A 69,599-nucleotide genomic window follows, 5' to 3' on the forward strand; every position below is an offset into this window, starting at 1 on the left:
TTCACGCCCTCCAACTAAACACGTTTTCCAACCTTTGTGACAAGAGAATTTTTGTTTGTTGCAGGAATGGGTCCTGACTTGCAGAGTCCTCTCCCTGCAGGGCTGGGATAAGACAAACTTGGAACAATAATGAAAGAATTGCTGAAATCACTGAACCAGAGCTGACTCCCGGGGCTGGGGGCCTGGGGAATTCCTCCGTCCGCCCAGGGGCTGTTTTATCGCCTTCCTATCTTTCAATCTGCTTTTTCTTACTATGTATGAGTCAGCTTCCAGATTGCTCAGAAAACAGTCTTTTCCTTACTCAAAGGAGCTCAGTTCTGCTTGGTTCTCAAAGACGGAGCCAGAGGATAGTTATCTTTGAGTTACCCGCTGAAGAATTTTTTTATTGTAAAATACCCCCCTCGGAAATGGTATCCTTATCAGCAGTGCCGTAAGGCCTCTACAGCAGAACAAATTAGCACTGGACTCTGTATGGCTTGGTCCCCGTCTCTCATCGAGGTAACTCTCAGGGAGTCGCATGCCTCCAGTAAGATTCTAGATACCTCTGATGAGAGCTGGAGCCCCTGGTACAGTGGTACCCAGGGTTGTGCCAGGCACTCAGGCTGCTCAGTGCTTCTGGATTACCCAAAATAGCATCCTCAGCCTCAAAACAGGAAGAAGAAGATTTTTCTTCTTCATCTGAACATTTGTGTAAATAATCAGCTCACTCATCTCTAGAACAGGATGAAGACCTGATGTAGGCAGTGAGTACATCTTATCTGGAGGGAATAAGGGGTTTAACAAGATAAACATCTTGGGATGTGATAAAACCCAGAGACTCCTTCCTGGCCTGTCATTTTTTTTTTTTTTTTTAATCCAGCAATATGTGACTTATCAGAGAGATTTATATTCAGTTGAAAACAAAGTTATTCTGAGCTGAGCAAGTGAGAATGCTTAAATTATAGTGGCACAGAGTGAACTTTTCAATGGATGTCTCATTAAGTTTCTCAGGGACAGTGATTTTCAGAGGACAGGATTAAAAGGAAATCTTTTGTGATGTCGCACAGGAACCAGACTCTACATTGGGCCCAGCACCCATATGAGTTCAATCAAATCTTATTTATGAAAATAAATTTATTTTAAAAATTGTGTTATTAAAGGAACATATTGCACTGAAAACATGTCAAGCACTATTCTAAGTGTTTTACAACTATTTACTCATGTTCCTTTCTCCTTCTGCTTTGAGGTCAAGTGTGTTGTTTAGCAGAGACAATAGCATAAAGGACGAGACTCTGAGCATCCTGGCACGCCTGGGTCAACCCTGGTTGCGCTGACTCCTCCGCTTGTGTTGATACCTGTTCCTAAGAGCTAACTTCAGACCCAGGCTGTGTCCAGGTTCCTCTATGTCAGGCACGGCTTCTATCATCTTATCACCTGTCCTTCATAACAAGCTCCCCAGCCCCTCCCATCTCTGACTTGTGCGTTCTGCTGCTTTCAGGCTGAACCACATAAAACTGCTAATCTTTGTTGCTGATGTTTCAACTGGTTTCGTTTTATTTTTAAAAAATGATCATTTAATGCAATTCAACCTTACGCTGTCTACATTTTTTAAAATCGAGGTATAGTTGATCTGGGGACTTCCCAGTGGCTCAGCAGTAAAGAATCTGCCTGCAACGCAGGAGCCACGGGAAATGTAGGTTCGATCCCTGGCTCTGAAAGATACCCTGGAGGAGGGCATGGCAATCCACTCCAGTATTCTTGCCTGGAGAATCCATCCCATGGAGAGAGGAGCCTGGCTGGCTACAGTCCATGGGGGAACAGAGAGTGGGATGTAACTGAAGCAACTTAGCGCCAAGCACCATAGTTGATTTACAATATTAGTTTCAGGTACACAACATAGTGATTCAAAATTTTTACAGATTATACTCTAGCTCAGTTGGTAAAGAATCCGCCTGCAACGCAGGAGACCTGGATTCGATCCCTGGGTTGGGAAGATCCCCTGGAGAAGGGAAAGGCTACCCACTCCAGTATTCTGGCCTGGAGAATTCCATGGACTGCATAGTCCAAGGGGTCACTAAGAGTCAGACATGACTGCGCGACTTTCACTTTCATAGCTATTACAAAATATTAAATATATTCCCCATGCTGTACAATGTACCCTCAGTAACTTATTTATCCTATACATAGTAGTTTGTTAATTCTCTACCCCATCATGTCACTCCCCCTTCCCTCTTCCCACTGGTAACCACAAGTTTGTTCTCTATTATCTGTGACTCTGCTTCTTTTTTGTTATATTCACTAGTTTGTTGTATTTTTTTAGATTCCTCATATAAATGATATCATACAGTATTTGCCTTTCTCTGACATATTTCACTAAGCATAATGCCCTCCAAGTCCGTCCATCCATGTTGCCTGCCTTTTAAAGAGCAACTGGCTGCTTGGAGTGGTCTGAATAACTTGCCCTAAAGTCCCAGAGGTAGTCAACAGCAGTACCTGGATTTAAAATCCTTCTGAACTTACTAGTATGCTACTTTTAGCTACATATTAAAAACTTGCCCTCAAAAACAGCTGCTGGGGTTTGAACATCAGATCATTATCCACTTAAAAGCCTGTGACTTTGGGATGAAGACTTTTTCTCTCTGTGCTTCAGTCTTATCTGTACAATGGAGATAATAATAACGCAGTCCAATTTGTAGGGTGGCCTTGAGGATTGGATGAGGAAACCTAAGTACAGAATTTAGTGTCACGCACTTACAAGGGTCTGTCTTCCCTGGTGGCTCAGATGGTAAAGCATCTGCCTGCAATGCAGGAGACCTGAGTTCGATCCCTGGGTTGGGAAGATACCCTGGAAAAGGAAATGGCAACCCACTCCAGTATTCTTGCCTGGAAAATCCCATGGTGAGAGGAGCCTGATAGGTTATAGTCCACGGGGTCGCAAAGAGTTGGACACGACCAAGCGACTCCACTTCTTTTCTAGTCAAGACTATGGTTTTTCCAGTAGTCATATATGGATGTGAGGGTTGGACTATAAAGAAAGCTGAGCACCGAAGAATTGATGCTTTTGAACTGTGGTGTTGGAGAAGACTCTTGAGAGCCCCTTGTCAGCAAGGAGATCAAACCAGTCCATCCTAAAGGAGATCAGTCCTGGGTGTTCACTGGAAGGACTGAGGGCTGAAGCTGAAGCTCCAATACTTTGGCCACCTGATGCAAAGAACTGACTCACTGGAAAAGACCCTGATGCTGGGAAAGACTGAAGGCAGGAGAAGAGGATTACAGAGGATGAGACGGGTGGATGGCATCACCAACTGGACAGCAGTAAGTTTGAGCTAGCTCCAGGAATTGGTGATGAACAGGGAAGCCTAGTGTACTGCAGTCCATGGGGTCACAGAGTCGGACACGACGGAGAGACTGAACTGAACTGATTGACTTTTTAAGCACTCTGTCACTCTGTAAAGTTAGCTATCATCTTCAGATTGCCTTTGATACTTTATCCCTGCTTGAGTAATAACACACACACACACACCTTTGTCTGCTAATATGTTGCCCTCGAACTGAGAAACTCAATAATCAAATCGAATCATGATGCCAAGCAGGTAGGAGATGAAGGATTAACAGGCTGAGAGATAGTCTCATATTTCCGCCCGTTACTGGATGAACCTGCAGTTTTGCGTTACACTATTAGATTTCCCCCCGCTCTTCTTAATTTTTTTAAAAGGGGAAGCGGAGGTTGTCACGCCTAGGGACTACAGGTGTGATTTATCATTCTCAATATGAGCCCAGGAGTCTCCAGACCAGGGGAGGGATTGCAGCCGGAAAAGCCGCAGGCCCAGGGTAATTCTTGTAAACCGTCCCTAAATCCATTCTAGCGGCGGTGGGGGGTGGGGATCGGGAAATTCCCCCACTTCAAAGTCTAGGAAGCGTGGTCAGGCTGACCCCGGGGCGGGTGAGGAAATCCCCATCTTCCTTGTCCCAGAAAGCGCTCAGGTAGAAATCGCACGTCTAGAGCACACGGGGGCGTTTTCCCCGGGGTCGGTCACCGGGCAGGGGCGGTGACGTCTGGGCCGGCGGCCCCTTTAAGGCCGGCGGTCCCTTTAAGGCCGCGACCCACGTGTCCCTTGACGTCAGAGCAGGAAGTGTTTGAGGAAGTGGCGCCCGTCTGGCGGCTCCGAGGGCCCCGCACGTTCATGTCTTCGGGGCGGCGCCCGCGCCCCGCCGCCAGGTGAGTGCCTCGGGCTGGCGCCCCCGGTGTCACCCGCCCCCAGTCTCCGAGGCTCCCAGACACGCGCATGACCGGCCCCGAGTCCCAGGCTTCCCGGGAGGGGAGGGCTGGGAGGCCCCGGCGGGGTGGTGCCGGGCGGGGGCCCGGGACGCGGCGGTGATTCGTCGGAGCCTCGGGGGGCTGAGCGGGTAGGCGGCGGGGCGGGGGCTCAGCCCGGGGATCCCCTGGTAGGTCCTGGGCGCGGGGGCGTCTTGTCCTGGGCGGGACCCCTCCCCCTATTGCTTCCATACAGCTTCGGGGTGGGGTGGGGGGGGTTGCGAAAGACAGGACTTGGCTCCCCAAACGAAAATCAGACCCAGCCACCTGCTTTTATGTACGGAGATGAAAAATCAGTTCCGATTTTTCTTTCCCATCGAAGCGCTGTGGCATCTCTTAACCTTGTCCATCTTCTCGAGTCCCACTTTTCCTTAACCATCACCTTTTGTCCCCCCGCTCCACATTGCTTGCAGCGTTAGCCGGACTTCAGTATGAGCTGGTCACCTTCCCTACCAACCCAGACATGTGGGGCCTGGGAAATGAAAGAGCGGCTTGGGACAGGGGGATTTGGGAACGTCATCCGATGGCACAATCAGGTAGGCTATGTGCTGCTGGGAGGAGCCGGGGTGCGGCACGGTTGGGGGGTGCAGACTAAGTCTCCCCCACCCTCCCTGTAAATGGGACTCATCTTGGCCCTGGGCTTCTTGGGAGAGAAAGGGCCTGGGAAGGCCCTAAGCTGACTCTAGGTTAGTGGTCTCCAAGTTTTACTGACTATATCACCTAAATAAATAGTTAAAAAAAGTTTAAGTTTTTAGCTGCAAATATATATTTAAAAAATTGCCTATCTTTGCTAACCTATTATCACCTACTAATGTATTGTGTACTAATGTATTAGATGTTTTGAAAAATGCAAACATGTTTTCATACTTTAGAAAAGTCTAAAGTGTGAAAATATTTTTAAATGTTTTAAAAGTTAATTTAAAAAACATTTTAAATACTTACCAGTTATGGGGTCTTCCCAGTGTTGTTTGCAATACCTCACAGCAAGAGTTATACACAGGCACACGAAAATGAGAATTATTGTTGAGGATGGTGGGTGAACATGCGCGTTTCAAGTAATTTTTGTAATTTTGAATTTTGGAGGCCGATTTTACATCTCATAGATCCTCTTTTCTTTCTTAATGTCTTTGACACATGAATTTTTCACCCCACAAGCGTTAGGGCTTCCATATTCCTGTTTGTCCTGGTGTTACATGCACTGAAATTCTCCACAAGAATCTCTTTAAACCACTCATCCATTTTATGAGAGTCCTTTTATTAAAATCCTGGAATGCAAAATCAAGTGGGCCTTAGGAAGCATCACTACGAACAAAGCTAGTGGAGGTGATGGAATTCCAGTTGAGCTATTTCAAATCCTAAAAGATGATGCTGTGAAAGTGTTGCACTCAGTATGCCAGCAAATGTGGAAAACTCAGCAGTGGCCACGGGACTGGAAAAGGTCACTTTTCATTCCAATCCCAAAGAAAGGCAATGCCAAAGAATGCTCGAACTGCTGCACAACTACACTCATCTCACACGTTAGCAAAGTATTGCTCAAAATCCTCCAAGTCAGACTTCAACAGTACTGAACCATGAACTTGCAGATGTTTAAGCTGGATTTAGAGAAGGCAGAGGAACCTGAGATCTAATTGCCAACATCCATTGGATCATCAAAAAAGCAAGAGAGTTCCAGAAAAACATCTACTTTTGCTTTATTGACTATGCCAAAGCCTTTGACTGTGTGGATCACAACAAACTGTAGAAAATTCTTCAAGAGATGGGAATACCAGACCACCTGACCTGCCTCCTGAGAAATCTGTATGCAGGTCAAGAAGCAACAGTTAGAACTAGACATGGAACAACAGACTGGTTTCAAATTGGGAAAGGAGTACGTCAAGGCTGTATATTGTCACCATGCTTATTTAACTTATATGCAGAGTACATCATGAGAAATGCTGGGCTGGATGAAACACAAGCTGGAATCAAGATTGCCAGGAGAAATATCAATAACCTCAGATATTCAGATGACACCACCCTTATGGCAGAGAGTGAAGAAGAACTAAAGAGCCTCTTGATGAAAGTGAAAGAGGAGTGAAAAAGTTGGCTTAAAGCTCAATATTCAGAAAACTAAGATCATGGCATCTGGTCCCATCACTTCATGGCAAATAGATGAGGAAACAGTGAGAGACTTTATTTTTTGGGGCTCCAAAATCACTGCAGATGGTGACTGCAGCCATGATATTAAAAGATGCCTGCTCCTTGGAAGAAAAGTTATGACCAACCTAGATAGGGGCTTCCCTGGTAGCTCAGACGGTAAAGCGTTTGCCTACAATGTGGGAGACCGGGATTCGATCCCTGGGTTGGGAAGATGCCCTGGAGAAGGAAATGGCAATCCACTCCAGTATTCTTGCCTGGAAAATCCCATGGACTGAGGATCCTGGTAGGCCACAGTCCATGGGTCCCAAAGAGTCAGACACGACTTAGCGACGCGACTTCACTTCAGACAGCGTATTAAAAAGCAGAGACATTAGTTTGCCAACAAAGGTCCGTCTAGTCAAAGCTGTGGTTTTTCCAGTAGCCATGTATGGATGTGAGACTTGGACCATAAAGAAAGCTGAGTGCCAAAGAATTGACGCTTTTGAACTGGGTGTTGGAGAAGACTCTTGAGAGACACTTGGACTACAAGGAGATCCAACCAGTCCATCCTAAAGGAGATCAATCTTTAATATTCTTTGGAAGGACCGATCCTAAAGCTGAAACTCCAATACTTTGGCCACCTGATGCAAAGAACTGACTCATTTGAAAAGACCCTGATGCTGGGAAAGATTGAAGGCAGGAGGAGAAGAGGTTGCCAGAGGATGAGATGGTTGGATGGCATCACCGACTCAATGGACATGAGTTTGAGTAAACTCTGGGAGTTGGTAATGGACAGGGAACCCTGGCATGCTGCAGTCCATGGGGTCGCAAAGAGTAGGACATGGCTGAGCGGCTGAACTGAACTTACTGAAATCGGATGATACTCTCCATATTTCTTCATAAGTGGGGCACTTGGAACCTCCGGCGTGTCCCCACCTGCCCCTGTCCGCCCCTGCTGGTGGAAGGCCCGTTGTCCTTGGGATCCCCCGAGTGTTAGAAGTGACATGGGACCTGACACGCTGTGAGTCGGTGCTGCACAGTTAATAGCAGGAAAGCTTCATTTCCTGTGTATGTTTTTTTGGATTCCTGTCTTGAGTAACCCCTGCCTATACTGAGTTTGGAGATCTCTGCTCGGGGGAACCCTCACTCACCCTATAGCTAATACTAGCTTCTTGACCCAAAATTCAGACACACTGAAGCCCTTGAGTGAAGGTACCCACTTTTTAATCAAGGGCCTCTAGCATCTTTCTGGGCTTGAAGAGATGGTGGATTTCACACGGATTCCCAGGAGCCTGGCTGCAGCCAGCAGGAAGAGTCATGCCGGCCTCTGGCCAGTCACGGCAGAGGTCATCTCAGACTCCCACCCTCCCCTATCAGCTGGAAGACGTGGAGCTCTGAATGGGTGGAGCAGCCCCTGGAGGAATGTAGGGGCCAGAGGACAGTCCCGCAGATGGTAGTTCTCACAGTCACCTGGGAAACTCCCGATTCCAGCAAACCCCACGGCTGGGGGGCAGGGGAGTGGGGGGTGCAACCAGAGCCTTGGCATCAGGACGGAAGAGCTAGCTCCTTCCTCAGTTCAGTTCTCTCCGTCGTGTCTGACTCTTTGTGACCCAGTGGACTGCAGCATGCCGGGCCTCCCTGTCCATCACCAACTCCTGGAGCTCAGCTCCTTCCTCAGCCCTACGCAGACCCGGGCCGGGCGCTTTCAGACGGGCCGGGGCCTTCAGAGTCTCGGCTCCAGCCCGCGTCCCGAGGCAGCCACATCTCGGGTGGGCCACTGTCTGCCGTCTCCACCCCCGAGGGCCCCTATGGGCTCTCTGGGCTTGGGGTATGGTTGTTAGATGGAGGCTGTTTCTGGCTTTATAGCTGCGAGCCCGAGAGAGAGAGAGTGTGTGTGTGTCTTCTATTTCAAGTTTCTTCTCCTGCTCAAAAACCTTATTTAAAAAAAAAACGAACTGAAAGCCAAGCTCTCCTCCCGCCGTCTGGGGCCCCTGCCCTCCCTGCCTGTCCCCTCCGGGCTCCAGCAGGTCAGTCAGAGGCCCACCGCCGGTCGGGGGTCGGTTCTCCCGGAGCTCCTCAGCCTCCCGCGCGGCCCGTGCGTCTGCGGAGGAGGGTGCCTGTCAGCCCGGACCCTGTCTGCCTTTGGGGCTCTTTCAGTTCCCTCACGGAAACTCTATGTTGTGCATGTATCGGGTGCACAAGAGTCAGCCACTGTTTGATGAAGGCCTTTTTTGGAAAAAGGAAAGCACCGTTAATCAAGCATTATAAACGTAAGCTCCCAACTAAATGGTCATTGTGACCCGGGAGAGGGACCCCAGGGCGGTGAGACCTTACACCGGGGCCCGGGTCTGGGGGTCTGGAAGGCTGCCCTGGGGGGCATCGCCTGGCAGGAGGAAGAAGCAACCTGAGAGTTGGCAGGTGGGGAGGGTGGGAAGAGGGTCCAGGCTGAGGGGGTGGCTTGTTCCGAGCCCTTGCCGAGGGTGGGTCCTGGCCAGCAGGTGTGAGCAGGTGGGCTGAGAGGGGAGCCGGGGGCAAAGGAGGCTGACATGCAGAAGGTGGGTGCCGCTGCAGGGATCCCCGCTTTGGGTGGGGGGGGACACATGGGAAGGGGCCCAGGCAGTGCTGGGCAGGGCAGTCAGCTCCCAGCCAAAAAACGCCCTGACTTCTATGGGGTAACAACTCCCACCCGGCTTATTTCAAACCACTGGCAACTTGACCACGTTTCTCTCCAAATTCCTGGATATTAGCCGTCAGCTCTTGGGGTCTGGTACTGGGACCCCACTGGTCCTGCCCCGTCCACTGGGGAGACCAGTTATGAGGTCTCTGGAGTACTCCAGGCATGAGACTGGATGAGGCTGATGGTTGTGGAGGGGGTAGATTTAAGAGCTGTTTTCAGGGTGACAGTCGGCAGGAGGTAGGGGTGGGGTGGACATGAGGGGCTGGTGGGAGGTGTCCAGCATTCGCAGGTGTGTGGTGAGCACTTAGCCGTGCCCTGGCTCAGTCCGGGAAGCACTCCAGGTCCTCCCGGGCTGGTCCCCCCATCGGGGAAATCCCTGGGCTGCTCTGGGTACTCGGGAGGGTCTTTCATCAGTGTTCACTGTCAGAACACGAGTGGCGTGTTCTCTGGGAGATCCCCTTGTGTTCCGAGCCTCTGGAGGAAGGCAGCCAGGAGAGAGGGCTGGCTGTGTGACTCCAGTCGGGCAGAGCCATGGATTCTAGTGGGTGTGACAGCTACGCATGTTTGCCTAACACGCCACGTACCTTGTCGATAGAGAGAATACTTGTACTTCCTCAGAGGAAGTCATATGCGAGAGCCTAAGCGTTGGCACCCTCATTGGGATGAGAGACACCTAATGATCAGACCCACATTTGTGGAGAACGCTCCGCGTGCCTGCATGGGTTTCACCTGCTTTGTTTCCAGCCAGCATGGCAGAAGTACTGTTGTTCTTACTCCCATTCTGTAACCGAGGAAACTGAAGTGTAGGGAGGTTAACCCTTTCCCAGAGAGGCTGAGCTAGTAGGTAAAGGAGCCAGAATCTTCTGAACCTCTTCCTCTTTGAATCCCAGCCTCACGCCTCGTCCACTGGCTTGTGTGGCCTCTCCAAGGTGGGGATCCAAGGTCAAGGACACCCCCAGAAAGGCTCAGTTTTGTCCACCGTCAGTCTTAAACTGTTTTGAAGCACTATAGTGAAAACCCGCCTTTGGATGACAAAATATGTAGGTCTTCCTTGCTAAGCAGAGACCCCGAAAATGAGTATCTCCGAGGGAGGAGGGACAGTGGAACAAATGACCCCACCCGCTTCCCTGAGGTTTTTTGCTTTTCTTAACAAGCATGGGCTTCGACAGTCCCTGTTGTGTGGATACTGTCTTAAATCTTCAGCCCAAGTACTGTCTAGATGGGCTGGTATTTTCAATAGGATGTTTTGTTAGACACAAAGGAAGAAGGAGAAGAGGAGGTGACCTCAGTGACCTCAGCTGCCACCCCTTCCAGGACTGAGAGCTTGCATCACACGCACCCGGGCTCGGGTCCCGGCTCTGGTGTGGGCAGCTTCGGGGCTTTGCGCCACAACCTCCCACGTGGATTTGGAAGAAGTTAAGATGTTGGTCCCTTCTGCTGTCAGCCTGTTTGGGCCGGAAGCCTCCAGAGCACCTTGCAGATACAAGCACTGGCATCCTGAGTCAGGCGAGTGAGATGTCCCAGGGCGCCTTGCTAATGCCACATCCTCCGTGCGCTGCGATGGGAAAGGCTGCAAAGTGCTGCCTGATCCCTGTGGATACACTGGTCACCGCCCGAGAAGTCGGGCCAGCTCTCCCTGGCCCCTCACTGGACGACACCACGCTCGCTGTAGCCTGTCTGTGTGTCTTCAGGTCTTACAGGCTTTGAGCGCTGGCCTGAGCCACCAGGGGTCCATCTTTTTGTTGGACTTTCTGTGCTCACGCTCTAGTCGAGGGAATGAAATGAACACTCAGGAACATGTCAGATAGGTGTAAACACGAGCACCAGATCGTGCGGAAATCATCACGGCTCCTGTTCAGTGAGGATGTCACTGCCAGGTGTTCTGGGTGCCTTACCCACGCTGCCTCCTGCGTGCTCGGGCGTGATAGGCGATTCTCAAGCAGGATTTGATGGGAGGTGGGATGTTCCTGCCTGGAGAATCCCGTGGACAGAGGAGCCTGGCAGGCTTCAGTCTGTAGGGTCGCGCAGAGTCGGACACGCCTGAAGGGACTTGGCACAGAGCGCGGGCTGCACGCGGTGTGGGGGGGCAGAGGCGGCAGGTCGGGTGGGGAGAGGAAGTAGGAACGTGCTCCGAGCCCCCGAGGATCAGACGCTCCGTCTCATTTGACCGACAGCACCAGAAGGGGTACGGTCACCCCCACCTTGTGGACAAAGACCCAGAGGCTTCAGTAATGAGCTGGAGGTCGCACATTCACCAGGCGATCTGACCTGCTTCCTTCCGGGCCCCTGTGGGTGGGCCTGGAGGCGAAGGCGGTGGGCGGGGTCAGCCGGCTCCCTGTGGACCAGTTGAGCCAGGGGCGGAGCTGCAGCCAGACCTCAGCCTTCTGACTCTGGGGGATGCTTTCTCTGGGGCCCTCCTTCCTGAAACACTCGTCTGGGAGGGGGGATCCGAGAAGGAACATGGAAGGTGTTTGCAGTCCCCCTCTTAGACCACAGAGGCCTGTTGAGTGGTTGCCTTGGTAACAGGAGGTGACTTCATGACCCGAGGGTGTGGACAGACCCCTTGGCTTTCTGTTTGTGGCCCCCCAGCCATCAGAAAAAGGCTGCCACTGGCCTTCGGCTCACTTCTCCTGTAGTGCTGTCCAGGGGTCCCAGAAGTCTGGGGGAGCCTGTCCCCCAAGCTGCCCTCACTTCAGGGTACACTCACCTTTGTACGCAAAAGGCAAAAAGGTCGCAGAGACTGGAAGGACCTTTGTAATCAACTGCCTTCCATGGAGACACCATCCTGGGCCCCTTTCTCCATTTTCTCCAGAGACACTGCTTTTAAATTTTGTCTCAACTCCCTAGGAGTTGGGTACCGAGATGGTTCAGGCCAAGTCTGGGATTCCAGAGAACTGAGCTGAGACTGGGAGATTCCAGGACAAATAGAGCATCATCCATGCCCTGACGTGTCGTTGCTGCTGGGGGAGACACCCCCAGAGTTTCAAAATCAACTTCCTACAGTCTGTTCATGATTAATTGAATTTTGCTTTTCAGAGAAAGTACGTGTTTAGCCACAGAAGGTCCTTCTGACTGGGTTTCTGTTTCAAGTGAAAGATCAGTCCTGGAAAGACGGGAATGTTCTAGAGTACTTCCTAGAGGGTCACAGGGTACAACATGTCTGTGTCTGTGTGGGACCCTCAGGCCTGGGAAGGCAGGGTTTCCCCTGGCACTGCAGGGCCAGGCTGAGCTGCCCACTCAGCATTGAGGCCTGTGCCCACTTAACCCCATGTGTGTTTCACGTTCACGTACAAAATTCACTCTTTAGGTTGAGTTTGACTGTTCTTCAGTCTTGAATACCAGTCTTCAGTATTGGGGTCTATTAGTGGATTCTGGGATGGGCCAGGAGACAGCTGTGTGTGAGCTCCGGTATTTGCATTGGGCAGGAAATTACAGCTATCTGCAATCACCCAGTGTATATACAGACGGATTCTATAAAAGATCTTCTAAGTCATGTAATGTCTACTCTTTGGGTTTGACTTCTCTGTCATTTTTTTTTTAAGGTTCAATCATTTATTTTCTTTCTTACTTTGGCTTTGCTGTGCTGTGTCTTCGCTGCTGCTCGGCCTTTTCTCTCGTTGCAGCGAGTGCGGGCTGCCCTTCATGGCTGCCCTTCGTGGCCTTCATGCCCGCCATGCGTGCCCTTCACGCAGGAGCTTTTCTCATTGCAGAGCACAGGCTCTGGGCACACGGCCTTCAGTAGTTGTGCGTCGTGGGCTCTAGAGCACAGGCTCAGTCGTGCGGTACACAACTTAGTGGCTCCACGGCATGTGGAATCTTCCAGGACCAGGGATCGAACCTGGTGTCCCCCACACTGCAAGGCAGATCCTTAACCGCTGGTCCACCAGGGAAGCCCTATCCGTCATCCTCATGAAGGAAGCGTACTGTTTATGCTCAGGAGACTAGTGATCCCTCCCACGGTGTCTGCGTCCTAACCCCCTGAGCCTGTGAAGGTGTTAGGTTACGCTGCAGAGGGAAATCAACGTTGCTCATCAGCTGAGCTTAGTTGGGAAGCTCATCCTGGATGATCCGGGTGGACCCAGTGTGACCGCGAGGGTCACTGAAAGGGACGGGAGACTGGAGAGTCAGTGTCAGCAGCGCAGCCGCAAAGGCTGGACTGGTCACTGCTGGCTTGGAGCTGGAGGAAGGGGCCGAGGGCCACAGGTTGCAGGCAGACCCCGGTTTCTAGGGTGGACATGAAGGGCATTCTTCCCTAGGGCCTCTGGAGAGGACGTGCCCGCCATCAGCTTGATTTCAGTCCTGTGAGACTCTTGCCAGACTTCTGCACCTCCAGAACCATCGGGAACTAAGTTGGTGTCGTTTTAAGCCAGCAGGCTGGTGGCAGTTTCTTGTAGCAGCGATAGAAAACGAGTGCGTGGTCGTGTATGTTAAAGTAGGTGCAGATTTTTATAAACTCAAGGAGACGTTCTGCAGTAACCAACCATGAGTTGCAGTATCTTCTACTGAACGGTTGCTTAAAACAACCGTCCATCTCAACATCACGTGCCCAGCGACACTCCCAGCGGCCTGGCCTCCCTGTGCAGCGTGGCCGTCCGTCCCCGCTCGTTGCTGGAGCTCGGGTTTCTGTGCGATCCCGCCCACCTGCAAACAAGCTTCCAGACATGCATCGGGATGGCTGTTGGTGGAGTTACCAGAGAACTGGGCAAAAAAAAAACGAGTCTGAACCCTAACAGGAAGTGAAACTCGAAAGCAGATTCGAATCAGTTTGAGAGCAGGGGATTTGGGAAGTTCCTGCTGCAGAGGGTGGAAAGTCTCGTGCGATGTAACGCCGTCTGGTTGTTTGTCGATGAAAGAAATCGTGGCCTCTTGACACCCCAACTCTTGAGCAGTGCTAGCTGGATGTTCAGCCAGGGTCGCTCGTCCAGCTGTCCTGGTGGGTTCAAGAGCAGCAGGATGCCAGTTTTTGAAAGAGGTCAGCTCTTCTTCAAGGGCACCTCCGAATCCTGGCCAGAGATCGGGGTTCTAACGGCGCAGTAAGTGGACGCGGTGGCAGAGCCTGGCTGTCAGCACCTGCTGCCATGGGCGATGCCGGGGAGTGTGGCTCAGAGCAGGCGTGGGCCGCCAGAGTGAGCCTTCGAAACACTGCCGGGCGAGGGGCCGTCACAGAAAGCCACATCTTGTACGATCCTCTTTATGTGAAGCATCCAGACGGCTAAGTCTGTAGAGGCAACGTGTGGATGGGTGCTTGTCTAGGCCTGGGGGTAGGGATTTCTTTGGGAGATGATGAGTATGTTCTCTTTTAAAATAATTAACTAATTAGTCCCTTGGACAGCAAGGAGATCCAACCAGTCCATCCTAAAGGAAATCAGTCCTGAATATTCATTGGAAGGACCGATGCTGAAGCTGAAATTCCAGTACTTTGGCCACCTGATACGAAGAACTGACTCATTTGAAAAGACCCTGATGCTGGGAAAGATTGAAGGCGGGAGGAGAAGGGGACGACAGAGGATGAGATGGTTGGATGGCATCACTGACTTGATGGACATGAGTTTGAGCAAGCTCTGGGAGTTGGTGATGGACAGGGAGGCCTGGCGTGCTGCAGTCCATGGGGTTGCAAAGAGTTGGACACGACTGAGCAACTGAACTGAACTGAACTGAGTGAACTGGGTCTTGGTTGCAGCACTTGAGATCTTCAGTCTTGGTGTGGCATGCGGGACCTTTACTTGCAGCATGTGAAGCTGTTAGTTGTGGCATGTGGAGTCTAGAGCCCCGACCAGGGACCGAACCCTGGCCCCCGGCACTGCGAGCCCCGAGTCCCAGCCACTGGACCACCAGGGAGGTCCTGGTGAGCGTGCTCTAACACTGACTGCGGCTTTGGCCACATGACTCAGAGTGTACCGCAGACCATCAGCGTGTGTGCTTTCCATGGATGAGTTCAATGGTGTGATACCTCAGTAGAGCTGTCGGGAAAAAAAAAAGCATATAAGGTGACTGTGTGACTGAGGCTTAACCACAGCCGCGTGGGGACTTACTTGAGAGAAGCCACTTGGGAGAGTGCCCTGGGGGTGCTGAAAGTATCTGCTTCTGGCCTTGGACCCGGCACGGTCAAAAGATGCCTCCACCTCATTCCCGAAGCTTTCATTCGTGAGTGTTGGTTTTAGGGATGGGTCTGCTAACCAACGAGTCAGGCGTCCTCGTGGACACCGTCTGTCTCTTGTCTGCGTGCGTGTGTGCTAAGTCACTTCAGTCCTGTCCAACTCTCTGCGACCCTGTGGGCAGCAGCCCGCCAGGCTCCTCTGTTCATGGGATTTCCCAGCCAAGAACGCCAGAGTGGGTTGCCATCTCCTCCTCCAGGGGATCTTCCCCACCGAGGGATCGAACCCAGGTCTCTCACGTCTCCTGCATGGGCAGGCGGGTTCTTTACCACTAGCACCACCTGGGGAGCCCTGGCTCCCACTGTCCTTTTCTCCCAGGTGGGCCCTTGGTCTGCAGGGATCGTGGCTGGATTGGTGGACCTGTGACCTCGATGCACGTCTGCTACCCTGAGGAAGCACGTGTCCCTGGGGGCCTTGCCACGACCTCGACGTGCATCCGTTGAGTCCCAATCTGGAACGAATGAATTCCTGCACTTATAAAACTTAGGATTCCTCATAATGCATGTTTTCATAAGCAGAGAAAATGGTCCAATGGGGCCTCTAGGATTCCCATCTTTCATTTGGGCACCGGTGGAATTTTGGTACCATTCTGAAGCCTTTTCTTGCTGGATTTCTCCTCTGCCTACCCTGCAGGTCAGGGCTGGTCCCAGGGCATATGGACTCTTAGGGGGCTCACACCACAGGGGCCTGGGACCCGCCGGGTGGGGCGGAGGTCGGCTCACTCACTGATGGCAGGGCCGGCCCCCGGCTGCTGCTGCCAGAGCTGTGGCCGAGGCCGTTGCTGTCCCTCGGCCGTCCTGGGAGCCCTAGGGGCCCAGGAGGGGGCAGCCATGGGCTCTCCTGGGTGCTGCCTGGACACCCAGGGGGAGGGAATCGTTAATCTTGGGGACCCAGGCCATCTGTCTTTCACAAGAATTGTAGCGATTCCCTCCTTCCCTTTCACGAAGATTCCACGGAGGGCACTATGTCAGTTATTGCATTAGAGGTTAAACTCCTGAGGATGGACAGGCCTATAGTTTAACAGAGGAAAGGGGAAGTAACCGTGTGACCCTGCAGAAAATAAGTCTTTGGCGGGTAAGTGCCGTGAAGGAGTGCCCTGTTGAGACAGGAGGGCACCCTGCCGTGGGGGGCACCCGGGCCTTGCCCCAGAGCAGAGACCAGAGGGCACAGGCCGGGCCAGCAGTCTGACCCTGACTGGGCATCAGAGGCCTGGGGTGGAGTCGCAGGAGGAGGATGGAAAGGTGGGTTGGAGCCCAGCTTCAGGGAGTTTTAAATGCCAGCGGTGCCTGCATGGGTCCACCCCCAGGCGTGTTGCCCAGTGCCTGCTAAGGGCTGGACACTGCTAGGGGCTCAGCTCCAAGGCACCCCCTAGAAGGTTGGTGTCAGTGTTCCCACTGTACAGATAGAGAAGCCGAGCCAGAGCCCGTGGTCTGCCCAGCGTCACAGAGCTGGTAAACAGCTGTGTTGGGATTTGAATCAGCATGTGTTCCATGTCCTATACCAGGCTTGCCTTCTCTCTGGAGGGAGAGACAGCGCCCCCCGCCGCCCGCCCCCAGTGGGAGAAACAGGAAACCTGAAGCCAGGGTGTTAACCGTTAGGCTGAAGCGCAGGGAAGTACCTTTTGCATGGGTCCAAGGTCAAGTCCAGTAGTGCCACGGGTCAAGGAATGAGGATTCTCTTGGGCAGAAATGGTCCAAAGAGATCTCGAGGGGGAGGTGGGGACAGGGCAAAGCCTGGGTGCAGACGTGGGGTGCATAGTGATGAGCAGGGGCAGGCTGGGAGGCGGGCTGGAGGGGACTCGGGGACATCCGTTAAGCAGGCCCGCTGCCGGCCTCTGGAGCCTGGAGCTGAGCGCGGGCTGTGTTCTGCGCCCAGAGGTGACGGCTGTGGGTTTGGCCCTTGGCTGTCTCTGATCGTCCCGCGCATCCTCTGCAGGAGACGGGCGAGCAGATCGCCATCAAGCAGTGCCGGCAGGAGCTCAGTCCCCGGAACCGTGAGCGCTGGTGCCTGGAGATCCAGATCATGAGGAGGTGAGGGCCTGGGCACCAGCATCCTTGGGGTGGGACCACGGGGGGCTCGGGGTGCAGGGGCCGGGGGACCTCGGGGCTCAGGGGACCGCAGAGGCTCGGGGTGACCGTGGGGGCTGGGGGACCGCGGCGCTCGGGGTGACCAGTGCGGCTCAGGGGACACTGTAGTGACTCTGGAGGAAGCCAGCTGGGCCTCGGAATCTGGAGCCCCAGCTCTCTGGAAAGAGGCGTGAGTCCCAGCGCTGATACCCTAATACAGGCATCAGGGCCCCAGCCAGACTGTCCAGGCGGGCAGCCGCCGGAGCATTGGCAGTGGCAGCCCAGCACCCGGCCCCGCCAAGGGCTCTGGGTGGGCTTCCTTTGTTATATGATATAAAGTAGCCGTCACGCCGAGCTTTCCTTTGTCAGCAAAGATCCTTTTTCCCCGGTGTTTCCAGTTGTGAGCTGGTAGGTGAGTTTCCCTGCTATGAACCTTTTGCCAGAGTCTGTTCCTCCAGGGGGGCCGGGGCGGGATGCTGGGGGGCTGCCCTCCCAGCTGGGAAGGCCTGGGGCAGTCACAGCCCAGCGGGGGCTCCCTCCCAACCTCGGGGAAGGGGTGTCTCCTTGTTTGCATGTGCACACACACGTACTCACAGCACACATGCCATGTGCACACACATGCCACACACACAGACACACATGCCACAAACACACCACGCACACTCCACATACAGATACACACACCACACGCACACACACACAGACACACCCCACATATACACCACACACACAGACACACACACACACACACCATACACAGACACTCCACATAAAGACACAGATGCAGACACACACACACCACATGCACAAACACGACACAAACACGCCACCCACACACCACGCACACACACCCCATCCCCACCCAGTGGCGTGCAGTTGGGAGGCGCGGGGGGCCTGCTGGGGGGCCTCTGAGGAGAACCACGTCCCCCAGGGCCCTCGCAGGGCCAGGGCTCATGGCGCTGACCGAGTGCTGCCGCTGGGGCCCTGGGCGAGGGGCCAGCCGTGCCCTCGCCCCTGCACCCTCCAGACCCTGGCACCTCGAAGCCCTGGGGGGCAGGGGTAGGCCCGGTGTCCGCCCCCCTCACCCGTTCCCCTTCCCCCCAGGCTGAACCACCCCAACGTGGTGGCCGCCCGGGACGTCCCTGAAGGCATGCAGAGCCTGGCTCCCAACGACCTGCCTCTGCTGGCCATGGAGTACTGCCAGGGCGGGGACCTGCGCAAGGTGAGGCTGCGGGGCCTGGGGCGGGCGCCCAGGGTTGGGGGCAAGGTGAGGCTGCGGGGCCTGGGGCGGGCGCCCAGGGTGGGGGGCAAGGTGAGGCTGCGGGGCCTGGGGCGGGCGCCCAGGGTGGGGGGCAAGGTGAGGCTGCGGGGCCTGGGGCGGGCGCCCAGGGTGGGGGGCAAGGTGAGGCTGCGGGGCCTGGGGTGGGCGCCCAGGGTGGGGGGCAAGGTGAGGCTGCGGGGCCTGGGGCGGGCGCCCAGGGTGGGGGGCAAGGTGAGGCTGCGGGGCCTGGGGTGGGCGCCCAGGGCGGGGACCTGCGCAAGGTGAGGCTGCGGGGCCTGGGGCGGGCGCCCAGGGCGGGGACCTGCGCAAGGTGAGGCTGCGGGGCCTGGGGCAGGCACCCAGGGTGGGGGACAAGGTGAGGCTGCGGGGCCTGGGGCGGGCGCCCAGGGTGGGGGGCAAGGTGAGGCTGCGGGGCCTGGGGTGGGTGCCCTGGGCTGGGGGGTCAAGGTGAGGCTGTGGGGCCCTGGGCGGGGTTGGGGGCCACCCAGGGTGGGGCGCGGAGGTCAGGGCAGGGCTTGGCGTGCACGCTGCGGCTGTCCCTTGAGTGATGAGGGAATGCCACCGGTCTGAGTCCAGGGCGGGGCCAGACCAGCCCCAGACAGACCTTCCTCCCCCAGCAGGCAGGGCTGTGTCAGCCCTTCGGTGCTCTATGGTCGCCGTCCCTGTGAGCACAGCTTCTCCCAGACGTGGCCGCCCGGGGTCACGGAGCGGGGCAGGAAGGGACTGACTCGGCCCTGGCGGGCCGGGCCAGGGACCCAGAGCCGCCGCTGACGCAGCTTCTGGGCTCCGCTCCCCGCCTGCCTTCCCCACGTCTGCACATCTCTGTATGGGGCAGTGTGTGTCCCATCTCTGAAACGGTACCATGACCTGCTCTTACTCATGGCCTTGTGAGCAGCCCCGCGATGCAGGGGAAACAGATGGGATCCCCAGTGAAGCGGGGGGCGCATCGTGGCCCAGAGGGGCTGGGTCGCCACAGCTGCAGTGGCAGAGCCCGGGTCTCACCTGCGGGTCCCAGCCGCGGGCCCCGCTCCGTCTGTGAGGACAGTAGTGTGAAGACAGAGCCCGAGGACCGTGCAGGCTCTGGGCAGAAGGTGGCTTTGTATTGCAGAGAGGTTGCCTGTCCGTGCAAACCCGTTACTCCTCACCCCGGAAGAAGGTGCACGGTTACGGGCAGGGATGGGGATGGGGAGGGCAGGACAGCCAGCAGGTGCCCCGTGCCCCCTCGGCTGCTCCCAGAGCCAGCGGCGCCTGCTTTCCCGCTGATCTCCTGTCCCCTGCCACTGTTCCTCTGCAGAGGGACTTTCCATGAGGCCCATGTGCCCGAGCGGCCATCTCCCGCCCGGGGGTGTCAGGGCAGGATGTGAGCACAGTCGCTGGCACGGCCCATGGGCAGGGACTGATAGGAGAAACGGGGACTGGACAGCACTTCCGTTTTCCTCACTTATTTTCCTAACCTTTGACAGCCATTGGATTACTAACTACAGCTATTTAGGGAGATAAGGCCGTGTCCCTGACGCCGAGTGGACACTCCTTGGCGGGCAGCGTGGGCGGTAGGTGGGAGGCGACCAGCTTACGGCAGTGGTGGGCCTCCGACGTCATCTCATGGCCAGCAGGGGAGCTGGGCCGCCAGGGAAGACAGTGACACAGACTGGGGCGTGATTGACCCGGCCCGGGGTGCAGGGTGGTGCGGCGGAGGCGGGGTGGCGCCCCACGGGGCCTGCGTCCACGCGGTCACCAGGGGAGATCGGTGGGGGGGTGGCGCTGCTGTCCCGGCTCCCGGGGTCCATTCTCTCGGTTCCAAGTGGAGTGGCCTGTCTTTCCCCGCTCCTGAACGCTCAAAATCCATACTCCTGGACGGGGAGACAGGGTCGGCCAGTGCGTGAGCGAATGTAGAAGCCAGAGCTTATCGGAGGAGTGAGGCGTGTGTGCCCGGTATGGGAGTAGCTCATGGACTTAACATCGGTGCCCCTTGTGTCTGGAAGTTGCTTTCTGAAGTTGAGGCCGGCTTCTCACAGCAGGCCGAGCCTCTCGATAGGCTACTGGGGCCAGGAGGTGGACGAGCCTCAGGTGGACTCGCATCCTGAGGCAGTTCCGTCCTGCAGCGGCCGTGGGGGCGGACAGACGCCTTCGGTCCGGCATCTTCACCCATGAACTGGGAAGGCCGCCGATGCTGGCCTCAGAGGTGGGCAGGGCAGGGTGCAGTGAGACGGGGCAGCAAGGCTCCACGGAGCGCATCCACGCAGCTCTCCATCCGCGAAGAGCAGGAGGGCTGTGCGGGCTCTGGGCGCAAGCTGGCTTTGTACCGAAATGAGGTTGCCTCCATCCACATCCCCTCACTCCTCCCTAGGGAAGAAGGTGCACGGTTTGGGGCAGGGATGGGGCTTGGGGGGCCGGACAGCCAGGTGATACTGTGTCCGCGCTCGGCCATTCCCGGACCCAGCGTCGTGTGCTTCCCCGTTGCTCTTCTGGCCCTGTCCTGGTGCCAGCACGTGGTGAGTGCTTGCCACGTGATCCCTGCTGTCATCCCCACCCAGGGCAAGGGGAAGGGGTCGGAAGGAGGGGTTCAGTGGGTCCCCAGGGCTCTTGGGAGCAGTGGATCAGCAGTGGCTGATCTGGCTGCGCCCGCTTCCCTAAGACTGTGGCTCAGGTGAGGCTCCGAGAACGGGTCGGGGTCGCACACATGAGCACCTCCAGGAGCTCGCAGGCTTCCTTTCTCCTTCCCCGCCCGGGCCCCGACCCCACCAGTCCTGCCGCCCAGCCGCCTGCCCACCCAGGACCCGGGGAGCGCTCATATGGCCTTGGCTTGCGGAGGACCCTTGTGGATAGCACGTTGGTGGCTGGTGACTGCTCCCCCTGACGCCTCTCCCCCCTTCTCAACAGTACCTGAACCAGTTTGAGAACTGCTGTGGCCTGCGGGAAGGAGCCATCCTCACCTTGCTGAGCGACATCGGTAAACCCCAGCCCCGGACATCTGGCTGTGCCTGCCAGGGAGGGGCCTCGCGGGGGCAGAGGGGAGGTGACGGGTCTGCCGGTCTCTGCGGAGGTGGGGTTGGTGGGGACAGACAGTGGCAGGAGACTGGTGGGGGCGGCGGTCGACAGGGCCTAGTCAGGCGGGCGCTGAACTCAGATAGATATCCCTTCCTTCCGGACTAACTCATGTGCACAGAGGAGCAAGTTTCCTTTCCCGTTAAAGAGCCCCACTCCCAGCTTTCCCGGCACGGCCAGCGATGGAGTTGGTTGTCCTTTGAATTCATCTCATCCCTTGGCAGTGAATTTTTCCACTGCCTTGTTGGTACTTCTCTTCCTGGCCGAAGGCATAGGAAAAAACGGTGCTCCTTTAAACCCTGTTTAACCCTTGGCGTTCTCCGGGGAGGGTGTTGACGGCCCTCTGAGAAGGCCCGGCTGGCCTGGGCAGCAGGAGCCCGACCTTGGCGTGCAGCGGTCAGATACCACCTCCCCGGCCCTGGCGCCTGCTCTTTTGGGGTAAATCTGCAGGGTTGATGGTGCCAGGTGCCAGTCCGAGATCTGGAGTTGAGAAATAGCCAGGGTTCGTCACTCAATGTTTGCCCCCAGCTTGGGGAACAACACCGTTTTCACCCCTCGCCCACTGCACCCTCTTGGAAGCTGTGTGTTTTTTCTTTTGGTATGTTTAGACTTTGTCTTTAGGAAAATACCAAGCATATAGGAAAGTCGGAAGAGCAGTGCAATGAACCCCACATGCCCTTAACCCAGGTTCACCAGTTATTGCCACCTTGCCCCGTCTGTAAAGCCGCGTTGCTGACGCTTGGCCTGGGAGGGTAGGGGGGCTTGCAGTGCCCGGGGCTTTGGCCTTGCCCCTGCCGCCTCTTCACTCTGGGCGAGAAGGAACCGACGGGGAGTGGAGTGACGACGTGCTTACGGTTAGGATCCGAGCAGTGGGACGTGGAAAATTCCCGCTCACTCTCGAGCCTGTGTCTGTCCTGTGGATGGGGTTCACGGTGAGGACACGGTGACGTGGCAGCAGTTTGGGGTTTCTTTTCCAGCTCCATTGAGGTGTAATTGACGTTTGACACACGTGAGTTTCAGATGTGCAGCGTGAAGACGTTGCAGCAGTTTTATGTGGCCTGAGTGTGCGTCCATCATCAGCCAGACTGCTTCAGAGAGGGAGGCGCCCTCTCTGACTCCCTAGAGAGTCCAGTCCTTCGGCCAAGATCCCACCTGCTCCCTGGACCCCTGCCCCACGCTGGCCCATCCCCGCTGTGCACGGACGTTTACGTGTCTTCTGCGCTGGTGGCCACATCACAGTTTATTCTCTTGAGTCGAAGCCAGGTCAGAAGGTTGGAGCATGTTGTTTTGCTCTTTGTGGACAGCTTTTGTCTCTGGTTAGAGCTTCAAGTTTTTCTGTATGGAATTTCTTCAAATGTTGTGCTTTCGCTCAGTAGGTTATTTGTGCATTCAGGAAATTGTTGTTAAGATAGCCTCTGCGTGATTGTCTCAGGCACCCAGAACTGTCCACTCCCTCCTGTACCTTTAGCATCCTCCAGTGACCCTCGGGATACTTACGGAGCCTCTGCGGGTCTTACGTTCTCGGTGTGGCCACGTGTCGTGTCCAGGTACTTCCTGTGGTAGCTTTCTGTTATGTATTCAAGAGGTGAGTGTGTGTGAGTTACACGTAAGTCAGAATAGTGAGGACAGGTAAGCCCCAGGGAAGCGTGTGTGGTCCCACTCTCCTGTCAGTGGATGAGTGTCAAAGGTCGTTAGGTCGCCTGTTCCCTGTCTTCCTCTCTGGCCCCGAGTTGGAAATAACGAGGCTTTCTTTGAAGTGCTAGTCCGCTAGAATTAAACTCGTGAAGGCCAAGAATTCGTCATCGCTGTGTCTCCTGCATCTGCAATACATACTTATCAGTGAATGAGATAAATCCCAAAGGAAATTAGATTAAGGGCCTACTTTTTATTTAAAAGGACAGCTGTTCACATATGATTAAATGAACTGTCGGGGGTCAGATAGCAGCTCTTGCCGCCTGTTAGCCGCGTGACCTTCGGCACATTTCCTTTAATGGAGTTTGGGTCTCCAGTGCCGCACTCGGGCCTCCTCTGGCTGCGGCGAGTTGGGACTGCTCCCCGTTGTGGTCCGTGGGCTTCTCACTGCAGCGTCTCCACTTGTTGCCGAGCACAGGCTCTTGTGTGGACAGGCCTCAGCGGCTGCGGCACTCAGGGTCCGTAACTGCGGCTCGCAGGCTTCGTTGCCCTGAGGCTCGTGGGAATCTTCCTGGGCTGGGGATCAAACCTGTGTCCCCTGGATTGGCCGGCAGACTTTTAAGCACTAGGTCATCAGGGAAGTCCCCTGTTACTTCTTAAGGGCAGCAGCTTTATTTGCTGTGAGACGGGCACATAACTCGCCTGGTGAGAAGCGTCAGGAGTCTAGGGCAGTTGCCCTGTGCTCGTCCTTCCTCTCTGCCCCCGCCCCCTGGGTGTGGGTTCACAGCACCCCTTTTGGAAAACCTCCACTGTCCTCAGTTGTGTGACCCAGGGCTGAGGTCCAGTGAGCCGGGCAGGTGGCTGTCTTCCAGGACGTCCCTCCCTGGAAGTGGCCGGCCTCGCTCAGACCACCGCCCTCGCTGCCTCCTGGATGCCATCCGGCTGCCTGATTGGGGGATTGCTGATAAGCTCAGATTGTCCTTTCTGTCCCTTTTCTGATCTGTGTACAAGATTCATGAAGTTTATTTTTCTTTTGCACAATGTCGTCATGGAGCCCGAGTTCAAAAGGGTTTCTGGGAGCTCCTCTCACATAACACTTTTGTATTCTGGAATGTTTCCTGAGCCTGTTTAGTTCCAGTTAGTCCCAGGGGCCGACCCACGTCCCTCTGTGGAGCTGCCCCACTGGTCCCTGCCAGGCTGACCGCAGATATGGCCGGAGCCCACCCCTGCCCACGGAGCAGGTACTTGGCGCGCCCTGGATGACGCCTCGTTCTTGTTGTTGTTCAGTCGCTCGGTCGTGTTCAGCTCTTGGTGACGCCACGGACTGCTGCCCACCAGGCTCTTCTGTCCTTCAGTATCTCCCAGAGTTTGCTCAGATTCATGTCCGTTGAGTCGGTGGTGCCATCCAGCCATCTCATCCTCTGCCGCCCTCTTCTCCTCCTGCCCTCAATCTTTCCCAGCATCAGGGTCTTTTCAAATGAGTCAGTTCTTTGCCTCAGGCGGCCAAAGTATTGGAGTTTCAGCTTCAGCATCAGTCCTTCCAGTGAACACCCAGGACTGATTTCCTTTAGGATGGGCTGGTTGGATCTCCTTGCAGTCCAAGGGACTCTCAAGAGTCTTCTCCGACACCACAGTTCAAAAGCATCAATTCTTTGGCGCTCAGCCTCCTCTGTGGTCCAGCTCTCACATCCATACAAGACCACTGGAAACACCATAGCTTTGACTGGCTGGTGACCTCTGCTTAGCTTTAACCTCTCCGGTGCCGCTGGTCTCCCAGAGATGCCCAGGCAGAGCAGCATCAGGATGATAGACACAGGCAGGAATTTCCCAGGGAGCTTCACGTTGCCCGAGACGGTCTTGCAGAGTGCACATGAGCAAGCGAGTGGACGCCCAGGAAGCCTGTGGGTGAGCCCATTTCCTGTGCCGGGACAGGCGGGCCTGTTGGAATGTTGCCCTTACGCTGCTGAGAGGTCTGGAGACAGGTGCTGAGGAAGCTGGAAGTGATCTGTCCTCCACATAAAGCGACCTTAAAATAGCTCAAGGAAGTTGTAACTCAGTGGACTCACTATCCTCTGGAAAACATTGCCATGTGTTTCCTTCTGCCGGCTGACAGCAAACTCCTGCCCGCTCTGGAGGCCTGGGTCTGTGCTGCCTGAAGGGTGGGGACTGCCCACGCCCAGGCCAGCCGGAAGGGACAGTGAGCGATCCCTGGGGCCCTCGTGGACCCTGGCTCTGCAGCGATCTTGGTTCTCCGGGCGGCCGGGGGGTCGTGGGGACCCACCGCCCTGTCCTCGAGCCTCGGGGGCCCCCGCTCACTGTTGCGTATGTGCTCAGCTCTGAGCCACTGTCGGTCCCCGGCGGAGCGTCTCCTCGCAGGGGTCCAGCCCGTCCACCTCACAGGACGGGGAGGGCTCCGGAGGGAGCACAGGGCTTTCGGGAGTCAGGGCCCGGGGCTCTGCTCTGATTTCTTTCACTGTGGCTTTACTTGCTTCTTCTGTTGAATACCTGCATTCTGATTGCACTGCTGATTGTCCTGAAAGGTGACTACCGGATCTCAGAAATTCAGCTTATTTATGTATAGAGTACCTGGAAAATCGTTAAGTAAGCAGGTTTAACGAACATAATCAGAATAAAAGCGCTGCTCTCAGTCCTGGCCTTCCCCACTCCCCCGGCTCTGCCTCCTCGTTCAGGGACCTTTCCTCTCTAGGAGACCAAGGTGACTTTCTGGTCCTGCATGTCCTCGGCTTGAAATGAGCGCTTGGACTGGGTGAGCCCCAGGGTCCCTTCTAACTCTTGAGTGTTGCATTTTTGCTGTTTGGGTTCTGATTTTCAGAAAGGCCGCCTGGAATGTCTGTGACGTTCGCCGTGCCGCCCCAGCCTGATGGCTCCCAGGGTCCCCTGGCCTCTCTCTTCCTGCATCCTCTTCTCCCTGGAGCTTCGTCTCGATGCTGTCTTGTCTGTCCCTGCCCCAGCCTGTGTGTCCCGCTCTGTGCCTGGTGACCACCCGCTGCTTCCAGTATTCCGTGTGCCAGGTCTCTCTCACCAATCTTTATCCACTGAATATTCTCCCGGGTCTGTGTGTTCAACCCTGACCTCCATCCTCAGCTCCGTATTCACGTCTCCATGGTGCTCCTCCCCAAGTCACTTCCAAGATGAAGTCCTCGACGTCCTCCTTAAACCCGATCCCTTCCTGACGTCCTCTGCCTCGTCCCTGGCCCCGTCTTCCTGCCAGTCACCCAGACGCGGGTGCCGACTTTGAATCTCGTCTCTTCTCAGAATCTGCCCCTCTTCCCACCCCGCGTCCCCCGTGTGAAGTCTCCCGTCTTTTCTTTCATGTGTACACCCCGCTTTCCCTTCCTGTGCCCACTGCCTCCACTCATTAAGAGTCGTCCTAGCACCTCACTCTCCTGGGCGCCTGTTCCCGTTGACTGATCCCTCTCTCGTGCTTCTGAGAGGACACGTCCATCACAATCCCCTGCTGGGTCAAGGCCAAACCTCGTAGCCTCCCGTCTCTCCTGATTCACTGTAGCCCACTTCAAAACCCGCTCTTCGATCCCCTCGTGAGCCTCTGCCCATGCACGCCTTTCAGAATGCCGCTCCGGCCCCTCCCCCTGGTCTGCCCCTCCGTGGGGACCACCCTGGCCCAGCGAGCACAGCGGGCCTCTCGCTCGGATTCTTCTGCCCTCATGGCCTCCTCCACCCAGTACTCCACTCAGGCATGGCCTCTGCCTGTCCTCAACAGTAAGGACTGACCTTTGGGCTTGAGACCCATAGATCAGACTCAGTTCTCTGTTCAGTCACTCGGGCGTGTCCGACTCTCTGTGACCCCATGGACTGCAGCACTCCAGGCCTCCCTGTCCATCACCAACTCCTGGAGCTTGCTCAAACTCATGTCCATCGAGTTGGTGATGCCATCCAACCATCTCATCCTCTGTCGTCCCCTTCTCCTCCCACCTTCAGTCTTTCCCAGCATCAGGGTGTTTTCCAAGGAGTCAGTTCTTTGCATCAGGTGGCCAAAGTATTGGTGTTTCAGCTTCAGCATCAGTCCTTCCAATGAGTATTCAGGACTGATTTCCTTAGGATTCCTTTAGGATATGAGCCATGCCGTGTAGACCAGATTATTTGTGCAGCAAGTGAAGGAAATGGTGTGATCCAGCAGCACATTTTTGACAGCACCAGCCACACAGAAGACACTTGTTCAGGACGGCGGGGTGAAGAGAGGGTGACTCTGCACTTCCCTCTCAGCCCTGGCAGCACCGCCCTGCTACCTCGCTCGTGAGTCACAGGCTCTCCTTTAGCCAAGGACCCATTAGAGGGGCTGGATCTCCCGCCACGCGTCTGCACTTGGCCTTCCAGCCCTCTTGCTTGGAAAGCCCAGTGACCTCAGAGCGACTGGCGCTCAGTAGCTCACAGCCAGCTTCTACCGAGTGAACGAACGTTCTCTTGCCCTTCTCCGTCACGGGGACTTACGCCGCCGTCTGCTGACTGTCTTTTCTGTCTTCTAGTCTGCGTGTCAGCCTGCTGGTCCATGATCTTTTTTTTTTAAGCCTTAAGAACTTTTTTTTTTTTTTTTTTTTTTTTGCCTTAAGAACTTTTTATTTTATTTATCTACTTATCTTTGGCTGCGCTGGGTCTGCATTGCTGTGGCAGGCTTTTCTCCGGTTGCAGCGAGTCAGGGCCCCTCTGCGTTGCGGGGCGCGGGCTGGTCCCTGCGGGGGCCTCTCTTCTTGCAGAGCGCGGGCTCTAGGCCCACGGGCTCAGTCAGTTGTGGTGCATGGGCTCGGTTGCTCCACGGCACGTGGATTCTTCCTGGACCAGGGATCGAACCTGTGTCCCCTGCACTGGCAGGCGGGTTCTTTAACCATTGGACCACCCGGAGCGTCCCTGGTCCATCGATGTTTGCACGTCTTCCCCGCGGCGTGAGGGTCGCGGTCGTCCCGAGCAGGCGACCCTCAGGAGAGCTCAGTGGTCCCTTTCAGCTCAGGGTGTGGTCAGTAGGCTTCATGGACACAGTCCTCACTCAGCCGCTTTTCTGATGGCAATCTCGCTGGTCCCGTCTGTTCCCTCATCTCTGGAGCGTGGTTTGGGATTCTGGCTCATCAGTGACAACTCAGGAGCATCACAGTCTGCAGTTATATGTCCGTGTCTCCCTCATGAGCCAGCGGGAAGCTGGACTCCAAGACCTGGGTGCCGTTCCCGCCAAGGGCCCAGGAGGGGACGGTGCTTGACACAGACCCCACCCCGAGCCGCGTCCGCCTGAGGAGATGCCGCTATGTGTGGTAAACTTCACACACAGTGCCGCTTGGCGCCTCTTTCCTGTCACTGGAACATGGGAACACGGGGCCCATAGGCTTTCCTGCTGGGTGGGCCACTTTTCCAGTTTTATACGCACGCGGTACCTCTGCGGTGAGGGGCTTCGATTTTTAAGAAAGTTTCAGACACACAGGTATTTCTTTTTTCCATCTCAGAGTCTCATGTTCCATCTAATTCAAGTCAAATTAAGTTCTCTTGCCTTGAGAAAACTCTGATTCAGGACACTGCCCCCCGCGGTCCTGTTCCTGTTCCATTACATCAGCCACCATCAGACCGAACTGAGCCTCTCAAGGTCTGATCCTGGGAGGGGCGCTGTCACCGAGCCCTTGCCTGTCAACGTTTTGACCATTTCACTCAGTGTAAGAAACATATGGGATTGTCAATATATACATAGTCAATATGTATATATAGTGTGTATATATATACACACATATAGTGTACATGGGCTTCCCTGGGGGCTCAGAGGTTAAAGCATCTGCCTGCAATGCGGGAGACCCGGGTTCGATCCCTGGGTCGGGAAGACCCCCTGGAGAAGGCAGTGGCAACCCACTCCAGTGTTCTTGCCTGGAGAATCCCATGGACGGAGGAGCCTGGTGGCTACAGCCCACGGGGTCACAGAGAGTCAGACATGACTGAGCGACTTCACTTTCACTTTATAGTGTACATATGTATATAGTACATGGTGTGTATATGTATATAGTGTGTATATATATATACACGCACTATATATATATATGTATATATATATATATATAGGATTGTCTAATTCCAGATTTGATTAAGTTGACAAAAAGTATTTGAAAATGAGTGACTTCCCGAAATGAGAGCTGAGGTGTGTTATATGCAGTGGCTTCAGCATAAAGAGAGCCCGCTGGTAACAGGGTCACCGGCTGGGTCACCGGCTTGCCCTCCGTCCTCCCTAAAGACCCGGGCACGACTCTCGAGCGTCGTGGCATCGAGCGGTGCCCTCCATCTGATGTGAGTGCTCTGCTTCCCCAGGGGCTTCTCAGGGCATCTCCCCGCTCGTCCTACCCCACATCACTCTCAGTGAGACGTTCACGCCTAGAGTCAGAGGCCTTGCATTCCTGCTTGTTCACACTACTGTGAGTCTCAATGTTCACGTATCCTGGTCTTGGACAGATGGACCCCCGCCTTTCTGTGAGAGCCCCTGAGGCTCATGTCACACAGCCACACAGGCCTTGGGGACTCGGAGGCTGAGCAGACACACCCCGTCTTCCCCCACGGGTGCTCCCCGCCGGCCGTGAGTTCACGTGAGGGGAGATGGCGTCCTCGTGTGCAGGGTCGTGCCCAGGCGGTTATCAGAGCCTGTTTTCACACTGTGCTTTGTGAAGCAGTAAAGTCAGTAAAACAAAAATGAAAGTGCTGGTGAGAAGCACCAGTCTGGTTTTTTTTTTTTTGGCCACACCCCATGGTACGGGAGATCTCAGTTCCCCGACCAGGGATGGAACCCGTGCCCCCTGCAGTGGACGGGCGTCTTAACCATGGCCATGATGGCCAGGGAAGTCCCCCAGCAGAACAAGATGGGTGGCCCATGGGGTGTACCCTCTGAGAGCAGTGGGCATGTTGCTTCATCTGGACGTTCGTTGGACCTAAGCCAATCTGCTGTGCCCAGTTGTGAAAGCAAAGAAGAAGAGGGAGCAAGTGTGAAATGTCGAAACTCTACGGTCAAATGCTGGATTTTAAGGGCAGATTCAGTGAGAGGTTTTGCGATTTCACTTAATGTGCGCTGGAACGCCCCGAGAAGGTGGAAGTTGGGTGTTTAACTCTCAGGGGTTTCCCTGTGTTTTCAGAAAACACTCAGCATGAAAAGTCTTTACACAGCACATCTGGTCCCTTGGGTTCTGGAAGGCTGTCTCTTCCCCCTGGGGGTGCACCCCTTCCCTACTGCGCCCTGGCCCAGCACCCTTTAGGAGACTTCTCTTAGTGGTGTTATCACTTTTGCTTTTGACCTCTTATTGCCTCGAATAAAAAAAGAGGTTCATGCCCCTACCCCATTGACATCCCTCTGAATCAGGTAATAGAAGCGTAAATAATCTTTAGTAATTGCCAGTTATACTGTGGATTTCCCATCATTCGTTCAGCCGTTCCCTGATTGGTGACTTTTCATTACTCTCTAATGATTTCACTTGACTCTGTGCAGTCCGCACCCGTATCTGTACGTGAGGGTGCTGTTGACTTTGTAAGCCGGATTGCCAGAGGCAGAAACAGAGGGTCCGACGACATGCGCTTCTTAAGATTGAATCGCTTTTGCCACATTTCTTTCCCCCAATTGCACAGCAGTTATTACTCCTTCCGGCGATATAGGGAGTGCCTTTTACGTCTCATCTGAGATTCCTTCCAGTTGAAGAAGTGAAAAGGCATTTTGTTGTTCCTTTCGTGTGTACTTTGTGGACGGCCAGTGAGCTTGAGCGACTTTTTAGGTGATTGCATAATTCTTTGTGGTCTGTGTTTCATTTCTATTCCTATAAGTTACCCCTTCACGTGTTCTTTGCCAATTTTTCTAGGGGTTTGCTTGCTTTGTTTGTGTATTAGAGTGGTCTTTTCTTTCTTAAATCACTAATGACTCAGTTCTGTTGATAGTAGATAATACCATTTTTAAGTGTACCTAACCTTGGAAAATAAAAACATAGTCATCTTCTCTTGAACGCCATCCTCAGTCTTTATCCACAATTCTGCTGGCCTGAAGCTGAAACCCTGTGAAGCACCTATCTAACCCACTTCTTTGTTTTCTTTTATGTTCCTTTAAGGTAAAAAAATGCATTTTTTTCTTTAGAAAAGTAACACAACATTATGATTTTGAAAATAGTAGTGTTGCTTCCCTAATACCTGGGTTGCTTTCTTATTGGTTCGTAGGAGTTTTTGTCTGTAAATACATGCTTTTTGGCATATGTGTTACAGATATTTTTCTTCCCCTTTTTTGGTCTTTTGCTCTTTGTATAGTATCTTTTGCCATAAATTTTTCTTTCTTTCTTTTAAATTGAAGTATAGTTGATTTAAAGCATTTCAAGTGTATAGCAGAGTGATGCAGTTATATATATGTGTGTGTGTGTGTGTGTGTGTATTTTTCATTCTTTTCCATTCTAGTTTATTACAAGATACTGAATATAATTCTGTGTGCTATACAGTAGGTCCTTGTCGATTACCTGTTTTATGTACTGTGGTGAGTGTTTATTAATCTCAGACTCCTAATTTATCCCTCCCTTCTTCCCCTTTTGTAACCATAAGCTTGTTTTCCCTGTCTATGAGTCTATTTCTGTTTGCATAGAAGTTCACTTGTATCAGTTTCTTTTAGATTCCACAGGTAAGTGATAACCATGTGATATTTATCTTTGTCTGGTTTGTTTCACTTACTGTGATAATCTCAGGGTCCATCCATGTGGCTGCAAGGCATTATTTCATTATTTTTTATGGCTGAGTAACATTCCATTGTACACATACCAGCATCTTTTGCGACCCTTTGTCTGTTAATGGACATTTAGGTTGCTTCCCTGTTTTGGCTGTTGTGAATAGCACTTCAGTGAACGTAGTGGTGCAGGTATCTTTCTGAATTAGAGTTTTATTAGAGTAATATGTGATTCCCCTGGTAACTTGATTTTTAGTTGTTTAAGGACCCTCGATACTCTCTTCTCTAGTGGCCATAAACTTTTAAAACCTCTTTGTGTTTTTTTTTTGGCTTTTTTTTTATGCCATATCATTTTCCTCCCATGACGCTATATATTTTTTTCTTGCTAAATTTATCCTGTGGTGTTTTAGAATTTTTGCTGCTAGTGTGAATGGAATTTTTTTTTTTCCTTTCAGCTGGATCTATGACAGGGACAAAAGCTGTTGATTTGTATCTACTTGTTTTGCTTCCAGACAGCTTACTATGTTTCCCCCAGTTTTTAGTCTGTTCAGTCTTCTCGGCTTATTTGAGTCAGATCATTTCCAGATAAAGATCATTTTATCTTTCCAATACTTCCTTGTTTCTTTCATCTGTGGTACATACAGGTTGTTAGGGCTTCTGCTAAAACCTCTCTTAGGGTAAAAACCGCATCCTGATGGGCGTCTGAGCCTTGGCCGTGCTGGGTCATGGGGTCACATTTGCTCTTCATAGCCGAGGCTGTGGTAGCGAGTGAGCCGGGTGATGTGGGCTGCTTCCTTGTCAGCTAGAGTCTGAGCCCTTTAAAGCTGGGAACCACGTCCTCCCTTATTTCACGGCCCTCAGAGCCCAGCAGAGGACGGGGCACACGGCAGATGCACGCTGGACCGGCAGATGTATTGAAGGCGCTCCCCACTGTCCCCTTCTAGGCCCCCCACCCTACTTCTTCCCCAGAGGCAGCTCTGCCCTGCGTCCTCTGCATCTGATGACCAAGTGCTGTCTGCCCAGAGGGCCCGTCTCCCTTGCCCACGCTGCAGAAGTTACTTTTCGAGCCTCTAGGCCAGAGAAGGTCCCCGTCTCAAAGTTAGTCATCACCACCTAGAGGGCTTGGTAAAGAGCAGACAGCGGGGTAACCCCCCCGCTTTCCGACTCAGTCCACCTGGGGCAGGACCCGAGGGTCTGGTGTTTCTGTGAACCAAGTCTGATGCTGCAGGAATGGGCAGTGCCATTTGAGAATTGCTGCTCGAGACTGGAGGTGGTGACCTCGTGGATGGAAGGCTCGGAGTTCTTTGCGTGAACCAGGCAGATCCTGGTGCTGGCCCCAGTTCTGCTCACATAGCCAGGTCCCCCTCCCTTCACCTGCGGGGCGTCTGTGGGCCTGTCCTCCCCCCCCACCGCGAGCCCCTGCACGGACTTGGGGTGTGCGTCCGGGACACGCGATAACCATCTTTCACTGGGGAGGCAAATGCCGAGTGAAAGGCATTGTCCGGGCTTAACGGGAACCCGCCCCCCTTTGCACCCTCTCTCAGCCTCTGCGCTTCGATACCTTCACGAGAACAGAATCATCCATCGGGATCTGAAGCCAGAGAACATCGTCCTGCAGCAAGGGGAACAGAGAGTGAGTGACCCCGCGGGCCAGCCTCGGGGAGGGGTGGGCGAGCGCGGGCCGAGCAGCTGGGGGCAGGCAGCGGGCGCGAGGAGTGCGCTCTGTGGGTCTGCTTACGTTTGGGTTTCCTTGCTCACGTATTTGCTTTGATTCTCTGGGAGCGCTCTTTGAATCAAAACAAAATCGGGTGAAAAGTTCAGGCTCACAGATTGATGCCAATTTGAATGGACCACATTGTTAACTGTCCCAAGTTGCAGGAATCTGATAAGAAAAATAATGTTTGTCTTCCAACTGCCACCCCCCCCCACCCCCGCCCCAGCCTTTGGGCCTCACACTTCTTGGAAACGGACTATTTTTGTTTCCCATTTGTTTGGGAGCCTCAGCTTTTGAAGCTCACAGGGAATCCAGCTGTAGGTGGGTTCTGGACGTGGCCGAAAGGATGTATTTGGAGCTGGCCTGGTCCAGCCTGCCGTTTTCCCAGAGCTCTCGGGGGCCCCCCCGCTCAGGTGTGGGGTCACCTCCCCGCAGGGCTGGGCCGTGTTTGTTCAGCTGGGTGGGGAGCAGGGCTCAGAAGAGTGGAATGCAGCTGCTCAGCCGTGGGCCGCCTGATCTCTCCCCCGTGGCTTCCGTCAGCATCCCGGCGTAACCCACGCCCGTCCTAGCCCTCACCTCTGCCCCTGTTCACACTCATTCCCGGCAGTCCATCGGAGGTTTGAGAATTTAAGGTGTTTACTGAGAAGGAACCCTGCCTGGTCCTTCGCGTCACGTCAAGTCCGGGGTTCGCAATCCTGACGGCTGGTGTGTGGTCTCCTAATTCTGACCTTCCTCTAGCAAGTGATTGCCGGGCAAGGGAGGACACGCGCCTGGCATTTTTACAGTTTTCTTTTGCCTGAACCTACCGCATCTAGGCATTCTGCGTATTCGGCGGTCCTGAGGAGCTTAGGGTCTTGGAACTGGGAATTCAGAGATGCACCCTCTGCTCCGGCGAGGCGTTGAGGATTCTTGAAGGACAGTGGACTCTCATAACCCTCAGATGTCTCCCCCTCCCTGTGTTTTCTTTCAGTTAATACACAAAATTATTGATCTGGGATACGCCAAGGAGCTGGACCAGGGCAGCCTCTGCACTTCCTTCGTGGGGACCCTGCAGTACCTGGTAAGAGGCGGGGTTCCCGGCTCCGCGCGTCAGCCTCTCGGGAGGCCGTGGCCGCGGGGCCCTGCTTCCTCCCTGGCCTGCATCTGAGCTTGCCAGCTCTCTGGATGATTCCTGGATGCACAGGAAACACGCTGGTGTGTGAGGTCAGACTCCTCATCCTCCCAGAGGCCCTGTGGAGGGACACGGTCATCCTCTTGTGTCTAAAGGGCTCGGTTCCTGGGCCGGCGCGTATCCCGTAACCCTCCTGTGATGCCATGTTTTGACCCAGAGAGTTTAAACCAGGTTCCCGCTGCCCTAGAGGGGCCTCTGTTCCCACGCAGAATCTCAGGGGCCACGAGGAAAGGGCTGGCTTCCAGCTCCCACCCTTTCTTTTTCTTATTTGGTTGGAATATTGTGGTTCTATTTGAGTCCCCCATTCATCCAAGAAATACTGATCAGCTGTAGTTTTTCTTTTTACGTTTTATTTTTTGGGGGGAGGGGAACCACATTGCATGTGCATATATTTAAGGTTTTTTAAAAAAAAATTATTTAATTGGAAGATAATTGCTTTACGACACTGTGATGGTTTTTGCCGCACATCAGTATGAATCAGCCACAGGCATACACGTGTGCCCCTGCATCCTGAGTCCCCCGCCCACCTGCCTGCCTCCCTACCCCATCTAGGGTGCTGCCTCTGGGTGCCCTGCTTCATACATCAAACTTGTACTTAAATATATTTCTTTCTTATGCTAAGAAAGCCACTTTAAATGGAACCCAGTGCTTCCCAAACTTATTTTTCCTGGAAGCTCTTCCTCACTTCCTGCAGATGTGCTGCAAGTGTCCTTCTATGACCTGGTGTTGGACCTGGAGGGTGAGAGGGTCCAGGGGCTGGGGGATGAAGACGGAGTTCCAGGCAGGGGGGCAGGAGGCATCCGGAAGGCATGGCCGGAACCAGAGAAGGAGGAGGAAGACCTCTCAAGTTGAGGCTGGAGAGAGGGGCAGGGGACAGATCATTCAGAGCCTCGCTGGCTGCGTTAGAGATTCCAGACTTTATCCTGAAACCTCTGGAGAGACGGTGAAGGCCCTTAAGCATGAGAGGAATCTGGTTTACCTTCGAAGAGACCATACTTGGCAAAATGCAGAGGGTGACTTGCAGGCAGTGGGCAAGTGGTATGGAGGCCGTTGGGGTGGGCTAGTCTGAGCTGGTGGGTAGCCGTGAGGATGTAGAGGACAGCTCAAGAAGTGCCTGAAAGAGGGGCATCCCTGGGGGTCCAGTGGTTAGGACTCCACACTTTCATCACCAGGGGCCAGAGTTTGATCCCTGGTCGGGGAACTAAGATCCCACAAGCCACGCAGTGTGGCAAAAAAGAAACATAAGCAAACAAACAAATAACAACAACAAAAAAACAAGGCCTGGATCAGGCTCAGCAGGACTTAGTGGTAGATTGCATGCAAATGATGATCAGGAAATGTGGCCTGAATAACAGAGTCTGCAGTTTATAAAAGAAAAACGAAAGTTGAAAGCCACTGGGCTTCATGAGCTTAAATAGCCTACCCAGGTCTTACAGAAAAACGAGAAAAAGCAGTCATTGAGGTCCTTGTGATTGCATCCACACTTCCCACTAACCCCCACTGGGCAGTGGACGCTGTTCTTTTATCCCCTGCTCTGGGGGGTAGAGGTTTCAGGCTGAGGACCCGGGGCTGTGACTTAGCATCTGTGCCCACAGAGCCGGATCCTGGGGGTCCCGCCCTGTGTCCTCTGGACCCCTTGTCGGCTCAGCAGCAGTGAATGCAGGGCCCGAGCTCTGACCACTCGGGGGGCCAAAACGTCTGTCCAGAGCCAGACACAGAGGCCGAGCTGACCTTCCCACACCTCTCCTCCGGGCTTGTGGGACGTCTGCCCTCAGGCACCCTGAGCCGGCCCCACCCCGCCTGTGCTGGGAAGCTTCCTGTCACCCCAGCCTGACTGCTCGAGCAGCTGGCCTTTCCTGCCCAACTGTAGCATTCTGTCCCATCGTGGACCGTGGACCGCTTTAGGGGACTGGCCGGCATTCGTTGCATACGCTGCGCCCGGGTTTGTGTGGCCTGGATCACTTCCCCTTGTGGCCCTGCCCAGCGCCTGGGAGAAACGTGCACAGCACACCTCAGCCCCCACCGCACCCCCGCAGGCCCTTGTCTCAGCCCCAGGATGGAATGAGATCCAGGGAGAGTCTAGGTACCACCTGCCCGACTGGTGGTCGCCTCCTCCCTCAGAGCAGGTCCAGGGAGCGTGGGGCAGATGAGAATGCTGGGCGCCCCCCACTGTGGTGGCCCCTCAGCGGGCTCAGCTCAGGTGTGCGCCACCCCCCTCCCTGCAGGCCCCCGAGCTGCTGGAGCAGCAGAAGTACACGGTGACCGTGGACTACTGGAGCTTCGGCACCTTGGCCTTCGAGTGCATCACCGGCTTCCGGCCTTTCCTGCCCAACTGGCAGCCGGTGCAGTGGTGAGTGAGGCCCAGGCCCGCCGCCCGGGAGGGTGTCCCCCATCTTTGTCAGACATCGCCTCACCTTCCCGGTCTCATGGGGTGCCCCGCACTGGGCCTGAGACGCCTGTGATCTGTCACCCCGAGGAAGTCCTATCGGGACCCGGTGTGTGCACAGTCTGAGCTCCTAAAGCCTGGAGAGATGGAGTGTTAAGTGTTGGCCTGGATCCTGCACCTCAACAGCCTTAAATCCAGTCTGTGTAAATGACTGCTCTGTGCGGGGCAGGAGGCCAGTGTGTTTGCAGAGTGTGTGTGGGGGGTGGTGCACGCCTATGCCAGCAACACGCTCTGTTGGTAAACAAGCAAAGGGCCTGTTCATGTGACAGATAATGAGATGTGTGTATACGAAAGTTTATCGTTGACAAATGTTACTGCACCTCAGTACAAACTTTTTTCTTTTTTACATATGGTAATATACACATTTTTTTTTTTAATGGTAATATACATGTTTCAATGCTATTCTCTCATATCGTCCCACCCTCGCCTTCTCCGAGTCCAATAGTCTGTTCTTGAAATCTGTGTTTCTTTTGCTGCTTTGCATATAGGATCATTACCGTCATTCTAAATTCCATATATATGCATTAATATACTGTATTGGTAAAAGAATGAAACTAGAACACTTTCTAACACCATACACAAAAATAAACTCAAAATGGATTAAAGATCTAAACGTAAGACCAGAAACTATGAAATTTGATTTTAAAAGCATCAGACAGTGGCTTAAAATGTGAGCCGAGTACACTGCCAAAAAGATATTTTCTAATAAGGAATATGATTAAGGTTTTTAAAATTACTATGTATTTTTAAACTTTTCTTCTAATTGTAATATTAATATGTGTTTCATTATATACTTTTATGTATCATAAAATCATTACTGAAATGCATCGTTTAAAAGTTAATGTTCCCTTCAACCAATGAGGGTTCATTCACAATGATTCCTCGAGGGACCACACGCTAACTGAAACGATAGTACCATTGTCCAGAATTTTTTATCTCTAGCTTTAGTGTTTGGAGCAGTGCTGAGTTCATGGGGTTCATCCTTCAGAAAGCCAGAAGAGTGAGAAGTCACCCCACACCACCTGCTTGGTCCATGCCCCCCCCCCACCCCAGCACAGATGCCTGGCGCTGTTGGCTTTGGGTCCGTCTCCAGGGATGTTCTGTACATCCACAAGCGAGCGGGCATCTGTCTGTCCGCTAGCTCATTTGTGGATTTCGCCCCTTCTCACCTCATTGATGACACTGCAGCCATGTTGCCCTGGGAGTGCTCCTCCAGGGTTTTTACACTGAGAACTTCCTCCGGCCACCACTAACATCTCTCCATCTCCAGACTCTTCTTCTGTGTGCCTGTGTTTGTTCAAAAAACAAAGTAGGTTACCATATGTACTCTCATAGAACCTGCCTTTCACACGTAACTGAAACAACTCGTTGTAGGGAAATCCTGGTCCATCCACAGTTATTTCCCTGGGATAAGTTCCTAGAAGTGGGATCAACATACCAAAGATCGTGCACATGTTCAAGGTTTTTGGTTTTTACTAACAACGTGCTGCACAGTTTGTATAAATAACATTTCCACCAGGAACATGCAGAGGTCCCCCCACCCCCACTCTGGGGCAGCACTGGCTGATGTCACGTTTCTCAGTATCTTTCTGGAAGTACCAAAAACACGGACTTTCTCAAAGGACACAGGCACTTACATCATGAGAATGTTTGTCTGTAAGACCAAGACGTAGCCTTTGAAATCCGTTCAAGAAGACTAGCTTTCCGTGACGCAGGCCAGTTTGGTCACCGTTCACACACCAGACACTGGAAAAGACCCAGGCTCAGTCTCCGCGCCCGAGGGGCCCGGTGACGTGGCGGAGGGCGCCCTCCCGTGGGGACTGACGGTGCTGACGTAGCTCCTTGTGTTACAGTCACACCGCCTCATGCGACCGTCAGGACAGCAACTGTAAACTGTCTGCACGTGCGTTGTGTTTTTAACTCCCCGAGGGTTGACTGCAGTTCTCCCGTTCAATGTAGAGCATTTCCATCATTTATAGCAAGGTGAATCAGAATCCATCAGACCTAGAGGAAATACTGTTTGAAACCATCCCTGATGGCCTGGCCATCTGCAGAGCCAGCCTCCCTCACTTTGCCGGGAGGCCAGGTGACCACTTCCAAGCACACATCTCTGAAACCCGAGAGTTTGTGAGACGTACCTGTCTGGTCTGCCTGCAGTGCCTTAGGCAATTTGAACAATTTCGCTCTCATCTCAAACGGCAGGTAGATAGTAATTTCAGAACAAATGCAATTTGAGCTTTATTATCCCATCATAAAGGTGCTTTGAAGGACCAGTCTTGAAAGTACATTTTAGGACCAGCCTCAGCAGTAAGCATTTCACTTACTGTGTCCTTTTATTTAGCTGTGTAATTCCCCATGGACAAACTTGCGTTTCTATCAGAGCACCATCCCACCATGGGTAGTGACCGCCTGGCTTCCAGCAGGCGGTTCGAGCCCCACCCTGGCCCTTCCAGGCTCCGTGTGCTCCTCGTGGCTCAGTCTACCCCCGCTGCCAATGAGACTTCAGGCTGAAGCATCTTCTGTCTGAATCTCCAGCGTCTTTCTGGAAAGGAAGGATGCGGACATTCAGAGTAGAAAGAGCACCTGCCCTTGGATCCAAGTCCCTGGTTCTGTCTTTCTCTAGTTGTGTGACGTTGGGCTGGTCATTTCCTCACCTGGTGAGCGTGGGGGATGGAGGACTGAAAACCGCCTGCCCCACGGAGGTCTCCGGGCGGAGAAGGGTGCGTTCACTGTCAGCGCTTGATTCTCTGTGACGTGTTGTTCAGACTCCTGTCATCACGCTTGTCGCCGAGAACATGTGAAGCCAGTTTAAAATCTTTTTTCCTTAAACACTGTTTCAGATACATCAAAAGGGTCTCCCTAAGTTGGAAAACGTTAGCGCTTCACTCGCCTTCAGAAGTCAGGCATAGCCATTGCATTTAGAGGGAAGTACGTGGTGTGTGCAGATTTCACGTGAAGGAACCGTGGTGCGGACGTCCTGTCTTCATTCTTTGTGTTAGATGGAAAGTGAAAGAACGAGCAGGATGGGCCAGGGTGAGGTCAGGAGGCAGCAGTACAAGCCTGCAGGTTCCTGACTGTCAGGGCAGTACTGATGCCCTTCACCTCCCAAAGACGCGTCCCAGCGGGTTGCTGGGCTTCACAAGTGGTTCAGTAGCACCCCGGGGGATCCTGTCCAATTGTCAAGTGGAAGGTCACCATGTAAGGGGCTGTTGGGCGCCTGCTGACATCAGGGTCACTACACACAGCGTGACGGTCGGGTGTCCACGTCCACAGGCACTCCAAAGTCCGGCAGAAGAGCGAGATGGACATCGTGGTGAGTGAGGACCTGAACGGGGCCGTGAAGTTCTCCAGCTCGCTGCCGCACCCCAACAACCTCAACAGGTATGGCCCCGGCCCCCCTCCTCCTCCTCCTCCTGTCCTGCCTTTCTAAAGCCGGAGGTCAGGCCGACGTCCCCGGCAGCTGTGACCCCCGGTCCTGCCATCGTCCGTCTGGGTCTTAGCACGCCGTCCCCACCCTGCCCATCTGGAGTCACCTCCTCGGCTCCCAGCATCGCTTGCCGCCCTCCTCACCCGTGGTGGCTCTGCCTTGCCCGCGTCTGGACTCGCAGGGGGTTTATCTCCTGGTCAGACATAAGCCTCTGAAGGGTAGGGAATTGCCCCTTATCGCTCTTTGCCCATCCTCCTGAAGCCCAGCACTGTGTTTTTGTGAACAAATAAACCTTTGCATTTTGAACAGCATAGCGGTCTGGTCTCAGAGCCAGAATATGAGCCGTCAGGTCATCTTACCAGAACCGGGAGATGGTTCGGAAGACAGCAGCCAGCAGCCCCGTGGCCGAGGCGCGGCTCAGAGTTTCTATGAGTCTTTGGAGGACGGGGAGGGGGTCCCCTGTGGAGGAGCTGGGCTGGAACTTCCCGGAAGGATCTGGACCGATAGGCAGGGCGGGTGGGTGAAGAGGAAGGCTCTTCAAGGGGGAAAGACTTGGGGGCAGCCAGGGAGATGCAGCGGGTAGCGATGTTGGCCTCTGGAGGGCTTCTGTCGGGGGGCAGGGAGGAGTGCTGGGGGTGCCCAGCAGTGCGGGATGGACCCCTCAGATGCTTTCCAGGGAGCGACTGACAACGTGGATCGAATCCGCGATGCGGGAGGGGGCTGCTTAGCACCTGGAAAGCTGCCTGGAGGGTCTCGCACGGCCCTCTGCCCAGAGGCCCCCGACGGGAGTGTGTTTGCACAGATCTGGTGGGGGCGAGGGGGTCGAGCCCCCAAGCGATTCATCTTGTTAGGGGAAGGCTTACCCTTCCTCAGGGTGATTCAGCCTCAGGGATCACTTTAGCCCCATTGTGTGATGGTCATGTGGAGCGTGAGAAGCATATGTGCTTTTCGCTCCCCACGTGCGCCGAGAAGCTGGTGCTGGGCCTCACGCACATGCACGCACACACGTGGGACGGGAAGCTGGTGTTGGGCCTCGCACGCACGCACATGCACGCACACACGTGGGATGGGAAGCTGGTGCTGGGCCTCACGCACATGCACGCACATGGGACGGGAAGCTGGTGCTGGGCCTTACACATGCACGCGCGCACACATGCACGCACACACATGGGATGGGAAGCTAGTGTTGGGCCTCGCACTCACGCACATGCACGCACACACGTGGGATGGGAAGCTGGTGCTGGACTTCACACACGTGTGTACATGTGGGATGGAAAGCTGGTGCTGGGCCTCACGCACATGCACGCACACACATGGAACGGGAAGCTGGTGCTAGGCCTCACGCACATGCACGCACACACATGGAACGGGAAGCTGGTGCTGGGCCTCATGCACATGCATGCACACATGGAACGGGAATCTGGTGCTGGGCCTCACGCACGCACATGCACGCACACACGTGGGGCGGGAAGCTGGTGCTGGGCCTCACGCATGCACATGCACGCACACACGTGGGGCGGGAAGCTGGTGCTGGGCCTCACGCACGCACATGCACACACACACGTGGGGCGGGAAGCTGGCGCTGGGCCTCGCACATGCGCGTGGGCACACACACCGGACAGGAAGCTGGTGCTGGGCCTCGCACATGCGCGTGGGCACACACACCGGACAGGAAGCTGGTGCTGGGCCTCGCACATGCGCGTGGGCACACACACCGGACAGGAAGCTGGTGCTGGGCCTCGCACATGCGCGTGGGCACACACACCGGACAGGAAGCTGGTGCTGGGCCTCGCACATGCGCGTGGGCACACACACCGGACACATGCGCGTGGGGACAGGAAGCTGGTGCTGGGCCTCGTACATGCGCGTGGGAGCACACACATGGGACAGGAAGCTGGTGCTGGGCCTTGTACATGCGCGTGGGTGCACACACATGGGATGGGAAGCTGGTGCTGGGCCTTGCACGCGCGCATGCATGCACACACATGGGACAGGAAGCTGGCGCTGGGCCTTGTACACACGTGTGGGTGCACACACATGGGATGGGAAGCTGGTGCTGGGCCTTGCACGCGCGCGTACACATGTGACAGGAAGCTGGTGCTGGGCCTCACGCGCGTGTACACATGGGACAGGAAGCTGGCGCTGGGCCTTGCACACGCGCGTGGGCACACACACACACCCCCGCCCTCTCTCAGCGTCCTGGCCCAGCGGCTGGAGAAGTGGCTTCAGCTGATGCTGATGTGGCACCCGCGCCAGAGGGGCACCGACCCCGTCTACGGGCCCAACGGCTGCTTCAAGGCCCTGGACGACATCTTGAACTTGAAGGTGAGCCCGCGCCCGGTCCGCCCCAGGCCGTGGGCCCCCTGACCCCTGTGAGGGTGGGATGGGACCCTTGCTGACTGACGGGTCATGAGGCGCTCACTGGGGATGCACAGGAGGGGAGAGACCCTGGCCTGCAGACCCCAGGCGGGGCTCCCGAGAGGCCGGGCCAGCAGGCAGGCATCCCCGCCGAGCAGTGTCTCCCGTGGCCCTCCCGTGACCCCCCGTGACCCCCGGGTTGTTGCAGCTGCTTCACGTCCTGAACATGGTCACAGGCACCATGCACACGTACCCTGTGACTGAGGACGAGAGCCTGCAGAGTCTGAAGGCGCGCATCCGCCAGGACACTGGCATCCTCGAGGAGGACCAGGAGCTGCTGCAGGAGGCGGGGCTGGCCCTGATCCCCGACAAGCCCGCCGCGCAGTGCCTCTCAGACGGCAAGGTGAGCCCGGCCTCCTGCGGGCACCAGGCAGCCCGCCAGCCACACCACCGGGCAGGCGCCTGCCTGTTCCGAGGTGGGAACACGAGATCCCGCGGGCTTGGTGGGAGACACAGGTCGCCCCACGCTTTACCTGTTCCTTCCAGACCACTGGGCATGCCTTTTGCCCTTGCTGCCAAAGCGATGCTTCATTCTTCCACGTCACCCGGAACTGTTTCTGACCCCCCCGACATGTGCAGTACCGTGCTGACCGCTGCACAAAATGAGCTGCAAAGTTAACACAGGGGAAGAGGACCTGGACAGTAAAGGAGGTGGCAGGCATCTGAGTTACACAATAAAGACAGGGGATAGAGCAGAATGTACTACGCTGTAGATGAGGTGTGCATTCAAGTAATAAGCATAAAGGGCACAGCCAAGGACAGCAGAGGCCAGAGGTGCTGGGAGAGGCCTGGTGGGCGCCTGGCACATCCTGGCCCAGGATGCTCTGTAGTCTCCCCCATTTCTTGGGGGAGACGGTGGGGTGGGGGCCGCGAGACCTCATTTTGCCTCTGGTCCCTTTGCAGCTGAACGAGGGCCGCACGCTGGACATGGACCTCGTTTTCCTCTTTGACAACAGCAGGGTCGTCTATGAAAGCCAGGTCTCCCCACAGCCCCAGCCTGAAAGCGTCAGCTGCATCCGTAAGCACAGCCTGTTGTTTTAAAAATGGATCCCTTACAGCTCTCAGAACAGAGCTAGGAGGAGAGCCTTGGCCACCGGAGGGGTCCCCCAAGCAGGCGAGTCCACCCGGTCCTCAGACAGCCATCTTCAGTCGCACATGCAAGGAGCAGCCCCGCCAGAGGCAGGACAGGATGTCTTCAGCTAATTTCAGCCTCATCTAAACAGAGGACAGAGAAGATGGCCCATGGGCCGTTGACCTTGAATCGCAAAACCATTTTATTTTTGAAGTTGTCTTTGTATGTTAGTAATTAATACACACACGTGATACCAAAAGGCACAGTAGAATCATACAGTGAAGAGTAAGCCCCTGCGTGTCCCCAGTTTCCCAGGGAAGACTGCTGCCAGGCTCCTGGGTCTTCCTTCCAGGGTATTCTGTGCTTCTCTAAATTTGGATGTGTGTGTACAGCGGGGTGCAAAAGTGAGCAACACCCAACACCCAAGCAGGCCCAACACCCAAGGCGGTTGTGTAACAGCTGAGCCAGCGGGCTCCGGGGGCGGGCTGCCTGCGTCCACCGCAGGCACTGCGCCCTGACCGTCGCCTGTGTTTCCGTTCAGTGCAAGAGCCCAAGAGGAACCTCCCGTTCTTCCAGCTGCGGAAGGTGTGGGGCCAGGTCTGGCACAGCATCCAGGCACTGAAGGAAGACTGCAGCCGCCTGCAGCAGGGCCAGCGCGCAGCCATGTAGGTGCCCAGAGCACCTGGTGGCCCGGCCGCGGGGCGGGGCCCGGGGTCGGCCGTCGTCGGGAGGGGCAGGAGGGAGGCACTGCCCTGGACGGGCGGGAAGCCGTCGGTGGGCGGGGTGGTGTGGTCCGAGCGGAGCAGGGGTGTGGACGGGGCGGGGGGCTGGCCCGGCTCCACTGTGGGTCGGCCACCCTGCTGGGCCGGGCCGACTCCTTCCCTGGGTTGTGGCTGGTCTGGGTTCCTTTGCGTGGCACTTCACCTAATTCCAGTCTCGGAGCAGAGCCTCACCCATCACCACGGGCCAGTAAATTGTCATGAGGGTTAAAAGTGGCTGCTCTGGTTATGATTATACTAATTATAGCAGGGGCCTGCCAAGGTGTTGGAGGCCGCTTTTATTTCTGTCCGGGAAGTGGTACCTGGATCCCAAAGACGCCCGTGGTGTGTCTCTTGGGGGCCCCTGCAGGATGAATCTGCTGCGGAACAACAGCTGTCTGTCCAAGATGAAGAACTCGATGGCTTCCATGTCCCAGCAGCTCAAGGCCAAGCTGGACTTCTTTAAGACCAGCATCCAGATTGACCTGGAGAAGTACAGGGAGCAGACAGAGTTTGGGATCAGTGAGTGCGTCCTTTGCAATCAGTCTGGAGAGACCATTAAACTCTTCTTTCTCAAGTGTTTTTTTGTTCTCTTAGAGTGGAGTTCCTTTTTACTTACTTGGTTTTGGGGTGTTTTCATTTTGTGTTTTTTTCTTCCCTCCATGTTTTTCCTCCAGCGTCAGACAAGCTGCTGCTAGCCTGGAGGGAAATGGAGCAGGCCGTGGAGCTCTGCGGACGGGTAGGAGGCTCCTTGGGGTCCCCAGCCCGGCCGAGGGCACCCCCTTCCCTGCCATCTTTTTCCTTTCTCACTGAGTGCTCAGTCCAGCTTCTGTGTTGAAAATCACATTTTCCTCGCCAAGGCTCTCTGCCCTCAGCTAGCACTTACTGGCAGGAGGCGGGGTTGCCTTGCAGAGGTCCCCAGTGTGGCCAGTCCGGGAGCCACACAGAGTCAGGCTTAGGACTTGACGTGTCCCGGGGAGTGCAGACCTCTTCCCGCGAGAAGGGCCCTTGGCTAAAGGAGTAGCACTCGGTCATGTCAGAAGTTGCCCTGACCTCCTCCTCGGGACACTGAACCCGTAGGAAGGAACGGGTCTGAAGGGGCAAGTCTGAGGGCTATGAATCAAATGCCGCTGAACGGTGCTGATCATGAGGCTGGGGAGGCGGAGTGCCCCGGTGGACCTCACTCGGAAGCCTGGGCTCCAAGGCCTTTTCCTGGACGTTTCCACCATCTGCCTGGTGAACTCAGGCAGGGAGCCTCCCCTCCATGTCGTAGTGTCTGTTTCTGTAAATCGGTGCCGATGTGTCTCGTTCGAGGTGGGTGACCCCTTGTTCAGGCACAGGGACACGAGCCACCACTCCACACCCACCCCCGTCCCCCCGATCTCTGTCCTCGTGGGTGTAACCCCTGAGATCAAGGATGAGTTAGGAGAGGGGAGCGTGCCCCGGCTGGTCTCCACCCCGGGGCCAGGCCAGGTCCTCTCCGGCCCCATCACATCTCGCCCTAGTCTGCGGTGGGGGAGACTGCAGCGTGGGGCCAGGGTGACCTGCCTCAGGGCCACAGAGCTGGCGGGTGGCAGGCCCAGGTCCCAGCTGCGGACTCCCAAGTCCGTGTCCCTTCTAGCTGGGCAGCTAAAGGTCCATGGTGAGGCCCGAGGGCTCCCCTGAGAGCCCAGCGTCCAAGGAGTCCCTGGCCGATTCGGCTGGCCTCAGAGCGGCTCTGTCTCCAGGAGAACGAGGTGAAGCACTTGGTGGAGCGGATGATGGCCCTACAGACGGACATCGTGGACTTGCAGCGCAGCCCCATGGGCCGGAAGCAGGGTGGCACGCTGGATGACCTGTGAGTGTGTGCATGCGTCTGTGCGGGGTGGGCGGGCTGTTTAAGCGTGGGTCCGCTGGAGCGCGCCCTCCCGTGCAGCCCGGCCCCGGGGAAGCCCTCTTGGCACGTCTGGAAGATGACCCCAGGCAGACCTCTGTCTGTCTGAGCCTCACCTGATACAGAAAAGCCGTCTGACCTCACAGTTGTGGGGAGCAGTTCAGATAAGGCCCCGAGCCATGGTTCGTGAGCTCCAAAGCATCAGGTCAGACGCCTGGCTACCCAGCATACCCCAACCCGGGCACGGCCCAAGAAGCAGGAAGTAGGAAGGGAAGGAGCCGGGCAAGTCTTAGAAGGTAGGACCTTGACTCTTCATTTGAGTCCTGATCAGGACTTGGTCTCGGCTCCAGGGACACCCCCCCAACCCCGCCGCTGGGCAGAATAACCCCTACTGGCATCCTGGGAGCAGATGGGGGCACCAGGAGAGCCTCCTTGGGGCTCAGCCAGGCGTCTGATGCATCTGCCAGGACTCTTAGGACCGGAAGCTCTGATTATTTGTAGCCTGTATTTTGTCAAGTTATTCAGCATTTTATTTTACTCTGGTTTTCAAACAAAAGTCAACTCCTGAAAATGTCAGCCCATCTCACTGTATTAGGGCCCCAGGGAGGGCATGTCTGCTCCTGGCTTTAGTTTCAGGGGCCACTTTCTCTGAACTCAGGACCCGCACCTCTGAATTGCAGGGGCCAGGTGGGTGGGGAATCCTGAGGGACAGAGGAGGCTTCTGTCCTGAGGACTCTCAGGACGTCTCAGCAGTGAGCTTTCAGTTGGAGTTTCGACAGTGAGCCGGGCCTCCCTGTGTCGTGGGCTTCGCCCGTGATGTCCCCAGGAAGCATCCTTTCCTCCAGCCGGGACATGCTGCCCGCCTGGCTTCTAGAAGTCGGTGATGCTGCCGGAAGTGGCTCTGGTGCTCCAGGTGAGCTCATTAGCCTTGGGTGCTGACGGATCCGCTGCCTCTTGTGTTTCAGAGAAGAGCAGGCGCGGGAGCTTTACCGCAGGCTGAGAGAGAAACCGAGAGGTGAGTGGGCCGCCTCCCGGGTCCCCCGCTGCCCAGCACCGGGCCGGCCCCCCCCACAGACCATGCGGCTCTGTCCCGCTTTGCAGACCAGCGGACTGACGGTGACAGCCAGGAAATGGTGCGGCTGCTCCTGCAGGCCATCCAAGGCTTTGAGAAGAAAGTGCGAGTGATTTATACGCAGCTCAGGTATTAGGCTGCCGTCCCCTCCCCTGGGCCCCAAAGGAGCTCCCGCCCGAAGCAGCTGAGCAGAGTCCTCCCCCCGGGGCCCGCGTCCTGCTCCCCAGTGACCCAGGCGCGCTGGAGCTCATTGCGCTTGGTCTTCACAGTAAGACTGTGGTCTGCAAGCAGAAGGCCCTGGAGCTGCTGCCCAAGGTGGAGGAGGTGGTCAGCCTGATGAGCGAGGATGAGAAGACGGTGGTGCGGCTGCAGGAGAAGCGGCAGAAGGAGCTCTGGAACCTCCTGAAGATCGCATGTGTGAGTGAGCCCCGGCAGGCCCGTCCTGGAGGCGGCAGGGTCAGCGTCCACGTGTCAGCTGGGCCTCGGGAGGCTCGAGGGCAGAATCCCTTCTCGCTGCTTCTCAGAGGCTACTGGCTCCAGCACTCCTTGGCTCGTGGCAGCATCACTCCAGTCTCTGCCTCTGACTCCGTGCGGCCTCCTTCTCTACGTCTCTCTCTCTCTCTTTCTAAAATTTGTTTCTTTTTGGTGGCACTGGGTCTTTGTTGCTGCCCGCGCACTTTCTCTAGTTGTGGTGAGCGGCAGCTATTCTCGAGTTGGCAGCGCGCAGGCTTCTCACTGTGGCGGCTTCTCTGGTTGCAGAGCACGGGCTCTAGGGTGCGCGGGCTTAGCCGCTCCACTGCACGTGGAATCTTCCTGGACCAGGGATCAAACCCGTGTCCCCTGCATAGGCAGGCGGACTCTCCTCCACTGTACCACCAAGGAAGTCCTCTTCTGCGTCTCTTGTAAAAACATTTATTCCAGGGTCTAGGTCCCACCCAGATAGTCCAGAGCGATCTCATCAAAGGATCCTTAGCTACATCTGCAAAGATCCTTTTTCCAAACGAGGTCACACCCCGGGTTCCTGGAGACCTGCATTCAGCCCCCGTGGGGCGTGCCTGCGGGGCCCTGAGCCAGGCCTGTGCTGCTTAGCGCTCAGCCCGCCCTGTGTGCGCCCACCATCCCGAGGTGGCTGTGATCCCCCCGTGTGCTGCTCAGAGAGAAACCGCAGCGCAGAGGAGAGCCCAGGACAGAGACGGGAGAAGAGCCGAGAAAAGCTTGGAATCGAGCTGGCTGGACAGAGCCCGGCGCGCAGGCGGCAGGGAGGCTGTGGCTGTGGACGCTGACAGCAGAGCCGCTCGGCCACGGGCCGGGGGAGGCCCGCTGCCTCAGGAGCACCGGCTGCCGCGGGCCAGGAGTCAGAACACCTCGGCCCCATCTGTTCCCCAGGTGGCGCACGTCCCAGGAAGTCACCTAGGATCTCCGTGTGTTTGTCTTCTCCTTGGGAAGAGTAAACGCACCTTCCTTCTCATTTCCTTGTAAGGGTTTGTTAAGCAATCCAGTTAATGAAGTAGAAGCCTCAGGGCCTGCCTTGGTGGTTCAGTGGTAGAGAATCCACCTTCCAATGCAGGGGTCGAGGGTTCGTTCACTGGTCGGGAAACCAGGATCCCACATGCCACAGGGCAACTAAGCCCTCACGCCACAACCAGAGAAGCCTGTGACTGCAATCAAGAGCCTGCAGAGCCAAAAAAACAAAATTAAATGGCCAATGGTTGATTAAAAAAAAAAAAGAAATAGAACCCTCAAATTTCTCTGTATTTAGAATCCAAAAAACTTAAATGGCCAATGGTTGATTTAAAAAAAAAAGAAGTAAAACCCTCACATCTCTCTGTATTTAGAACCCTTAATCAAAAAAGTTACACCTGCAGATGCAGAAGCAGTTTCTAAGCCGAAATGCAAACCATCAGACAGCGATGTTGCCTGATTTGTGCAGGAAGAGCAAGTGTCTCATGGCCAGGCAGCTCATGAGAAAACCTCCTGCCGTGAAAGCAAAGTTTCAGTCATCCCTAAGCCTCCAGACCGCTGACTGTCTTTCTGGTTTTGCCCTCTAGAGCAAGGTCCGGGGTCCCGTCAGTGGAAGCCCAGACAGCATGAACGCCTCCCGCCTGAGTCACCCTGGCCAGCTGATGTCGCAGCACTGCGCGGCTTCCGACAGCTTGCCCGAGGCTGCCAAGAAGAGGTCAGTCCTCATCCGTGGCGCCCAGTGCCGAAGTCCGGGGCACGTTGGGAGGTCATGGGCGCAGAAGCACGGGTCTCTTGTCACCCGCGTCACCCATCCGTAGCTCTGTGCGCGCCCGTTGGCGTCTGTACCCTGTGTCAGGCGCGGTGGGGGTGGACGTGGTGTGTTGCTCGCAGAACTGCTTGAGACCTGCTCAGACACATATCCTTATCTGAGGCCGGGTTGCTCTCACTGGCTGGGAACCTTCTGTCCAGCGCTGACCAGTCCCGTGCTGTCCCCTCGTCCGTCCATCACTAACACTGTCTGCTCATAGAAGCAGGTCCCCAGGTGTCCGCTGGTCAGCGCACCCCAGTCACGCATTGCTGGTCCCTCCTGTGGTCCCTCCCCCCGCCCCCACGCCGTTCACCCCTCCCCGCCCTGCCAGCTGCGCACTCCCCTGCTGCAGAGCTGGGCGTGCAGCCTCAGAGCCCTTCCTGTGAGGTTTTCCCTCCGTGCCTACTGCCCATTGCTACCCCAGGCCCCCTCTGGTCAAATCCGTCTTCATGGGAGACTGTTTTGATCGAGTTATTCTTCCGGATATTCAGGGACCAGCCATGGCGGCCCGCTGCCTCGGGGCCAAGGCTGGGCCTTTTCCAGCCTCCAAGCGTCCTCTCCAGGCTCACCCCCGCTCCCAAGCAGCTCCTGGCTCTGCCTGGGGGTCTTGGAGCCTGGTCCAGACCAGCAGCATGAGTGGGTTCTGGGCTCTCGCTGGACGTGCAGGTTCGGGATCGGCAGCCCCGGGTAACCAGGCCGGGCTGACCCCCCTGCATCCTGGAGTCCCGGGTCCTCGGCTCTGCTGACGCCCTGCCTCCCACCCACTCCGCGGCGCAGACAGACACGCACAGATCGCCGTCTCCTGAGACCCCCGTGTGGTTTCTTGTTTCTGGTTCAGTCTCATAACCATTTCTTCAGAGCCGTCCCTTGCTGGGCCCCAGGCACTGGAGATGGTTAAGATCGATTCCTAAGGGAAATCTACAGGCTAGAAAGTAGACTCGATTGCTGAGGGAGGGGAGTGACTGACAACAGGTACAGGGTTTCCTCTTGGGTGATGCAAACGGTCGAGAACTAGACCTCTGCGGTGGTTGCACGACGCTGTAAGTGCACTAGAAGTGTGTAGTTGTGCACCTCAATCGGGTGAATTTTATGGTTTGTGAGTCTATCTCAGTAAAGCTGTTTTCAAAAAGTCCTGTTCCCGTACTTTGGGGAGTTTGTAGCCTGCACTGTTTTGGATTTTTTTTTTTCCTACTTCTCTTTTTGGCCTCTTGGCTTGCAGAATGTATTTCCCTGAGCAGGGACTGAACCTGGGCCCTCGGCAGTGAAAGTGGCAGAGTCCTAACCACTGGGCCACCAGAGGATTCCCATGTCGGATTCTTAATTCTTTCCCCAACTTCCGGTTAGCTCCCTGAGGGTGGTAGCCAGGTCCGGGGCCTCTGGGGCGGGCACAGAGCCTGGTGCCTGGTCAGTGGCCGGTGGCTGAGTCTGGGCTCTGCTCCTCCCACCAGCGCCCCCTTTGCGGTGAGAGGAGGAACTGCGGGGCCCTTCCTGCTGGGTTTGCCCGTTCCTCCAGGAGATCCTCAAAGCGCTGGGAAAGGCGTCCTGGGGACGCAGGCTGCCGTCTGTCTGCCCACATCCTGGAGCCGAGGTTAGAACAGGACAGGTGGCTTGCTTTGCTCTCGCTTTTCTCAGCCACGGCCTGTTCTCGGGACGTGTGCGTTTCTTCCCGTAGAGAAGGTGGGACGTGTGCGTTTCTCATCATAGGAGAGGCGAGAGGGCAGCAGATGAGTCAGTTTCTAGAACACTGCTCCCAGTCTCAGAGAGCTGAGGACGCCGGGGGAAGTCTCGTGGTCTGTAGGTCTTGGTCAGTTTCAAAAACTGTGACACAGGTGATCTGGGAGAGATTTTCAGATTGTGGCAGTTTAGAGAGAACCTAAGAGATCTCTTCGGCTGCGAACTTTTTCATCAGGCCAGACCTGTGCTTTCTCATGTCATGAACGGCGATGCTCACGGCTGGCTTCGAGCTTCTGTGACAGCCCTCAAGAAGACAGAGGAAATCGCCGAGGCCGTGTCATATATTTTAAGACACTCAGTATCAGAGTAATCGTTTAATTTTTGAAATCTTTCCAGAAGCCCTTTAGCATATCTGTACACAGTAATCTGTTACTTTTGAGAAGTTCACACTGACCGTGTTCTAATAATCCAATCGTTCTCTGCAGTGAAGACCTGGTGGCCGAAGCGCACACCCTTTGCGCCCAGCTGGAGAACGCCCTGCAGGACACCATGAAGGAGCAGGACCAGAGTCTGCGGGTAACGGCCCATGGGGACCCCGGCTGCGCCACACCTTTCCTTTTCCGCAGCCAACGAGGAGAAGCTGAGAGAGAGGCGACGCCTTGCCGCCTTGATCTCGGTGTACACTTGGGATTTTCTGGTACATCTTTTTTATTCATCCTGATAGCAGGGCTGACAGCTGTTGAACAAGCGCAGGTACCTCTCGTGCTCTGTCTCCTCTCATCCTCACCACGCTTGGTCCTTACGAGGCAGGTGGCATCCCCGTGGGAAGGCCTCTCTCCCACTCTTCCTTCCGTGTGGTTGCTGGGCATGCACGTAAGAGGTGCAGTGCTGGGCTCCAGGGACAAAGCCATCACCACCCCATCTCTCAGGGACTCGGAGCTTAGGGACTCAGCAAGACTAGCTCTAGGGAAGCTGATCTAAAGAAAAATGAGTCCGGGTGCAGAGACATCGAGGCAAAGCTGAACTTGCTGAGAGGATGCTTGATCATCCGCTTGGGTCTTTTAATGGCCATTTCCTGCCAATACAGTCTCGGTTTGGGGAGACTGGAACTTCTCGGTTTGGGGAAGGATTGGAGGGATCACCACCAGTGGTGATCACCTCTTTGTTTCTTCAAGTGTCCTTCTCCGGATTGGGGCTTTCTGTGTCTCCTCCTTGCTGCTCTTCCTCCTCTGGGCCCTGTATGTTTCGATCCTTGTACTGCCTGTTTGCTTCTGCTGGAGGAAAAGGAAGTCTGGCCGGGCGGTTCCAGCTGGTGAGGCTGGAGGTGGAGAGCTGAGATGAGCCCTGGGCACCTGGGTGTGCAGTGAGCATAGGTCAGTGCTGTGAGCTGTAGGAATAACACTTAAATTGCCTGGCCAGAGTCTCAGGGGCTCCGCGCCCATCTGAAGATAGGCTCCTGCGTGGTCTTGAAGACACAGCTCTGGTTCTGGGGTCCCTTGCAGAAACTCAACTGTCTCAATGAAAGGCTCTTGCCTTCCTTCTAAATCGTGCTGGTTGCCTCCCGAAGAAGAAAACCAGGTGCCAGGGTGGCTGCATAGTTGTTAACGTGCCCGTTGACTTTCAGTCTCTAGACTGGAGCTGGTTGCATTCGGAGGAGGAGGAACAGCAGAGCCTGGAGCGGGCCTCGTGACGGTGGGCGGCCCTGGCCGTAATGGGCCGCCTGGCCCCAGGCCCCAGTGTCATCGCATCCGGCGTCCTTGGCACCCAGATGGAGATCGCGCTCCTCCAGCAGCCGTGACGGTCGCCGTGGACCGAAGGCGTGGCCCTCCGTGGGCACGGCCAGCAGCTCGTCCACTCGCCGGATTTCCTCTGCTGCAGAGGCCCAGCGGACGTGGATGCAGGGGGGCAGCATGTAGGAGATACTGCCGGGGCCACCACTGCCCCCGCATGGGGAGAGGAGTGCTCCAGACACAGTGGCCACACCCAACTGGCTCCCAGGACGAAGTCTGAGCGGCGCTCAGTGCCAGCTGCCTCCTCCTGACCCCTCCTGCTCTCCAGAGGAGGCCTGTCTTCATGGCTCACGGTTCATCTGGATCTGGCTTCTCTTGCGCAGACCTCGAAACCACAGATCCCGCCCTGCCCCATCCTCCTTCCTCCTGTGATCTCACTGCTGCTAACGTTTGTCCTTCCACCTGCGACCTGCAGCCAGGCTGCGGTCCTTCCAGCCAGCATGACTATCTGGAGCCAGGAGGGAACAGCATCTCCCTTCCTGCAGGTCCCAAAGAGTCCCTGGGAGCGAGCTGCCTTGGAGAAGAAGGAAAGAAGGAATGGGTGTCTGTCACCCACGAGCCTGCTGACCCCCTGTGCCCACAGCCCTGCCCCGTGTGCGGCCGTGGGGGGATGGGGGAGGTCCCGCCCCTCGTATCCTCTCACGGTGTTATTTAGTGAATTATTTAAAAAACAGATTCTTTATTTTGGAACATGACAGATCTCACTATTTTTGTAATACCTCTGGTTAGGACTTAACAAACTCAAAACCCAACTGCGATGGAACGTTTGAAGAAATCGAGCGGTGCCAGAGCCCGCACTGTCTCTCTGTCGTCTCACGAAAGCTTCTCCGTGTAGCAGAAGGGCTGCATGGTGAGCTCGGGTGATCCCGAGCAGGCAGGTGTGGTTGGAGAAGAAAGCCAGACGAGAAGAGTTTCACAGAGTGCCTTCTGTGGAGGCAGTACCATGGGTTCCATGTAAAGGACGTTTGGGGAACAGCGGTTCATGCTTTAAGTGCCTCTTAGAGATTCACGTTGTGCACTGGTTTACTGAAGGATCTGAAAGTCCCTTGATAATAAACTGGCTTCCTTCTGCCTAAATCCACTGTTTTCCCAACTCGCTTGATGATAACACCTTTTATTTTCCTGCCATGTGCATGTAACATTGATGTAACTCCCAAAGAACTAGAGTGTGATAAAGCATGATTTTGGAAACACTGGTGGAGAACACAGTGGGAATTTAGACCGGAATGGTAGGCTGGGATGGGGTCAGATCAGGGAGGGAATGACTGTCAGGGGCCGATTTCAATGGCAGTTGGAAGTCACTGAAGAATTCTGAGTAAGGAACCATCACCAAAGTTCGTGCTTCAAAAGAGTAACATGGGGACTTCCCTGGTGGTGCAGGGGTTAAGAATCCGCCTTCCACTGCAGGAGACATGAGTTCGATCCCTGGTCGAGGAACTAAGATCCCACACGCCAGGGGGCAGCTAAGCCCACACACCACAACTAGAGAGACCGCAGGGGAAGATCCAGCATGCAGCAACTAAGACCCAATGCAGCCAAATAAATAAATAGAAAATTTTAAATACAAAAATGATAAAAGAGTAATATAACTCGAAAATGCTAATAGGTTGAAAAAATGAAAACCCTGGAGGTTGGACTCCTACTTCCAGAAAGTGGAGCAGATGTACTTCCCCACCTTCTAGTACAGCTGAGACCGTGGGACGTTATTTACAAACAAAGAAGACTCTGGAAGATAGTGAGAAGGATGCAGAGCAGCGGGGACCTTGGCCCTGAGCGGTCACACGCGGTGAGCTCCCCGGGAACGCCTCTTGCCCCCATGTGTCCCTGGCGGGCGCTGGAAACAGCAGCCAGTGACACCAACAGAGACGCTGCTCTCCAGCTCTGGTAGCTTCCTCGGTCTGCTGTAACAGACCACCGCAAACTTCATGGCTTAACACACACTTATTCTCACAGGTCTGGAGGCCGGAAGTCTGAAATCAAGTTTTCCAAAGTCTCTAGGGGTGATTCTGTTCCTTGCTTCCTCCAGCTTCTGGTGAATCCAGGAGATCCTTGACTTGTGGCCGCATCTCTGCCTCTGTGGTCATATTGCCACCACTTTTTCTGTCTCAAATCTCTCCTGTGTGCGTTGTAGAAAAACCTTTGTGATCAAATGCAGGGCTGATCTGGATAATCCAGGATAAGTGTCTCTTTTCAAGACCCTTACTTTGATCACGTTTCGCAATATAAGGCAATATTTATAGATTCTGGGGATTCGGATGTGGATACTTCTTCCTGGGGGCCATCATTGAACCCATCTAGCCCCTCCCCAAAATTCATGGTATCAAGGATGACTTAGAAAAGAGAAGAGCAAAATAAAAGCAAGCAGAATGAACAAAGCAATAAAGATCGGAGCAGAAATCAAAGACATTGACAAATAGGAAAACAATATGATCAATAAATGAGCTGATTCTTTGATAAGTTCAAAGAGGGAAGACACAAGTGATCAATATCAGGAATGAAACACAATGAAATTACTGATGTTGCAAATATCAAAAGAATAGTACAGGAATACTATGAAAAACTATGCATATAAATATAACTTAGAATAAATGAATCAATTACTTGAAAAATACAACCTACACAACTCATCAAATTTGAAATAATATGAATAGCATTATAGCTATGAAATGAATTGAATTTATAATTTAAAAACCCCTGAAAAAGATCTCTGGCCCAAATGGTTACATTGGAAAGTTCTACCAATGAAAAAATGAACACTTATTCTGCACTATCTCTTCCAGAAAATAGAATTCGGAGGAAGTATACCTACCTCCCAATTCATTTTTTGAAGGCATTAACATGGTACCAAAGTAGACAAAAACAGTACAGAAAATGAAAACACATAAAGATGCAAAAATCCTTAACAGAATAGTAATGAAAAATCAGCAGTGTTATAACCGGTGACCAAGTGTGGGTTTTTTTGGTGGATGTGAAGCTGGTTCAATATTTGGAAATCTATCAATGTAATCACACAGTAAGAGGCTAAAGAAGAAATATCACATAATCATATCAATTGATGCAGAAAGTCTCAGGACAGTATTCAATACCCATTCAAGATAAAAGTCTCAGAAAAATAGAACTAGCAGGAAACGTCAACTGAATGAGTAGCATGTACAAAAAACCAACAACTACCACTGTACTTAATGGTGAAAGACTGATTGCTTTCCCCTTCCAATTCAAATAAAGCAGGGATATCCTCTCTCACTTCTGTTATTTAACATAGTACTAGAGGTGTTAGCACAATAAGGCAAGAGAAAGAAATAAAAGACATAGGGATTGGAAGTGAGAGAAAACTGTCCTTATTTGCAGATGGCATGATGGTTTATGTTGTTTTTCAATCACTCAGTTGTATCCAACTCTTTGCAACCTCATGGACTGCAGCACGCCAGGCTTCCCTGCCCTTCAGTGTCTCCCAGAGCTTGCTCAAACTCATGTCCATTGAGTCTGTGAGGCCATCCAGCCATCTCATCCTCTGTCACATACTGGTGCTCCTGTCCTCAATCTTTCCCAGTGTCAGGGTCTTTTCCAGTGAGTCAGCTCTTCACATCAGGTGACCCAAGTATCTGAGCTTTAGCTTCAGCATCAGTCCTTCCAATAAATATTCAGGGTTGATTTCCTTTAGGATGGACTGGTTTGATTTCCTTGCTGACAAGGGACTCTCAAGAGTCTCCTCCAACACCGCAGTTCAAAAGCATCAATTCTTTGGCACTCAGCTTTTTTTATAGTCCAACTCTCACATCCCTGCATGACTGCTGGAAAAACCATAGCTTTGACTATATGGATCTTTGTCAGCAAAGTGATGTCTCTGCTTTTCAATCCTCTGTCTAGGTTTGTCGTAGCTTTTCTTCCAAGGAGCAAGCGTCTTAATTTCATGGCTGCAGTCACCATTTGCAGTGATTCTGGAGCCCAAGAAAATAATGTCTGTTGTTGTTTCCATTGTTCCCCAATCTGTTTGCCAGGTAGAAATTTCAAAGAATCTACAAAAGCTCTCCTAAAACTAAAGAGTAACAGGATACAAGATAAACATTCAAAATTCTATACTAGATGAGCACATGAAACCCAAAATTAAAAATACACTAGCATTTATAATTAACCCCAAACCAAATTAATACTTAGATGTACTAGTATCCAACATCCAAATAGCTCATATACCTCGATATGTATATTTTTTAAAAAAGCAACCTGATTAAAACATGGGTAGAAGACCTGAAGAGAAATTTTTCCAAAAAGGAAATGCAGAGAGCCAACAGGCACATGAAAAGATGCTCAGCTAATCATGAGAGAAATGCAAACCAAAACCACGGTGCGATATCACCTCACATCTGTCAGAGTGGCTGTCATCAAAAAGAACACAAGTGACGAATGTTGGCAAGTGTGCGGAGGAGAGGGAAGTCCAGTACACTGTTGGTGGGAACGTGAATTGGGACAGCCACTATGGAAAAGTATGGAGGCTTTTCAGAAAAACGGAAAATAGTACTACCATATGACCCAGCAATTCCACTGCTGGGTATATATAAGAAAAAAAAACAACACTAATTACAAAAAGTACATATGCATCTCAGTGTTCATAGCAGCATTATTTGTGACGGTCAAGATATGGAAACAACATAAATGTCCATCAACAGATACACGGGTAGAGAAAATGTGGTATATATACAATGGAATACTGTAAAAAAAAAAAAGAATGGAATTTTGCCACTGGTAGCAACCTGGATGGGCTCGGAAGACATTATGCCAAGTGAGATAAGTCAGAGGAAAACACAGCGTGATGTGACTTAGATGTGGAATCTACAAAGTACAACACACCTGTGACTGTAACGAAAAAGAAATAGGGTCACAGACACAGAGAACTCACTAGTGGCTACAGTGGGGACAGGGAAGCCGGGAGGGACAGCCTTCGGGAGAGGAGGTATCAGTAGGCACGACCGGTGTAAGACGGGCTCAGGGCTGTATTGTACACACAGGGAATGTAGCCCACGTTTTGTAGTAACTATAAATGGAGTGTAACCTTTAACATTGTAAAAAAATAATAATAAAAATAGATCCCAAGAACCTCCCCCCCCCCCCCAAAAAAAAAAACTAGGTGTAAACCTAACAAAACATGTGTAGGACTTGTATGCTGAAAACTGTAAAAATGAGGATGAAGTAATCCAAAGGGCTAAATAAATGAAATATGATTTAGAAATAGCATGTTCATGGATTGGATGACCTAGTGATTTAAAGTATCAGTTCTCCCCATGTTAATAATCAGGCTGAATAATTTCTATCAAAATCCAAACAATACTTTTTGTAGGTATAGGCAAGATCATTCTAAAATTAGGATGATTTTAGCTTAGGAGCTAAAATAATTGTGAAAGAGAAGAGTGAACTGGAAGTAATGACACTACCCAGTGTCAAGACATTATAGTCAGGACTGTGATGTTAGATAAATGGACACATCATAGATCAATTGAGTAGAATAGAGGGCCAAGAAATAGCCCCACACAAGTACACAGCTGATTTTTATTTTTTATTGTTTAATTTTTATTCTTTTTTGGACACAGCTGATTTTTTTTTCAGTTATTTTTATTAGTTGGAGGCTAATTACTTCACAACATTGCAGTGGGTTTTGTCATACATTGACATGAATCAGCCATGGAGTTACATGTATTCCCCATCCCGATCCCCCCTCCCACCTCCCCCCCCACCCGATTCCCCTGGGTCCTCCCAGTGCACCTGGCCCGAGCACCTGTCTCATGCATCCCACCTGGGCCGGTGGTCTGTTTCACCATAGATAATATACATGCTGTTCTCTCGAAACATCCCACCCTCGCCTTCTCCCACAGAGTCCAAAAGTCTGTTCTGTACATCTGTGTCTCTTACAAAGGTGCAAGAGTAACTCAATGGAGAAAGGACAGTCTTCTGTTTGTTTGTTTGTTTTAGCCACACCACACACCTTGCAGGATCTTAGTTCCCTGACCAGGGATTAAATCCCAGGTCACGACAGTGAGAGGCAAATCCTAACCCCTGGAACACCAGGGAATCCTGAAAGATAGTCTTTTTTAACAAATAGTTGTATTTCCATTAGCAAAAAAGAAAAAGATCATAAAGTTAAGTATAAAATGTGAAACTATAAACCTGATGAGAAAAATACATAAAATTTTCAGGGTGTCGAGCTTGGTGAAGTTTTCAGGCATTATATCAAAACTATGGTCCATAAAATTTTAAAAATCAATAAAGTAGACTCCATCAAAATTGAGAACTTTTCCTCTGTGAAAGATACTTAAGGGAATGAAAAGCTATAGACTTGGAGAACATATTTGCAAGCCATATAGTTCACAAAAGATTCCTCTAGAATATATGAAGAATACTCAAAGTCATCTTTTTAAATTAACAATCTCATTAGAAAAGGGACAAAAGCCATGGAGAGACATTTCACAAAAAACCAAATATATATACGCACACATGAATGGCAGTCATGTAAATAGATGTTCATCATAACTGGTTACTGCTGCTGCTGCTAAGTCACTTCAGTCATGTCCGACTCTGTGCGACCCCATAGACGGCAGCCCACCAGGCTCCACCGTCCCTGGGATTCTCCAGGCAAGAACACTGGAGCGGGTTGCCATTTCCTTCTCCAGGGCATGAAAGTGGAAAGTGAAAGTGAAGTCGTTCAGTTGTGTCCGAATCTTAGCGACCCCATGGACTGCAGCCCACCAGGCTCCTCCGTCCATGGGATTCTCCAGGCGAGAGTGCTGGAGTGGGGTGCCACTGCCTTCTCCGAACTGGTCACTAGAGAAATGCACATTAAAGTGATTCATGATAAGATATTATCACTTATCAAAATGGCTAACTTAAAAAAGTGACAATGCGACGTGAACCCGTAGGAAACAGAGTCACTCATACATTGCTCATGGCATGTGAACCCGTGCTCTGGCAGGGTCTGGCAGTTTCTTAGGAAAAACTAAGTGAATACCATATGACTCAGCAATCAATCATATTCTTGGCGTTTATCCTAGAGAAATGAAATCTTACGTCCACACAGAAGGGTGTTCATTGCAGCTTTTAATGGCTAACAGCTGGAAACAACACTTCCTACAACAGGTGAATAGTTAAACTAGGATAGATCGCAGCTTGGAGATCTCAGGAATAAAAAAGCACGAACTATTGGTACGGGCAACAATTTGGATGAATCTCAAGGACGTTATTTCAAGTGAAAAAAAACAGCTGGTCTTTAAACGGTCACACACTGTGTCGTTCCATTTATAGTATCTTTCTCAGAATGACTTATGAAATGGAGAATACAGGGAAATTAGCGATTTCCTGGAATTAGGAATGTTGGAGGGTGGATATTTAAGCGTAATCCAAAGGAAATGCTTATGTTGTGGTAGAATTCTGTATCTTGATTCTGGTGTGTGCTTGCAGGCATGCCTAGCCACTTCAGTCGTGTCTGACTCTGTGCGACCCCATGGACTGTAGCCTGCTAACTGCTCTGTCCATGGGATTCTCCAGGCAAGAATACTGGAGTGGGGTGCCATGCCCTCCTCCGGGGGGGCTTCCTGATCCAGGGATTGAACCTGAGTCTCCCACATTGCAGATGGACTCTTTACCATCTGAGCCACCAGGGAAACCCATGAATACTGGAGTGGGGTGCCATGCCCTCTTCAGGGGATCTTCCGAATCCAGGGATTGAACCCAGGTCTCCCACACTGTGGGCAGATTCTTTACCCTCTGAGCCACCAGGGAAGCCCCAGTGGTTATACAAATCCATCTGTGATACAGTGCCATAGAGCTATACGCGCACATTCACTCAGTGTCAGTTCCCTGGTTTTGAGAGGTGCAGCTTGCGTGAGATCTTTCTATGGTGTATTTGCAACTTCTTGCAAATCTTGTAATTGTTTGAAACTTTCCATGGATCTGTAGTTATTTTAAAATTAAAAAGTTTAACAGCAAAAGATCCCTGGAGGTAGAAGCCCAGTTTTGTGGATGGATGTTGGTGAGGGGGGAGTTTGGGGAGAAGAGGCAGAGATGGTAATGATGGAAAAGGAAAGCCTGTGAGTGATGTGGACATTTAGGAATGTGTTCTAAGTACACGCAAGAAGTGCTTAGCAACATGGATAAGCCTAGAGATGCTCGTACTAAGTGAAATAAGTCAGAGAAAGACTTATTTCTCTGTATTCTTGTTTATATGTGGAATCTAACAACAAAGTGAACAAATGTATATAACAAAACAGAAACAGACTCAAAGATACAGAGAACTGAACTAGTGATTACCAGAGGGGAGGGATATGATAGGGGTGGGGGTTAAAAGGTACAAACTATTATGTATAAAATAAGCTACAAGAATCTATTGTACAGTACAGGGAATATAACCATTTACTCTGTAATCCCCTTAGATAAAATTTAATCTTTAAAAATTGTGAATCAGGTATATGGCGTCGCCTGGAACCTGAGAGGCTACACGAGGGTGTCGGAGGCCTGGGGAGAGACAATGGCTGAGAACAAACTCAGAGGGCAAAAGTCCAGGAATGTATTCCACATAGCCAGCCAGAGAAGCTTGAAGGTTAAAAATAAAGCAAAACCAGTTACTACTAATCTTAAGAAGATAAACATTGTGAATGATGAAAAAGTTAACAGAGTGAATAAAGCTTTTATAGGTATACAGAAGGAACTGGCAAACTTCTCAAAAGGCCTTTCCCTTGAACCTCTGCAGAAACAACTGATATCTCAGCAGTGTCCTGAAAACGTACCAGTTAATGTTGATGAGGCTACAAGATTAATGGCTCAGTTGTAATACACCAATGATGCATCAAATTCCCCAAAAAGACCAATAAATTTAATATTTTATACAAAAAAAAAATTGTGAATCACTATGTTGTCCACTTGTAACTAGTATAATATCGTAAGCCAACTATACTTCAAAAAATAATAGTGCTCATTATGACCATAATTCCACCTTTTCTTTCAAAGTAACCACCAAATTCTTACCAGTTGTAAGAACAGACTATGGCCAAAAAAAGGCAAGACCGTTTGTCAATGAAATACAAGCCAAAGGACCGTCAGTCACATGTGCCAGGCAATGCAATTGAAGGTGAGAGAGACTGCCGGGTCCCTCCGAAGAGCTGAAAAAATTCAAAGCAACAAGAGGCGGTGTGACTCATCCATTGTCATAGGGGATTAGCATTATGATATTGTGCCATTTAGTTGATGGCATTTTTTTCCTTAGTGGTATTGGGTTGGCCAAAAGGTTCGTTCAGTCTTTTTCTGTAAGATGGCTCTAGTAGCACTTAGCTATCTTTAAAAAGTGAAGTCGCTCAGTCGTGTCCGACTCTTTGTGACCCCGTGGACAGTAGCCTGTAGCAGGCTCCTCCGTCCATGGGATTTTCCAGGCAAGAGTACTGGAGTGGGTTGCCATTTAACTTCATTCAAAATAATTTTGATACATCATACTGTGACAGCTGTCATATCCTCACGCATTAAAAATAAACTTAGCACGATTGGCGAATTTTTATGTAGCCATTTAAATATTGAAGATGGAAGAAAAAGGGAACATTTTCAGCATATGATGCTTTATTATTTCAAGAAAGGTAAAAACACAACGGAAACACAAACAGTTTGGGCAGCGTATGGAGAATGTGCTCTGACTGATCGAACGTGTTAAAAGTGGTTTGTGAAGTTTTGTGCTGGAGATTTCTCACTGGATGATGCTCCATAGTCAGGTAGACCAGTTGAAGTTTATAGCAGTCAAATCAAGACATTAATTGAGAACAGTCAATATTATACCACGTGGGAGACAGGCAACATGCTCAAAATAGGCAAATCAAGTCTCAAAAATTGTTTGTACCAGTTTGGTTATGTTCATCACTTTGATGTTTGGGTTCCACATAACCGAACCACATTCTTGACCATATTTCCACTTGTGATTCTCTACTTAAAAGTAACAGAAACATTCCTTTTTTTTTTTTAAATATTCCATTTTTAAAACAAGTTGTGATGGGCAATGAAAAGTGGATACTGTACAGTAATGTGGATAGAAGGGATCCGGGGTCCCTTCCTCTTCATCTACATCTCTCTGCATCGGTGGCCTCATCAGAGAGGGCTCTCCTGGCCAGCCTTTCTGCCTGGTACCCACTCCCTGCCTCACCTCCCGGGGCTGCCCTGTAATTCTCTTGTCTTCTTCGGTTTTATGCTACTTATTACCATCGGATATATTTATTTGTGCCTCCACCCGCCCACTAAAAAGGTCCACAAAGCATGGGATTAACAGATACACACTACCGCATATAAAATAGATTAACAGCAACTCCTGTTGTGAAGCACAGGGGACTTCAGTCTCCCCGATGGTTCAGTGGGTAAAGAATCCACCTGCAACGCCAGAGACATGGGAGATGTGGGGTTTAGTCCCTGGGTCAGGAAGATTGCTTGGAGTAGGAAATACCCACTCCAGTATTCTTGCCTAGCAAATTCCATGGACAGAGGAGCTTGGAGGGCTACAGTCCGTAGGGTCGAAAAGAGCCAAACACAACTGAGCAACTAAGCATACACACATACAGGGAACTATGTTCAATATCTTGTCATAATCTATAATGGAAAGGATTTCAAAAGAATGTTTATATAAATGTACAGATTTTTAAAAAGTATATATTTGATTATATTTTAAAGAATGTATATATATTTTAAAAGAATATATTTGATTATATGTATTTATGTATATTTTAAAAGAATGTCTGTATAGATATATTTTTAATATTTATTTATTGGGCTGCATCAAGTCTTAGTTGCAGCACTCAGGCTTAGTTGCTCTGTGACATGTGGGATCTTAATTCCCTGCCCAGGCATCAGACCACTGTCCCCTGTGTTACAAGGCAGATTCTTAACCACTGGACCACCAGGGAAGTCACAAAATGTGTGTGTGTGTATATATATATATATATATATATATTTTTTAAAGAATGTGTATTTATATTTTTGGTTATATGTATATATACACACGTGTATACCAAATCACTTTGCTGGTACCTGAAACTAACAAAATATTGTAAATAAACTTCAATTTTTAAAAATAAACCTCCACAGGATGGGACTTGGTCTGTCCATTGCTATATACCCAGACTCCAGAGCAGTGCCTGGCTCTTAATAGGTATTAATAAGTATTTGTTGACTGAATGAGCACTTTTTACCCCAGAGAAACTTCCTCAATCACATTTTGTCTCAGAAGTACCAAGCACTATCTCTTTAAAGGTTTCAGGCTTTGGGAATCTTGAAATGAGAGACAAGGACTTTTTGCTCTGTTACTTTTTTTTTTTCCTATAACTTTTTTGTAACAGAAACAACTTCAATTGTTGTCTTGGGATGGGTGGAAGGAAGGAAAAAATTGACAGTTCAGGTTTCAAAAATATTATCCCCACAGCAGCTTTTATGTTCCATTTTCCCAAGAGAGTCCACAGACTTGTAGGTTGTAAAGTAGAGAATGGTATTTCTGCAGGAGCCAAAACACTTTACGTGTAGAGCCCTGAGGCCCTGCTCATCACCCCCTCCCCCCTTTTTTTTTTTTTTGACCACACCACATGGCTTGCAGGATCTTAGTTCCCCAACCAGAATTGAAACCGCAACCTTCGCAGTGAGAGTGCAGAGTCCTAACCACTGGACCGCCATGGAATTCCTCCTGCTCATCATTTGATTTCCTCCCACCCACCTCTGCTCACTGCTTTGCACTGTGTGTGAATCTCTCCGGTTCTCCCAATGACTGCTGCGGCTTCTAAAGCTTTCAATCCCCCTTCCTCCTTTTCCCCTCCTATGCTCAATTTTGTAGACTTTCAATAAATAATTATTTTTTAAATTGCTCCAGTTAGGAGCCCTAGAAGAATCTCAGAATCTATATTCCAAGTTAGATATTGTTAGTGTCAGTTTGTCAAAATGGTTGCAAAACTTAGGATGACTCACTTGTCTGTTTGCCCAGAGCTTTCCTGGTTTTAGCCTTGAAAGTTCTGTATCCCAATAAACCTCCCAGTCCCTGCCAACCCAGGACGATCACCATCCCACATCATAATCGGTCCATATCCTGTGTCATTTGAAATATTTGCCACTTTGCTTCAGTAAGATTACAATTTAGGATATTCATTCAAGTATTTATGGAGCATCTCTATGTGGCAAAGAAAGATGAAGCCCCCTCTCCCATGGACTTTAAAATCCATGTTGGCAGGAGGGAGAGTGGGGCAGGGAGCAGGTAACAGGTAGGTCACATGTGTGTATGTTTCAAATACTTTTCTTTTTTGAAAAAAACTTATTTGGCTGTGATGGATCTTAGTTGCGGCCCATAAGTTTCTCTAGTTGCAGTACCCAGGCTCTAGATCTCACCAGCTCAAGTCGTTGCAGGCCAAGGGCTAGTGCCCTGCAGCATGTGGGATAATCCTTCCCCATCCAGAGATTGAACCTGTTTCTCCTGCATTGGAAGGCAGACACTTAACCCTGGACCACCCGGGAAGTCCCTCAAATATTTTTCATGCTAAGATGAAAATAAAAGGCAAGAATGGAACAGATAGTGCCCGAGTGGTGTTTGGGACTGTGACAAGAATGTGGCTCCTGGGCGGGGACTCAAGCAACGAGCAGAAGGAAGCCAGGCAGCTGCCTGAACAACGAGAGACGAGCCCTGAGGCAGGCGCCTGTGTGCACGCGTGTGCCCCGACAAAGGGGGAGGTGACAGGAAGCGAAGCGGGGGCACTAGTAGGAGGTGGGTCACATGAGGCCTTCTAGGCCATGAAAGGGCTGTGCTTTTATTCTAATGCAATGAGAGGGTATTTAAGCAAATGAATGACATATGCTGATGCATGTTTTTAAAAAATCACTTTTGTCCCATTTGGAGAATGGCCCGTAGGGAAGAAGAGCAGAAGTGGGGAGCCCACTGCCTCCCACTAGGAGGCAGTAACAAGGAAGCAAAACCACAGTAGGTTGGACTAGGGTGGTGGCATAGAGGCGGCGAGAGGTAATCCAATTGAGAATAGATAGGCTGGGGACACACCAGACAAGACTTGCTGACAGATTGGATGTGGGGTACGAAAAGGGCAGTTAAGAATGGCTCCCCAGGTTTTGGCCTGATGGCAGGGCAGATTAAATGTCATTAACTCAGACAGGGAAGTGTTAAGGAGCAGTTAGTGGGGGCAAGAAGTAAGAATTTGGAGGACGTTTTATCCTCAAATGTCTATGATGATGGACAGGGAGGATGTCCACTATGCAGTTTGATATATGAGACTAGAGTTCAAGGAAGATCAGGACTAGAAATATAAAAGGAGTCTTCAAACGAGACATGTCATTTTTTTAAAGTTTTTAATTGGAGGATAATTGCTTTTCAGTGCTGTGGTGGTCTCTATCGTACATCAACTCGAATTAGTCATAATCGTATATACATATCCCCTCCCTTTTGAGCCTCCCTCCACGCCCCATCCCACCCTTCTAGGTAATCACAGAGGGCCAGGCTGGGAGACCTGGCGTTTAAACCGGACAAGGTGGAAAAGCCAGTTAGAGGATCAAGGCCGCAGGCACTTTCCCAAGAAGGTTGGTGGGTGGAGGAGAAGCCGGGAACCAGCACAGACACACAAAACAGCTGAAAAGGAGCAGTTAGTAAGGCAGAGCAAGGAAGAAGGGAGACCCACAGCGTGGACGGGACTAACTTAGAAGCCAGTGAAGACAAACTACAGCAGGAAGACAGTGACCGGTGGGTCAAATGTTACTGGTGGGTCCAAGAAGATAAGGTTGGTCCAGAGTACTGATTATTTTCCTTGGGTTTTCTGAAACTGATTAAAAAAATATATATATATATATATATAATATATATAAATATATATATATAATATATACATACATATAAACAGTGATCCCACAATTTCCCAAACTTTAACTTTCATCATTTAGAGGGGAATACAAACTTTTTTTTTAATGAGAAATAACTATCCTTCAGAACAAAATAATAGGAATAAAATCTGGAATAGAGATTGCATAGGAAAAGGAGAATAGAGAATATCTAAATGTTCTCAAGGGACTGAAGGTGTTGAGAAGCTTCAGAATAAAGTTTAAAGGCCAAGGATAAGCTGCTGCTGCTGCTAAGTCACTTCAGTCGTGTCCGACTCTGTACAACCCCACAGATGGCAGCCCACCAGGCTCCCCCGTCCCTGGGATTCTCCAGGCAAGAACACTGGAGTGGGTTGCCAGTTCCTTCTCCAAGGCGTGAAAGTGAAGTTGCTCAGTCGTGTCCGACTCTTAGCGACCCCATGGACTGCAGCCTACCAGGCTCCTCTGTCCTTGGGATTTTCCAGGCAAGAGTACTGGAGTGGGTTGCCATTTTCTTCTCCACCAAGGATAAGGGGATAATGCAAATATTTATTAAAAATTTTACAAATGCAGAAAAGGGTTAATAGTAATATTTTAAAAATCTAGTAAGTTAGTAACAGCTATCCATTAGAAAAATGAAGAAAATATAAGAAATATGAATGTCCTAGAAGCATAACTTCAGATGTACATGAATATCGTAAAATACAAAAACCAAAAAACAAGCACGACCTAATCACAGAAACTAATTACATCTAAATAATTATTCCATTATTGAAAAATAACGAGGATCTTAAAAGGACTGGGTTAGAAGACTGGAAGTGTACATCACAAAACATTAATAGTGGTTAAGCTGGAATGGTGACATACTCATTGATGTTAATTATTTTCTATTCTCCTTTTATACATTTCTCAGATTTTGCTACAGTGTTGATGTATCATTTTGTTAAGTTTTTAATTTATACAGAGAACAACTGCCTGGAATTGACAGTTGAGTATGAACCTCAGGAGTTACTCTTGTAAATAAAATATTGCTGATGTCACATTTTCACGTCTCAAGCAGACTTGTAAATTTCTCAGATACAGGTCATGTTGTAATGGCAGTTGCATTGCTCATTAGCTAGGTTAAGGAATTGTTAGTGGTTTTTTCACTTTGGCCCCTAGCACAAATGTGTTAGTTGCTCAGTCCTGTCCGACTCTTTGTGACCCCATGGACTGTAGCCCATCAGGTCCTTCTGTCCTTGCCTGGGATTTTCCGGGCAAGAATATTGAAGTGGGTTGCCATTTCCTTCTCCACCTAGCACGAATGGAGGGGAATAAAACACAAAATATCCTTGGACGGTTGGCATATCTGCTAACAAGTCTGGTGCGGGAGCCTTTCCCGGGATCCGCGGGTTTTGTTCCAGGCTCCTGCGGCGTGGGGTGCACTGCGGGCTCACACAAGCATCGGACAGTAAGTCTTAGGCTGGTGTTGCCCCTACTCACACGTAAAGCACGTGACGCATTCGGTAAATTATCATTGTACACAGATGGTGTGTATCCTACCCCCACCCCATCATCTTACATAACCCCATCATCTGAAGTTTTGACTTAAGAATCAAAACCCGACTTCCCCTCCTAGGGGTAGGATTGCAGAGAAATGTACCGGGAAGACAGGTCCAACGCCTTATGTCAGGAATCCAGGTCTTCCCAGAGAAACCCCACTGGCTTGTAATCCCGAGGCACCCAGATACCCACCTCCACACCGAAGCTCCGCTCCGGCTTTCTCCTCCTGGTCCCACGCACTCCAGATTCCATTTGCTGGCTCGCCGTGCAAGCCCCGCCCCTGACCCCGCCCCTAACCACGGCCCCACCCACCAGGCTCGGAAGGTGCCTCTAGTACCGCCTGGGCCCCGCCCCCAGAGCGTGACGTCACTCAAGCGCCGCGCACCGCGCCCCCTGTCAGAGGAGGCCATTGTTCAGCCGGTCGCGCTGGCTTCGCCGCCGCTGGGCTGGTCCTGCCCCCTCGGCGAGTCCCGGCGTCTCCTCAGAGCTGGGAGAGGCGGCCGTCCTGGGCGGTGAGCTCTCCGTGGTCCTCTGGCGCGGGCCGCCATGAGCAAACGGAAGGCGCCGCAGGAGACTCTCAATGGGGGC

General features: G+C 52.6%; 3 protein-coding genes and 1 long non-coding RNA gene across 7 annotated transcripts in view; 3 read left to right on the forward strand and 1 right to left on the reverse strand.

The window, feature by feature from the left end:
* The first annotated feature begins 4,075 nt into the window (after positions 1–4,075).
* Positions 4,076–54,704, forward strand: IKBKB (inhibitor of nuclear factor kappa B kinase subunit beta). Of its 2 annotated transcripts, XM_043454697.1 has the most exons (22): positions 4,076–4,198; positions 4,708–4,830; positions 17,177–17,271; positions 18,412–18,529; positions 21,470–21,539; positions 33,488–33,576; positions 34,628–34,717; positions 37,054–37,178; positions 40,548–40,655; positions 42,897–43,026; positions 43,268–43,462; positions 44,023–44,137; positions 44,733–44,856; positions 45,320–45,471; positions 45,627–45,688; positions 46,677–46,786; positions 47,788–47,837; positions 47,924–48,023; positions 48,164–48,311; positions 49,943–50,070; positions 52,323–52,413; positions 53,462–54,704. In XM_043454697.1, the coding sequence occupies exons 2-22, from the start codon at positions 4,726–4,728 to the stop codon at positions 53,525–53,527; spliced, it is 2,271 nt and encodes a 756-aa protein (XP_043310632.1). In that variant the 5' UTR covers positions 4,076–4,198; positions 4,708–4,725; the 3' UTR covers positions 53,528–54,704. The 2 variants fall into 2 exon arrangements, with proteins under 2 accessions (XP_043310632.1, XP_043310630.1); XM_043454695.1 differs by lacking the exons at positions 49,943–50,070; positions 52,323–52,413; positions 53,462–54,704 and having other exon boundaries at positions 4,152–4,198; positions 48,164–49,734.
* LOC122432638 lies at positions 35,563–39,048 on the reverse strand. The gene is made up of 3 exons (XR_006266906.1): positions 38,912–39,048; positions 38,444–38,561; positions 35,563–35,682 (listed from the first exon to the last, which is right to left on the reverse strand). It is a non-coding gene; the product is annotated as an uncharacterized LOC122432638 (long non-coding RNA).
* A 7,342-nt stretch (positions 54,705–62,046) lies between the features above and the next one.
* On the forward strand, positions 62,047–62,500 carry LOC122432637 (ribosomal biogenesis factor-like). Its single transcript, XM_043454703.1, has one exon. The coding sequence runs from the start codon at positions 62,137–62,139 to the stop codon at positions 62,437–62,439; it is 303 nt and encodes a 100-aa protein (XP_043310638.1). The 5' UTR covers positions 62,047–62,136; the 3' UTR covers positions 62,440–62,500.
* A 6,888-nt stretch (positions 62,501–69,388) lies between these two features.
* POLB (DNA polymerase beta) overlaps positions 69,389–69,599 on the forward strand; it is a 23,832-nt gene continuing 23,621 nt past the window's right edge. For 2 of the 3 annotated variants that reach the window (XM_043454698.1, XM_043454700.1), the window contains exon 1: positions 69,421–69,599. This exon is cut by the window's right edge and continues 19 nt beyond it. In XM_043454698.1, coding sequence (XP_043310633.1) covers positions 69,558–69,599 — 42 coding nt within the window. In that variant the 5' untranslated portion in view covers positions 69,421–69,557. The other variant, XM_043454699.1, reaches the window with a different exon arrangement.

This window comes from Cervus canadensis, chromosome 31, assembly GCF_019320065.1.
Source record: "Cervus canadensis isolate Bull #8, Minnesota chromosome 31, ASM1932006v1, whole genome shotgun sequence".
Lineage (NCBI taxonomy): Eukaryota > Metazoa > Chordata > Mammalia > Artiodactyla > Cervidae > Cervus > Cervus canadensis.

Coding starts and splice junctions, on each gene's coding strand:
- IKBKB (XM_043454695.1), top strand. CDS start 4,726: ATGAGCTGGTCACCTTCCCTACCAACCCAGACATGTGGGGCCTGGGAA. Junction 4,831..17,176: donor TCATCCGATGGCACAATCAG/GTAGGCTATGTG, acceptor CATCCTCTGCAG/GAGACGGGCGAGCAGATCGC. Junction 44,138..44,732: donor TGAAAGCGTCAGCTGCATCC/GTAAGCACAGCC, acceptor GTTTCCGTTCAG/TGCAAGAGCCCAAGAGGAAC.
- LOC122432637 (XM_043454703.1), top strand. CDS start 62,137: ATGGCTGAGAACAAACTCAGAGGGCAAAAGTCCAGGAATGTATTCCAC.